This window comes from Sorex fumeus, unplaced genomic scaffold (genome assembly GCF_029834395.1).
Source record: "Sorex fumeus unplaced genomic scaffold, SorFum_2.1 ptg000006l, whole genome shotgun sequence".
Classification (NCBI taxonomy): domain Eukaryota; kingdom Metazoa; phylum Chordata; class Mammalia; order Eulipotyphla; family Soricidae; genus Sorex; species Sorex fumeus.
Genome location: NW_026606063.1, coordinates 68,761,693 through 68,833,781, shown reverse-complemented (window position 1 = coordinate 68,833,781; position 72,089 = coordinate 68,761,693). Strand labels below are relative to the sequence as shown.

The 72,089-nt window shown below is 44.6% G+C and overlaps 2 pseudogenes and 1 gene segment (V, D, J or C); all 3 read right to left on the bottom strand.

Moving 5' to 3' along the window:
• Positions 1–20,394: 20,394 nt before the first annotated feature.
• On the bottom strand, positions 20,395–20,904 carry LOC130037752 (immunoglobulin kappa variable 1-39-like; annotated as a pseudogene).
• A 7,310-nt stretch (positions 20,905–28,214) lies between these two features.
• On the bottom strand, positions 28,215–28,695 carry LOC130035658 (immunoglobulin kappa variable 1-39-like). The segment is given in 2 exon segments: positions 28,215–28,534; positions 28,647–28,695. Coding segments are annotated over 2 exon segments (369 nt in total).
• Positions 28,696–52,410: 23,715 nt separating this feature from the next.
• Positions 52,411–52,942, bottom strand: LOC130037743 (immunoglobulin kappa variable 1-12-like; annotated as a pseudogene).
• Positions 52,943–72,089: the final 19,147 nt, after the last annotated feature.

Sequence of the window (72,089 nt, the reverse complement as noted above, 5' to 3'; positions counted from 1 at the left end):
ATGAGGTCAAAACAGTTCTTAGTACAAAGGCATGACAGAACTTCTATTACGTATTATTTTCTATATTTGTTCGGTTATTTATTTTTATGGGATCACAGTGAGATACAAAGTTACAAAGTTGTTCATGATTGGGCTTCAGTCGTACAATGTTCCAACAGCCGTCCTTCAGCATACATTTTTCGCCATCAAAGACAAAAAAACTTCTATCCCCAGACCAGAAAACGTTGAAAATATCACTACAACTCAGACTTCTAGACACATCATACTTTCCTACCACACCACAGAGCCCCTGGCTCTGCTGACAACCGGCCTGTGACTCTCAGTATCTCTAAGATCCAGGGACTCTCTTGTCACTTATGGGGTCAGTCTTCCATCTAGTGGCCAATGTGTGATACAGAAACTCAATATGTTTCGGTGCTGGTGACCTTTGTAATCCTGGGGAACCCAGATTCTTTCTTAACATCTTTGGAACAAACTGTAAAACCCATCACCAAGCCAGAGTATAATGGAAATGGGCCTCGATTAAGCCAACTGGTTTGACACCTTCAACTTCCATTCATCAGGGGTCGGTCAGAGAGAACGAGACAAACAGACACACAATGAGACAAACAAACACACATACAAGGACTGTCCACACATTCAAGGACTGTCCAAGCTTTAGGGGGGTGGGGCAGGCCCAGTGAGATAACAGGAAGCCGTTTATTCAATGTGATGTCGCTCCATCCAAACTGGGTCCCAACCGGTGAGTCTGTGTTTAAGTTGGCAGAGACATTAAGGACAGTTGGTAAGCAGATCCACATTCAGTGGGTGTGTGAGAGCAGAGGCTGGGTTGTCTCACAGAAACAATCAGCAGGTACCCTAAAAAACAAAGTCTGGGCACTTTCTTGTTATTTTTGCCTGAGTTTTTCTCTCTACCCCTAAAAGAACCTTAACTGTTTTATTCTAGCCTTTTCTGAGTGCTGCCTTTGGGTGTAATTTTGTGTGATTGATTATACACTCTCAGACCTGACATGTTTTGCCCAGGAAACTATCCCGATCTTGAGATATGTGATAAAGGGACAATTTCACACAAGTGTCTGTGAAAAAACAAAGTGGTTCATACTGCTAATAAACTGTTAACTAGATGAGGAGAAACAGTATGTGACTAGGACTTTCTAAGAGATGTCAGTCAAAATGGGAAAGTACTAGGGACTCTGCTGCTATGACATGCCACAGGTGTTATTTTTGAAAAGGAAAGAGGGTCTCAGAAGTGAGGAGGATCCAGTAAGGATAGAGGTACACATGGAATGTGGGATTGCATAAAGCAGAGGACTCCTGGATCCTCTCTTGAGGATCCAGCCTCATTCTTGATCCAGCCTCATTTTTCCTTCCAGGATAACACAGACCTGCTCTGAGAATCACAGTGGCTGCATCACTGAGGAGGCCTCGGAGACATGAGTTCTAGAACAAGCCCTGTGAGGATTTTTCCATTGACTCCATGAGACACCTATAGGGATAAATCAACCAGTAATGATTCATAATGCATTCTTGATGTGTTAGGATTCAACCACACGTTCTCATACATGGTCTTCTACATCACTGGTCCTGAGTGATTTATTTATATATTTTTAATTCTTATTAGTGAAACACCATAAGGTACCGTTGTACACTTACAAATTTTTGTGCTTAGGTTTCAATAATCGAAAATCGACCCCTCCACCAGTGCCCATTCTCCACCACCAATGATCCCAGTATCCCTCCCACCCCATCCCCCTCATACCACCCTGCCTCTGTGACAGGGCATTCCCTTTTATTCTCTATCTCCTTTTGGGTGCTATGGTTTGCAAAAGAGGCGTTGAGTGGCAATCATGTTTGGTCTATAGTCTACTTTCAGCATGCTTCTCCCATCCTGGGAGGATCCTCCCAACGCCCTTTATTTTGCGCTTCCTTCTCTATCTCAGCTCCCTTTTCCCCTAGCATGTGTGACTGGCCTCCAAACCATGGAACAAAATTCGTGGTACTAATCTCAGCCATTTTTGGGTGTTAGTCTCCTATTTTGTTACTTTATGTTCCCCCAGATGAATGCAATATTTCCATTTCTGTCCCTCTCTTTCTGACTCATTTCACTTAGCATGATACTTTCCATGTAGTATCACTTGTATGTAATTTCATGACTTCATCTTTTCTAACAGCTGCATAGTACTCCATTGTGTAAATCTACCAAAGTTTCTTTAACCAGTCATCTGTTCTTGGGCACTCAGGTTTATTCCAAATTCTAGCTATTGTAAAGAGTGCTGCAATGAACAAACAAGTGCAGATGTCACTTCGACTATGTTTTTTTGCCTCTCTGGGATATATTCCCAAGAGTGGTATTGCTGGGTCAAATGGGAGCTCAATTTCTAATTTTTTGAGAATCATTCATACTGTTTGCCAAAAGGGTTAAACCAGTCGGCATTTCCACCAGCAGTGAAGGAGGGTCCCTTTCTCACCACATCCGCGTAAGCACCAGTTGCTTTTATTCATTTGGATGTGGGCCAGTCTCTTTGGTGTGAGATGATATCTCATTGTGGTTTTGATCTGCATCTCCCTGATGATTAATGATTTAGAGCATTTTGTCATGTGCCTTTTTGCCATTCGGATTTCTTCTTTGAGAAAATTTGTTCCTTTCGTTGCCCCATGTTTTGATGGGGTTGCAGGTTTTCTTCTTGTGGAGTTCAACCAGTACTTTGTATATCCTTGATATCAACCCCTTGTCAGATGTGTATTCAGCAAATATCCATTCCCATGCTGTAGAATGTCTTTGTATTTTGGTCAATGTTTCTTCTGAGGTGCAGAAAATTCTTAGTTAAGATAGTCCCATTTATCTATCTCTGTTTTCACTTGCTTTGCCAATGGTGTGACATCTTTGAAGATATCATTTGCCTCACTGTCATGGAGGGTTTTGCCAACTTTGTCTTCAATGAACCTTATGGACTCCGATCTGATGTTGAGGTCTTTAATCCATTTTGATCTTACTCTAGTACATGGTGCTAGGCAGAGATCTGAGCCCATTTTATTACATGTCGGCATCTAGTTTTGCCAGCAAAATTTGTTAAAGAGGCTTTCCTTTCCCTACTTCACGTTTCCTGCTCCCTTATCAAAAATTAGATGATCATATGTTTGGGGGGAGATGTCAGTATATTCAACCCTGTTCCATTTGTCTGCAGCTCTGCCTTTGTTCTAGTACCATGCTGTTTTATTACTGCTTTGTAGTAGAGTTTGAAGTTAGGGAGGTTGATTCCTCCCATTTTCTTTTTCCCATGAATTGCTTTAACTCTTCGTGGGAGCTTATTGTTCCATATGAATTTCAGGAGTGTTTGCTCCATTTCTTCGAAGAATGTCATGGGTATCGTTATAGGGGTCACATTGAATTTCTACAGTGCTTTGGGAAGTACTGCCATTTGGACAATGTTAATTCTCCGGATCCATGAGCAGGGGATATCTTTCTATTTCCTCGTGTCCTCTTTTATTTACTGAATTAGCGTTTTGTAGTTTTCTTTGTACAGGTCCTTTACTTCCTTAGTTAAGCTAATTCCTAGGTAGTTGATTTTCTGGGGTACAATTGTGAATGGGATTTTTTTTTCCATTTCACTTTCTTCTCTTTCACCATTTGTGTATAGGAAAACCATGGACTTTTGGGTATTGATTTTATAGCCTGCAACTTTACTGTAAAAGTCTATTGTTTCTAGGAGTTTCTCGGTAGAGGTTTTAGGGTTCTCTAAGTACACTATCATATCATCTGCGAATAGTGAGTGCTTGATTTTTCCCTTTCCTACCTGGATGCCCTTACTATCTTTTTCTTGCCTAATCGCTATGCAAGTACTTCCAGTACTATATTGAACAATAGTGGAGAGAGTGGGCATCCTTGTCTCATCCCTGATCTTAGGGAGAAGGCTCTCAGTTTTCCCCCATTGAGTATGATGCTTGTTGTAGGGATTTGGTAGATGGCTTTAACTATATTGAGGAAAGTCCCCTCTATACTCATTTTGACTAGGGTTTTCATCATAAATGGGTGCTGGATCTTGTCAAATGCTTTCTCTGCATTTATTGATATGATCATATGGTTTTTAATTTTTCTTTTATTGAAATGATGGATTATGTCGATTCATTTACAAATATTAAACCATCCTTGCATCTCCAGGATGAATCCCACGTGGTCATGATGTATGATCTTTTTGATGAGTTGTTGAATTCTATTTGCTAGTATTTTGTTGAGAATCTTTGTATCTGTGTTCATCAGGGATATGGGCCTGTTGTTTTGTTTTCTTGTGGTTTCTTTGTTTCCTTTTGATATTAGAGAGATATTTACTTTATAGAAACTCTTTGGGATAGTCTCTGTTTCTTCATTTTCCTAGAAAAGCTTGAGAAGAACTGGCACTAGGTCCTCTTCAAATGTTTGGAAAAATCTGGAACTGGGCTTCTGTTTTGGGAAAGACTTTTGATTATAGTTTCAATTTCCTTGATGTTAATAGGTCTATTCAGGTACTCTAGATATTCTTGATTCAGCCTTGGGAGATTATAGGAATCCAGGAATTTATTCATTTCTTCTAGGTTCTCTTGTTTCGCGGCATACAGACTTTCAAAGTAGCCTCTGATGATCTTTTGAATTTCTTTGGTTTCTGTTGTGATATCCCCCTTCTTATTTCAGATTCGTTTTATTAGGGTTCGCTCTCTCTCTTTCTTTGTGAGTGTTGTTAGTGGTTTATCTATCTTATTTATTTTCTTTAAGAACCAGCTCTTGTTTTCATTGATCTTTCAGATAATAGTTAGAATGATCAATGCCGCCGATAGAGACACAATACTGTACGTAGCAAGGTCAAAGAAGGAAATCACATACAACGGAGCACACCTTAGAATGCAAGCCAGAATGCAATGGTGGGATATAGTGAAAAAACTCACTGAAATGAGTACTTCACCAAGAATACTCTATCCGGCTAAACTCTCACTCAAACTCGAAGGAACGGTACACTTTTTTCTAGATAAATAGCAGCTCAGGAACTTCATAGACTCAAAACCAAACCTAAAAGAAGGGCTAAAGGGACTATTCTAAGACATGACACACACTACAATCATATCAGACACTTACTGTGGGAAGCTGGCCCTTTAACTGACCAAGGCCTAAGTGCCTGTGCTATGTATGGTCATCTTGACCTACGACTCCGAGGCAGGCACAGCCTGTGCTATGTATGGTCGTCTTGACCTACCTGACCCCGCAACAGGCAAAGCCAGTGCTATGTATGGTTATCTTGATGTATGGTTATCTTGAGAGAACATCTGTCATGACTGTCAGTAATAACAAGAAGTAACTATCTCGTGGCTGGCACGTGATGCATGTAAATTTTATAAATCATATGGACATGGGCCTTTGTGTAACTACCTCATGTCTGGTACAAGATACGCATAAACTTTATGTGTGATATGTGAAAACAAACCTTCCTAACCATATATGGGCACGACCTTTTGTGTAGCTGCCTCACTAATGGATATATACCCTGATTGCCCCCAATAAAGTCTGTCCCTTTTTCTCTCTGTTTCTAAACTGCACTCTTTCTCTTGTGTCTTGTGTTCATTCGGTTGGTCCTTCCCTGCACCTACGGATCCTAGAGCCACCTCCGCGGGCCGGAGAGTGGTCTGGCAGGGCCCCCCGCAACTTACAGAAAGATGAAACAATACCCCATATCAATAATCTCTCTCAATGTCAACGGTCTAAATTCACCAATTAAGAGACTCAGAGTGGCAAAATGGATTCAGAGACAGAACCCAACATTCTTCTGCCTACAAGAAACTCATCTCAAGTGTCAGTGCAAACACAGACTCAAAGTTAAAGGATGGAAAACAATGCTGCAAGCAAACAGCTCCCTCAAAAAAGCTGGGATGGCCATATTAGTATCCAACAACTTCAACTTCAGGTCGAAAAAGATTAGAAGGGATGGTGAAGGCTATTTTCTCTTCATCAATGGATACGTGCAACAGGAAGAAATCACACTCTTATATGTATATGCACCTAATGAGGGAACAGCTAAATATTTAAAACAACTGCTAACAGATTTTAAGGAGGACATTGGTAGCAACACAATAGTAGCTGGAGACTTCGACATTGCCTTATCACCTCTGGATAGATCAACAAGAGCAAAACTCAACAAGAAAACATTGACTTTGAAAGAAGTAATAGAAGAGAGAGGACTTACAGACCTATACAGGGCTTTACAACCCCAAAAGAAAGAATACACATTCTTCTCCAGTTCACACGGAACATTTTCCAAAATAGACCATGTGCTAGGCCACAAAACATACCTCAGAAGAATCAGGAGGACAGAAATAGTATCAACAATCTTTTCAGATCACGATGCACTGAGAATAGAAGTGATCACACACAGACACGGAAAACCAAATCAAACACCTGGAAATTAAACAACTCAATGTTGAACAACGAGTGGATCAGGAAGGAAGTCAGGGACGAAATCAAAAGATACCTGGAAGCAAATGAGAATGAAGACAAGAGCTACCAGAACCTATGGGATGCAGCGAAAGCCATGTTAAGGGGAAAATTTATAGCTCTGCAAGCGTTTCTCAGGAAAGAAGAAAGGGCCCACATAAACAACTTGACTTCACAGCTCAAGATCTTAGGAAAGGATCAACAAAAGGAGCCCAAAGTAGGCAGAAGGAAAGAGATCATAAAACTTAGAGCAGAAATAAACTACATGGAAACCAAAAAAAAAATCTGAAACATCAATGGTTTGTTAGTATTTTTCTTTGTTAGTTTTTTTATTTGTTAGTTTGAGGCCACAACAGGCAGTGCTCAAGACTTATTCCAGGCTTAGGAATCACACCTGGAAGGAAAAATATGGGGCACCAGGGCTGTAATTTTGTTGACCACATACAAGGCAAGAACCTTATCTGTTGTACTCTCTTTGACAGTTATGAAGACCTTTTTTTTTAAATAAAAATGTACATTTCACAGTAAATTCCATTATACCTTAAAATCCTGAAAAAGCTGTGTCAAAAATCTGATACTTAGGTAGTAATATATCCGATACGAGTGTGGACAAATCTGGGAGTGTGAAGTGGGTTTGCTCATCAGCAGTCAGTTCACGACAACTGGTCATTCAGAGCTCACAGCCCTCTGCATACCTGCTGCTCTACCAGGTCAGACCTGTGCCTCTGACCAGGCCCTAATGTGGACTGTCTGCAGTATACAGCAGGGGCTGTCAGGGTCCAGACCCACAGCTGCAGCCTCCTCACCTGAGACCACCAGTGCCTTCCTGCCCTTCTCTCAGAGACTCTGCTTCTGCTCACCAGCAAAGAACAAGTGGGGCCATCTGGGGCAGGCCAGGCAGGGAGGTTCATGTTCAGGGCTGTATCACTGTGCGAGGAAGCTTTGTACTTTTGTAGCAGTAGTAAACGCCAACATCCTCAGGCTCCACCCTGCTAATCTGAAGAGTGAATACGGTCCCCGACCCACTGGAACTGAACCTGTCTGGGACCCCAGGCTGTCGTTTAGAAACTAGATAGAACAGGAGCCTTGGAGGTTGTCCTGGCTTCTGATGGAACCAGTTCAGATAGGTGTTTCCATTACTATGCAGGAGGCTCTCACTAGACGTGCAGGAGATGGAGGTTGGTTCTCCCTTGATGATGGACAGGGAGAGTGGCCGCTGAGTCATCACAATATCACTTCTGAATCCTGAAAAATTGATTTTTAAAAGTGTAAGATTACATTCAAACATCAGATCAATTTGCTGCTTTATTCTGCAATTTATTTTAGGTAAAATATTGTTTTCTGAGAAAGTCATTACTTGAATGATTTATACTCATATACCAGAAGGATATCATCACAGTGAAGAGATCTTAGGGATGGGGAAACAGGCCTCTATACCTTCCCTGGGCCATCTCCACTTTCCTGATGCTTCTCTCACACAGTCTGACATGCAGACAGAACACACAAGGAGACCAGTGGGTCCCACAAACACGCCCTCCTGAACCCATTCTTTCTCTTCTCCCTGTTCCCCTTACCTGGGATGCACAACATCAGCAGACCCAGAAACTGAGCAGGGAACCTCATTTTGAGATTTGATCTGAGAAGAGCTGATAGCTGAAAGCAAGACAGAGCTGACTCTTATGTGAGACTGTCCAATATAGATCCTCCTCTGGGGACAGCATGCAAATAAAAGGATGGGTGCATCAGTGTAAAAAGACCTCGAGTCGCTTCTTTTGAGAAAAGTGACTCATGAGTCTTCTAGTCTATGAAAATTAGTGGAAATATTTAGTTAGCCTGCATAGTAGTGGTTATATGGTTTGTTTGCTTGCTCGGGAATCACACCCAGCAGTGCTCAGGGGTTACTCTTGGCTCCTCACTCAGGAACTCCTCCTAGAAGTACTTGGGGACCATATGAGATGCTGCATGCAAGGCAAGCACCTTAAACACAGCACTATGACTCTGGCCCCCTCACTGTGTCTCTCAACTTGTATATTTCTGATTTATCAGGGGCTCTAGTCATGTAAATATGTGTCTAGGTCAACCTCAGGCAAGCAATTGACAGAAAAATCTGTGTCCCATATAACTTCTTTTTTTATTTTATTTTATTGTTTTTGCTATTTTTGGGGTGTCACACCTGGTGATGCTCAGTGCTGACTCCTGTTTCTGCAAGCAGAACTCATTCCTGGTGGTCCTCAAAGGACCATATGGGATGCCAGGACTTGAACCCAGGTCGGGAATGTTCAAGGCAAATGTCTTATCCGCTGTCATATGGCTCTGACCCCTAGTCTCAACACTTAGCATGGACATGGGAGAATCAAATTTGTCTGTTTCTGTTGTAATCAGGTTAATTTTTTCACATTGTTATAATCAAGAATTTGGAATTGCGTTTCCCTGGGGCCTAATGAATTGAATTCATGGTGACACATATGTTCAAGGAATTTGACACAGAATAAAATAAATCCACTTCTTGCTGAAGTTGCAAACTCTATTCCAGAGTGTCAATTAAGGTCATTCAAGTTGAACTACATTTTACTATATTTAAAGAAAGAGAAGTATTATACATGCATCTATAAGGCTTAAATTCAGTTACAGCCATATATCACACTGGAGCAAATTGTCTCTCTAGAGGTCAGTGCAGGGGGTGCTTTTGCCATAGCAGACCCTGGGGTGTGAATCCCAGGATCTATTAGAGATTCTACCCAGAGTCTCTGAGGGGGTTCCACAACCAGCGCAGTTTATTGAACTTAAAATTTTAGGGTCTAAATCTTAAAAACTTCCAAACCATCCTTGTTTCAACAGTGTGTGGATGATGTTTTCTTTAATTATATAAGACGGTAGCAGACTATAACAAATCGCTTAATCAGTACATGAACACTTGTTCCAACAGGTGACTCCCCCTATTTTGTTAGGAAAACCCTCAAATTTCTGTGTCCTTCGCTTGTGCTTTTGCTTTTGCTTTTGTCTGTTAGGTTGTGAGGCTGGTTTGGGGAGGTGCCCTGCTAGGCTGCCTGGTGCCCTGCAGTCCTGCAGCCCTGACAGTCATTCCACAAATAGTGAAGAAAATTCAGCCCGACTTTCTTTCTTTCTTTCTTTCTTTCTTTCTTTCTTTCTTTCTTTCTTTCTTTCTTTCTTTCTTTCCTTCACTCTCTCTCTTCCTCCCTCCCTCCCTCCTTCCCTCCCTCCCTTTCCCCCTCCCTCGCCCCTCCCTGCTTTTTCCTCCCTCCTTCCCTCCCTCCCTCCCTCCCTCCCTCCCTCCCTCCCTCCCTCCCTTCCTCCCTCCCTCCCTCTCTCACTCCTTCTTCCCTCCCTCCCTGTCTCCCTCCCTCCATCCCCCTCTTTCTTTCTTTCTTTCTTTCTTTCTTTCTTTCTTTCTTTTCCTTTCTTTCTTTCTTTCTTTCTTTCTTTCTTTCTTTCTTTCCTCTGTTTTTGGTCAAAACCCCATATTCTCCCGGCTCTGTGTTCAGTGATTACTCCTGACAGAACAGGGTACTATAGAATCCAGCCACATGCCAGATACCTGCCTTACCCTCTGTAGGAGCTCTCTGAACCGTGCATTGCTAAATATTATAAAGACAAGGAAACTGGACTGCCCATATGGAAATTAGCTCACTCTGTCTGATGCATTTTCTAATCAGAGAAGCAAAAGCAAAACAGCCAATAGCTTCATCTCCAGGATTATACAGGACTTTTAGCCAATAAGCCAAGGAGGAATCTGAGGCTCTTTTCCTCAACATTCAGGACATCATGGGATGAGGATAAAGAGACTAGTGAGCCCTCCCACTCCCCTCTCCCCGAACCCTCACACACACTTCCACAAAGTCTCCCTTAGGCAGACCTTGCTCAGAGGATGCTGGTGTGAAAAGCCTCAGCTCAGACTCCAGCACAGGAACACACAGGCTGGGGGATCACACCCCACATACAGGATTCTCACACTCCGGGAGGTTGGAGAGTGAAGTTGGAGAGTTAATGTTCCTCAGGGTCACTTCCAGTGAGACCCTCCTCTGACAAAAGGAGTCCCTCTCTCTTCCTGTCCAGCAGGTCTCTTCTAGGTGGGTGTCTGATGGGACAGAGGGGGGTTCCCTAATGTCCCTATATTCCCATCTAATCCCCCCATGTGACCTCCCTCATTTTACCTTAAACGATTTGACAGATCTATCTCCAACTATGAATAGTAAATATGGGATCAAAACACTCCATAGCACAAAGGCATGGCAGGACTTCTCTAATGTATTATTTTGCATATATTTATCTATTAATTTTTATTGAATCACAGTGAGGTACGCAGTTACTAAGTTGTCCATTATACAATGGACATACAATGTCCATTGCTTCAGTCATACAATGTTCCAACAGTCGTCCTTTAGTGTACATTTTCCACCATCTAAGACAAAGGGACTTCTATCCCCACACCGGAAAAGGGTGAAAATCTCGCTCCAACTCAGACTCTAAAGGCTTCATACTTTCCCAGCACACCACAGAGCTCCTATCCCTGCTGGCAACAAATAGACCTGTGACTCAGTGTTTCGAAGATCCAGAGACTGTCTTGTCACTTGTGGGGTCAGTCTGCCATCTAGTGGCCAATGTGTGATACAGCAACTTAATAGGTTTCATGAGCTGGTGATCTCTGTCATTCTGGGGAAGCAGAGACTTTCTCCAAGTCTTTGGAACAGACTGTAAAGCCCATCACCAAGCCAGACTACATGGAAATGGGCCTCGCTGAAGCTAACTCGTTTGGCTCCTTCAACCTCCATTTTTCAGGGGTCGGTCACAGAGAATGAGATAAACAGACACACAATGAGACAAACAACACATATTCAAGGACTGTCTAAGCTTTAGCGTGTTGGGGCAGGCCCAGTGAGCTCACAGGAAGCCGCTTATTCAATATGATGTCGCTCCCTCCAAACTGGGTCCCAATAGGCGCAACAGTGTTTAAGTTGACAGAGACACTAAGGACAGTTGATGAGCTCATTATTCCTTCAAGGATAACCCAGACCTGCTCTGAGAACCACAATGGCTGCACCACTGAGGATGTCTGGAGCCATGATCTCTAGACCAAGCCCAGTGAGAAAGGTTCCTCTGATTCCATGAGACACCTGGGGGGCAAATCAATCAATAATGACACATAATGAATTCTTTGAGCGTTAAGATTCAACTCCAGGGTCTCATGCATGGTCTTCTACATCACTGGTCCTGAGTGATTTTGATCATGAGATTGTGGTCATGCTTTTCCGGTGTGTGACTGACTCTACAAATGATTATAGCGGAGAGACTTAAAATGCAGCTAGTGCATCTCAGTAGTTTTACATTTGAGTTTAGTATATTTTAAGGCTATGGAGCCATGTCTTAACTGCAGCAATTTCTAATGCTATACACTATATATACTGCGTTGTTGGATAGCACAGCAGGTAAGGCTTTTGCCTTGCATGTGGCCGACCCGGGTTCGATTCCTCCATCCATCTCAGATAGCCAGGCAAGCTACCAAGAGTATCTTGCCCTCCCCCACCACCACGTATTCGATATGCCAAAACCAGTAACAAGTCTCACAATAGAAATGTTACTGTTTGCCCCTGGAGCAAATCGATGAACAATAAAAGGACAGTGCTACAGTGCTACAATACACTATACAAACCTGTTGTGGACTATTTCCCAGATAACCATGTGTTTTTATGAAGCAATAAACAACACCAGGACAACCAGACTACCAACTGTTAAGCACAGGATCTGTCCCATGCTCATGTCACCCATCTGGTGCATGGAGGCATTCTTCCTCAGCCTTTATTTAAACACTGTCTTTCCTAATAAGTTTTGTCATATGACTTAGAGTCTACTTCCATGTGGGTGGCTCTGTCTTGGCCATGTTGCATGTGTGAGTCTTTGTGCAACCACTGCCCTAGAGCATGATCATCACCTCATTCCTGAGGTCCCTGTAGTTAAAGATAACTACAAGAGAACAAATGGAACAATCACAAGGTGGGAGTTGTAAACTGCACTGAAAAATGTTTCTTCTAGTACATTGACAAAGTCCCTCTATCTGGAAGGCAGAAAAAGAATCCTTAGGCTTTCTTGGATTCTGCAATGTTTTCACTGCATTACAGAAATGAAGGAAAAACACAATGAAGCAAAAGTAAACACTGTCCCATGCTCTAGTCCTTGCAGTAAGATTGCTGCCTATGCCAACAGGGCCAGGAGATTTGCCTTTACTATTGGGGATGAATGACTTTGTTCCTGGCCATTTACTGAATATTAATTGGATGTTTCTCTGGAAGTAAAAGGGGATTAGGCTGTTGATTTCTATATAACTAGATATGAAAACAATAGTTCTTATAATGTGTGTGTTTATATTTTACACATTTGTGTGAATGTGATAAATCACCGTGTTCCCATCCCTCTGACCCATTAGCATCATGAAGGGCAGGTCCCCACACAGGGGCATCTGTGAATCAGTGGGAAGCCGGACAGCTCTAGGCTCAGGGTGACATGAGGGTTCTGGAACCCTGGAACTCAGTAGGTATTGGGCAGAATCTAGAGAACATGGGTCCCTCTAGAGCAGAGTTTGGGGACAGTGTCCACCAGGTGAATTTTCAGGAGCATCACAGGAGGCTCAAGGTCAATCTGGGGACAAAACCACCCTCAATCCATTGCCAGCTACCCATGGGATACCAGTGAGGAAGGTTACCTGCCTGCCCCAAAGTCTTTCCTGTGAAAAGTATAAGACTTTGGAGGACTGTGTCTGCCCCAGTGAGCAAAAGTTAGAGAAACTCCTACTCTACATTCTGCTTCCCATGACTCCACTCACCAAGAGGGTTTTGCACAGGAATCCAAGGAAATGAGCGAGAACTAGGGGTGAACATGGCCAAGACTGAGAAAAACTGGTGTTCAGCTCTGAAGGCAGCAGGGTCCATGTGTGCAGCAGAATAAACTGGACCCTGTGAGGTCAGGACAGGGAGTCGTGTTGGGATCGGGAGTTCCCTAGCCCTGGGAGGCGCGGAGAGACCAGATAGACACAATTCCTGCAGGAGTAACAACGGGGTTTATTTAGACCAGCATGCTGGGGCTCCGCAGCATACCCCAAAAATGGGCAGTGGCTGAGAGCCCCGAACTTCTTCAAAGGGGATCTTATATAGGCCTTCACTGGCCGTTACAGCAAAGCCCGCGCATTTCATAGCCAATAGATTTGTAACAACATATACTTTCTTAACCAATCCATTTAAAAGTACCTCACTCCTTAGCCTATAGATTCAAAGATCAGCATTTACGTACATCGATTGTCAGCACAAGCAAGGTTATAGCTGGAATCATTAAGCCTTAGGTAATCTCCCTTGACCATCCTCTTTTGTGTTACCCAAGTCTGCAGGGTGCTTTAGTGAGACAATACATTCCAGGAAAGGGCAATTTCCCCCAACCACCCTCATCCTGAGTTATCCTTTACCCAAATCTGCAGGGTGCTTTACTGAGACAATACATTTCAGGGACAGTAAATACACCTGAATCTTGTAGAAAGAAGTTATGCCCTGTTCACTTTCCAAGTCCCCTCTCCCCCAGGTGCAAAGCAGCCAAGCAGTTTTACAGAAAGCAATGTTGCAAGTTAGCTAAAGTACACAAAAATTTGATGCCCTAATATGGATTCTTTCATCGGAGCTGACACACTGGAGACTCCATGAGGGACGCAGAGAAGAAGCCCTGGGGGTGCAGGTGAAGGAGGTGAGAGGGTCTGGGAAGGGCAGCCTGGGATGGGGGAGAAGTGAAGGTATGTTTTACGGTTCTTTAGTATGTTTGTTTGTTAGTTTTTTCATTTGTTAGTTTGAGGGCACAACTCACAGTGCTCAGGACTTATTCCAGATTTAGGGATCACTCCTGGAAGGAAAAATATGGGGTTCCAGGGATGTAACTGTGTTGATCACATAAAAACACCTCACTTGCTGTACTCTCTTTGACCCATATGAAGCCCTTTTCTATAAAAATGTACACTTCACAGTAAATTCCATTATGCCTTAAAATCTTGAAAAAGTTGTATCGATATCTGATAGTTCTCTTGATATATCCCTTACAAATGTGGGCAAAACGGGGAGAGTGAAGTGGGGTTACTCATCAGCTGTGAGTTCATTGCAACTGGTCATTCACAGCTCACAGGCCCCTGCACACCTGCCGCTCTGCCAGACCAGACCTTTGCCTCTGACCAGGCCCTAATGTGGGATGTCTGCAGTACAGCAGGGGCTCTAAGGGTTCAGACCCACAGCTGCAGCCTCCTCCCCTGAGACCCACCCCCCAATGCCTTCCTCTAAGTGGGTCAGAGACTCTGCTGTTTGCTCACCTGCAGAGAACACTTGTGGCCATCTGGGGCAAGACAGGCAGGGAGCTTTGTGTTCAGGGCTCTATCACTGTGCAAAGAGTCTTTGTACCTTGGAAGCAGTAGTAAACGCCAACATCCTCAGGCTGCACGTTGCTAATCTGAAGAGTGAATTCTGTCCCTGACTCACTGCTACTGAATCTGTCTGGGACCCCAGGCTGTCGTTTAGAAACTTGATAGAACAGGTGACTTAGAGATTGGCCTGCTATTGATGGTATCAGCTCAGATAGGTGTTTCCAATACTATGTAGGAGGCTCTCATTAGACGTGCAGGAGATGGAATTTGGCTCTCCCTTACGATGAACAAGGAGAGTGGACGCTGAGTCATCACAATATCACTTCTGGATCCTGGAAATTTGATTTTTAAAAGTCTCAGGTTACATTCAAACATCACAGGTCAATTTTATTGCTCCCATTCTGTCATTTATTTTAGGTAATATATTGTTTTCTGGGCTGGAGCGACAGCACAATGGTAGCTCATTTGCCTTGCACACAACCAGCCCACCCGAGCCTGGTTCAATTCCTCCGACCCTCTCAGAGATCCCGGCAAGTTACTGAGAGTATCTTGCCCACAGGGCAAAGCCTGGCAAGCTACATGTGACATATTCAGTATGCCAAACACAGTAACAACAAGTCTCAAAATGGAGTTATTACTGGGCCCGCTCGAGCAAATTGATAAAGAACGAGAGGACAGAGAACAGTGACATTGTTTTCTGAGAAAGTCATTACTTGAGTGATTTATACCCCTACACCAGAAGGATGTCATCACAGTTAAGAGACCTTAGGGTTGGGGAAACAGGTCTCTACACCTTTCCTGGGCCATCTCCACTTTCCCGATGTTTCTTTCTCACGCAATCTGACACACAGACAGAACACACAAGGAGACGAGTGGGTCCCCCAAACACTCCCTCCTGCACCCATTCTTTCTCTTCTCTCTGCTTCCCTTACTTGGGACGCACAACATCAGCAGACCCAGAAACTGAGCAGGGAACCTCATTTTGAGCATTCATCTGAGGAGATCTGATAGCTGAAAGCAAGATAGAGCTGACTCTTATGCGAGACTCTCTGATATAGATCCTCCCCCGGGGACAGCATGCAAATACACGGGTGGGTTCACTGGTGCGAAAAGACCTCCAGGAAGGAGTCACTTCTCTTGAGCAAAGTGGGAAATGTGTCTCCTAGTTCATGAAAAATAGTGAAAACATAAACTTAGCCTGGATTATAGTGGTTAAGATGGACATTTCTTAGTCTAACTGTCTGTGGCACAGATGTGTGTCAATGCTTCTTTTGTTCTGTTTTATGGTTTGTTTGCTTGTTTGGGGACCACATCCAGCAGTGCTCAGTGTTACTCTTGGCTCTTCACTCAGGAACTACTCCTAGTAGTACTTGGGGGACCCTATGGGATGTTGCATGCAAGGCAATCACCTTAAACACTGCACTATCACTGTGGGCCCCTCACTGTGTCTCTCACAATTAGTATATTTCTGATTTATCAGGTGCTCTAGCCATGTAAATAGGTGTGTCTAGGTCAACCTCAGTCAAGCAATTGAGAGAAAAATCTGTGTTCCATATCTCCCATGTGATAAGCACCTGATTCTGATGTGCAGTCTCAACTTCTCTTTCTCTCTCTCTTTTCTTTTCTTTTTGCTTTTGTTTTGGTCACAGCTGGCGATGCTCAGGGCTGACTCCTGGCTCTGCATTCAGTGATCACTCCTGGTGGTGCTCACAGGACCATATGGGATGCCAGGACTTGAACCCAGATCGGTTATCTGTAAGGCAAATGTCCTACTCGCTGTGATATGGATCTAGCCCCAAGTCTCAACATTTAGAATGAGTGCAGTTCATGCCCAAATCAATCAGCTAATCGATGGCTGAATAAATAGCAGTACTCCTACATTAAAAAATATTTAGAATGATCATGGGAGAGTCAAATTTCACTGTTTCTATTGCTATCTTGCTAACAGTTTCACATTGTAATAATCAAGAATTTGGAATTATTTTCCCCTGGGGCCTAATGAATTGAATTCATGGTCACACATATGCTCAAGTGTGTAAACACAAAATGAGAGCAGAGGTCTAACTCTCCTGCCTCCCGCTTTCGGTAGTCTCAGGCTGTTTCCCCCACTCCAGGGAGGTCGATGGCGAGGGCCAGGCTGGTTGGTCTTAGTTGCAGTTTATTCCAATCCTCTCTCCATTCACTCCTGTCTCTCCTCTGCCTCTCCCAGCCCATTATTATATTCTCATTATATCCCATAAAAGAAATTTATGTCATGGAGGGCCCAGGTTCTCTCAGACATATCACCCCCAGATTCTCTCAAGTCTGTGTTCCCGGAAGAGAGCCCCGAAATCTCCTTTTATTGATCATGGTACCTCTCTGGGCTGGAGCAATAGCACAGCAGTAGGGCTTTGCCTTGCGCACAGCCAGCCTGGCTGAGCTGGGTTCTATTCCTAGACCCCTCTTGGAGAGCCTGGCAAACTACCGAGAGTATTGTTGGCATGGCAAAGCCTGGCAAGCTCCCAGTGACCTATTTGATATGCCAAACACAGTAACAAGAAGTCTCAAAATGGAGATGTTACTGGGTCCCCTTGAGCAAAATTGAAAAACAATGGGAGGACAATGACAGTGGTACCTCTAAAGGGCGCAATGCAGTGATGTCATCAAAAGGAGTTACAAAAAGAACATTGAGGCAGCAAAACATACATTGTTTCTTTGCATTTGCAGGCCAGTAATTTTGGCCTCTGGAAAGAAGATACAAAACCAAGACTGAAACCATTCTTAGGCTACTAGCACTTGGATTTGCACCCCAAAAGACTAGCCTGCTGGAGCTTGGAATCTACATCCCAAAGACAAGTATCTGAGCTTTGCATCCCAAAGACTAGTCTGGCTAGAGCCTGGAATCTACATCCCAAAGATCAGTCCTGGATAGCACCAGAGATCTGCATGTCTAAGACCAGCCAGCTTTCTGTGAGAAAAGGAAAACTGCCCATTACAATATACTGGAATTATTTACTGAAGGCAGTTTGAAGGGGAAAGATGTTCAGCCTCTACCAAACTAGTCAGGACACAAGAGAAATCTCTCCCATTTTCATGGGTTCTTGTGTTTCTGCCCGTTGTGCGGTGCAGTCTACATGGGCTGACCCTGACAGCTTAGTCCAGCCCCAACAGGTTGGGGTAACAATTACACATAGATGTGATCACAATTAATAGGGGTAGAGTTCTTTCTCTCCTGGGAAGTTGCTTCTAGTCTAGGACAGATTCTCATTTAGCAGATCGACCCATCCTAGAACGGAATCCCCTGGGTGTGTTTCTCCTCTCCTTGTCCAACAAACATATAAGCATATATAATATATATCATTTTGTATAGACACAGTAAGAAATACTTTAAGTTTATAGAGTTGCTCTCCTAGGGCCGTCTCGATCTCAGACTACAGTGCTCAGGCCAAATAGTCTTTCCTATTCTTAGCAGGGTCCTAATCTCGTCATTACTTTTGGATCATGGCAACATTTGTCTATGACCAAACTCTTAACTTATAGTTAAGAATCATGGCACTTTGGCCTGGTGCATCTTGATGCCGGGGTAGCACATAGCTTGCCCGCTTGCCCTGGTTCCATCCAGTCCCTCGTTGGAACCCTGCCTTTGGGGGCACTAGGAAGTGAGGGCAACTGAGACTTAAGTTGAGAAAGCAGATGCCTGGGAGTGAGTTACATTCAAAGCCAATTAAATCCTAATTTATGTTAGGGCGCGGATCAAAATATCCCTCTAAGGACAAAGAGAATCCAGAGATTGCAAACAGCAAGCAGGGTTTATTGTAAGACTGACTAGTCAGGGTCCAACCGCCTACACAGACATGCAGGTCTGGCAGGTTGGGTAAAGACCCCGAGCTTCTTCAAAGGAGATCTAATATAGGCCCTCCTTGACCGTTACAGCAGATCCCGCACATTTCATAGCCAATAGATTTGTAATAACCCATACTTTCCTGACCAATACATTTTAAAGTACATCACTCTTTAGCCTATAGTTTAAAGATCAGCATTTGCGTCAATGCTTAGGAACGTCTTGGTTTTTAGGGCAGTCCTGGGTCTTCTGACATAGGTCTTCTGAGAGACATCTGGTTATCTGGTCTGACCCCCACCCTTCTCCTGACCTGCAGTTCAGGGCACCTGTATCTTTGCTCAGGGGCAGAAAAACAAGTTATTTTTTTCTGTGGGTTCCTGTTAAGCTAAGCTAAATTAATTCTGGTGGTTCATTTTGGGCCTGTCCCTCACAATGTGCTGCTTGCGCCCACGTGGCCGAGCTCATGTGGTGCCTGAGCACATGTGACTCCTCCATCTACCCTTTGGAGATTTGTACTTTCATGCTTTCATGTCAAATGCTTGGATGTGTGTAGGGTTCTCTCTGCCCTTAGTGAAGCCCAGGTTCTCTCTTGAGCACAATATTCTCAACTCTCTCTCTCACTTTCTCTTCCTCCTTCACTTCAAAACCTCCAAAGAAAATCTGTTTTACTTCACTGCTTGCCTACTCCTGAAATTCTTTTCTGTGAGGCAAGACCAGAACCCAGTAACCCTGGGTTCCGGGTAGCAGAGGTAGATTGAGAGAAAGTGAACATCATTCTCCTCCACATTTCACATGAGTTACCGTGGGTCCCACCAGCATCACTAGGGATTTAATCCAAGGAAAATCGGTATTGTTAGATAAATGGTGGACTTTTGAGCTATAAGAGTGGGAAAATATCATCAATAAGGTGGAGTATCCTAAGGCAACAATGATTTTCTTAGATTTACATTCCCTCTGAGAGTGTCAAGGCCTGGTCATGTAGGGAAGGTCTGGCACTGTGATCCAGAGAATCTCCCACAGGCCTCAGTATAAGCCTTTGGGCTAAGTACAGGGTGTTGATATTTTCCTTTTCTATATTTCCACTTACTTGCCTGAATTCTCTCTACCCTCCCCCACCTTCACATAAGGTTTATACCCCTTTACAACTTCAAGGGTATCTAGGATAGTATAACACAGTTCCTGTGACTGAAATTGTTTTATTTCCCATTCAGATTTCAGGATCAAAATCCCCAAGGGAGTAGATATCATCCCTCCACAGCCCCCGACTCAACACAAACCACAGGATTGTGAGGGTTTGTTCCCTGGTGAGACTCAGTCTCTTTCTCTGGCCCACATCAAACAGGGCATGCTAGCATGGGAGGATGCACCGTGTGAGACGGCCTCAGTATGAGGCTATGGTGTGCTCATGTGTCCTCAAAACTGGGGTAGAAATATATGTGATTATTAAAAAATGTCTTTCAAAACATGGTATCTAGGCCTCCTAGATGACCAGGGCAGTACATAGGAACTCTGAATGACACTGTCACCTACTTACTTCAGGAAAATAATCTCTATAAATTCAATCAGCAGGTCTGTTGTCATGTCTGAGCTGCTGGAATGACAAGGAGAGCACGGAGCCTAAGATGTTCCTTCAATATGTACCAGAACTGCCCATCATTGCGAAGCCTGGCTGCATCTGACACACCCTCAGCAGTGGCAGCACCAAAAGTGGCAGCTGGATCACCCAGTCTCACACAACTGATCTTTGGGGGTTTATGTTCTGGCCTGTATCACTGTGGGAGGTTTACTACTACCCTGTTGACAGTAATAAGTGGCAAGATCATCCAGCTCCAGGCTGCTGATAGTGAGAGTGAAATCTGTCCCATATCCACTGCCACTGAACCGGGAAGGGACGCCTTGTTGTAAACTGGTTGCACCATATATCAGGAGCCTGGGAGCTTTCCCTGGTTTCTGCTGATACCAGTTTAGCCAATTGTTAACACTCTGACTGGCCTTGCAGGTGATGGTGACTTTCTTTCCCAGAGATGCAGGCATGGATGAAGGCTGGCTCATTTGGATATCACACATGATGCCTAAGATAAAAATATAAGTGCACATTATTGTCATTACCCACAAGTTAGGTAATTTCCCTGAAGAGACAGGCAGTCCAAATTCATGAAAACCCACATTTCCCTCCTTACCTGGGAGCCAGAGCAGCAGGAAGCTGAGGAGCTGCACAGGGGCCCTCATGTCCACTCTGGGTGTGACAGACACTGACCCTGCAGGGTGACACAGACTATTATTGACTGTCCAGCCTTGAGCTCTGAGGACTTGCAAATGAGAGGGGGCTGGGCAGGCTGGGTAGGCAGAGGGGGAAGGGTGCGTGTGGGGACCAGCCCAGCTGCTGGAAAGTCAGGGGTGCAGGTCCCTGTGGGGAAGCAGAATTTTGCCCACAGAGAACATGCTCCTGCCCAGGCCTCAGGAGAGCCCGAGTATGAGCACAGAAGGGCGGACCCTGGTGTCCTGAGAGTTAGGACAGGGTTTCTTGCTCTCTCTTACTCAGAGACTGGCTCTGTCAGACCACACACTGTCAGACACTGACCCTCTCAAAGAATTGTACAGACTCCTTTATTTCATAGCTGTGGATATACTTAAGACAAAGAGATTTTCTTTTTTATCTGGAATACATACATATATATACATATATATAAGTATACACACACATATATATCAGTGCTTTGGAAGGACTTAAAATTTTATGCTTTTAATTTTATTTTTCTGGGTGGTGAGGACTCTCTTTTTGTGCTCAGAGAACCTGACAGTCACTCTGAACATAACTCAGTCAACCGGGATGACCATTTCAATCTGGGGCCCATGGATGCAAAGGTTTTTTAGTGCTGCAGTGTGAGGAACTGTCAGGCCTTTCTCTGCAGGTTCTCTGGGACATGTGGGCCCTGGGCTCACATATGGACCCCAGCTCATGCCCACTGAAGTGTCAGTCTCCTTCACCAATTGCTGGTATTATTTTGTGTGAGAAATTGTTATTATTAGCAGACAGAAATGCAATGAGAGAAAAAAATTATACAAATTTGTGGGATTTTGATTCATAAATTTTTGCTAAGATAGAAAATATCAGATAGGCCAAACCATTCTCCTGCTCATCCCTCCAAACATTTTCAGCTTAGATAGTATCCCATTACTTCCACCTCAGCCTAAGTGTGGGATTTTCCCTTGTCTTCTTTACGACTTGTTCCTTTCTAATCCATGACACAGACCTGAAAATTCCTTGACCTCCTTGAACTCTCTTCCTATCTTTCATTCTCTTCCCCTGAGCATGTGTCCAAATGTGGTGGCTGAGACAGTCCAACTTGACTGAGTTCTCATTCAATTTCCTCTGTCCCATCACAGGTAAGTCCCTTACTTGAAACTCGTGTTGCTCCAGAGATACAGAGGCTCTCAGATTCCAGATATAAAATCCAATGTCTTAAGAAGATAGAGGTGAAGACACTACAGGGAGCGAATGAGAACATCCTCATAGTTTAAGGGATTCACAGACAGTAGACAAACACCTTTGTGGGGTGCAAGGTGCCACAAGGGGTGGGAAGTCAGTATGGAGTGAAGAGAGAACAACACAAGGAGAACTATCACTCTGGCCTGGGGCAGAGAGTTGTGCTGCTTGAGTCAGCATCCAGGGTCCAAATTGTGCCAACCGACCCTACCATCAAACTCACTGTTCTTTCATTCGGGAAGTTGTATCTGGAACTGCAAACCTAGATCTCCCTACACAGTTCTATGGTTTCCCCACTACTGAATTCAGCACCTGACAAACCAATCCAGACCCTCATGAAACACCAGCCCAGTAGGACATATTCCTGCTGAAGTACTGAGTATCCTGGGAGTGTCTGGAATGTTTGCCAGGGGAGGCCTGCAGTGATCATGGAGTCTAGAGGAGACGGTTTTCTCTCCAGTCATCAGCCTGTGACTGGGAGGCCCCCAAATTCTTTTTTCAGCCAGGAGCAGCTCCCAGGGCTCTCCTTCTACAGGGCACAGGAAAAGATCCTCCAGGCCATTTGCTGCTTCACACTTGACTTGAGAAGGAGAGATCTCCCCACCCTGCCACCATGGCTCTTCTTGTAGCAGGATCTTGTTCCAAATGGATCTTGTTGCCCCTCTGAGGGAGTTTGTAACCAATCCCTATATTTTTAATTGCTCCCTTCACCACACTTACCAACAAAAACCCTGTCAGGTATTCATGGAAACGAGTCAGTACTTGGGGTCATCAATGGGCGGCATGTAAAAGAAATCTGGACTTGAACTCTGAAGCCACCACAACCTGTATTATGCAGGATGATCTGGGATAAGTGAGTCAAAGCAGAATTTCTAAAAACCCACATATTCAGGCTCCATCAGGGGTCAGAGGAGATAGGATGGTGCTGTGTGTGGGAGGGGGTGGGAGAAGAGATAGTGAGATTTCAGAGCAATCAACCTGTCATGTTTCTCTCAGGCAAACCAAGTCCACATATGTTTCAAAACAGGTTCTGAGGGTGGAGAGTGAGTGTCCCTCGGGGGGCGGGGGTCTGTGACCCAGTAGCACTTTCCTTGTGATGATGAGAGAGCCATGTGTCTGCACTCATTATCCCAATCCTGACAGAGAAGCAGGGTAGAATGTAATGAAAAGTAACCTAGGAACAATCACTTATTTTGTCTATGTGTCTGGGATTGTGCAGAACCTCCTGACCAGTGCTGGGGTGGGTGTTGACCACTCTAGGTAATTCTTGGCCAATTGAACCAAACAGTTCAGTGCTAAGAGTTGAGCTCCTGGAGGTGTTTGTGGCTAATTACGCCAATGACATCCAGGCAACCCCCTGTGCCTGTCTACAAGGTCAGTCAGGTAGTTCTAGAGACCTCCAGGAATGCCCCCCATTGATACCAAGGGAAATTGAGCTTCCAGGGATCTTCTGGATGGATTAAAGGCATAACCCTCAACCCATGAACTTTCTCTGCAGCTCTGGCTAGGCTGATCTCCAGATGAGATTATCCTCACACTGTTTGGCCCTGAAGTGACAGGGACTTTCTCCTTGAAACAGACAGGGAGGCTGGAGAAGGGCACATAGTGTCCTCACTGGCATCTTAGTGGACTAGAAAACAGGACAACCCATACATTAACACCTGGATGTAAATTCATTCATTCTGTGGCATTTTCTGATCAGAAAACAGAAGAGCCAACAACTTCATCTCCAAGTCAATGTTGGACATTTAGTCTTTAGATCCCAATTGAATCTTGAGGCCTTTTCCCTCAGAAATTAGAGCATCAAAGGGGTGAAGACAAAGAGAATGGCAAAGTCCTCCACCACTTCCATGAAGTCCTCAAGAGGCTGACCCGGCTCAGAGGGTGCCTGGTTATAAAGCATCAGCTCAGGCTCCCTCCCAGGAACCCAAGGCTGGGACCTCACACCACACACCCGGGATTCTCACACTCTTGGTGGCTGGAGCTGAAGGTCAAGGTCCCTCAGGGTCACTCCCTTGAGACCCTCCTCCTGCCAGCATGAGCCCCTCCCTCCCCTTTTCCCCACAGGCCTCTCCTGTGTGTGTGGACACAGAGTGGGATCCCTGGTGTGTCTATACTCCCACCTGTGCCCTCCTGTGACCTCATTGTGCCTGAAGTGACTCTACAGCTCTATCTCCCATTTTGAAACTGTTTGGGGTATTAAAGCAGTTCATTGAAGACAGGCAGGACAGGACTTCTATCTCCAAAACAGAAAACGGTGAAAATCTTGCTCCAACTCAGACTCAAAAGGTTTCATACTTTCCCAGTATGCAACAGAGCCCCTTTCCTTGCTTACCACAGGCCTGTGACTCTCAGAATTTCTCAGATCCAGGGACTCTTTTGTCACTTCTGGGGACATTCTGCCATCTGGTGGCCACTGTGTAATACAGCAACTTAATAGGCTTCAGGTGCTGGTGACCCCTGTGCTGTTAGAAGATTCAGCCAGACTTTCTTTAAGTCTTTGGAACAGAGACTATAAAGTCAGAACCCAAGTCAGACTACCTGAAAATGTACCTCTTAAATCCAATCGAGTTGTCAGCTTCAAACTCTGTGCATTGGAGTCAGTCACAGAGAATGAGACAGACACACAATGAGACCAACAAACGCACATAGAAAGACTCTCCAAGATTTAGGGCGGCCTGAGCAGCAACATTGAGATCTCAGGAAGCCGTTTATTCAATGTAATGTCACTCCCTCCAAACTGGGTCCAAACAGGTGAGTCAGTGTTTAAGTTGGCAGGGACATTAGGACAGGTAGTGAGCACATCCACTTTCAGATGGGTGCATGAGGAGGAGAGGCTGGGGTGTCTCAGAGACAATCAGGAGGCACCCTAAAGTACACAGTCTGGGCACTTTCTGATTATATTCTTGCTTCCGATGCCCTCTATATCTATAAGACCAAAGTTTTTATTTTAGCTTTGTATCTGTGTATTTATGTTTCTTTTGTCTACAGTTTTGCGTGCCTGATTATGCACTCTCAGTCCCAAATGGTTTTTTCCAGGGACTATCAGGAACTTGATGTTTGTGACAAGGGGAAAATTACCAGCAAGACCATGTAGGAACAAAGTGGTTCATATTCCTAACAAATATAAGAGAAGGGGATATATAAGAGAGTTTATTGAAGAGAAAGCAGTCTGTGTCTATCTGTGTCATCTCTCCATTCTTGTCGCATTTCTCCAGAGCACAGGCCGTTGTTCCTTCCAGAATGTGTCTCACTCTCTCAGCTTCTCAGCTCTAACCATCACTTTCCCCTTTGGTAAGATATGTGTCATCCAACACCCAGACAGATACACAAGGATCCCCCACACTCCCCTCCTGAACTGTTTCCATTTTTTATTCGGTTTATAATTTAGTCAATTCTGTTTTTTTTATTAGTGAAACACCATGAGGTACAGTTATAGACTTACAAATTTTTGTGCTTGGGTTTCAGTTATACAATGATCAAGTACCCAGCCGTCCACCAGCGCCCATCCTCCACCACCACGGGTTCCAGCATCCCTACCACCCCCCATTTTCCCTATCCCCCACTGCCTCTGTGGCATGGCATTCCCTTTTTTCTCCCTCTCTCCTTTTGGGTCCTGTGGTTTGCAAGAGAGGTATTGAGTGGCAATCATGTTTGGTCTATAGACTACTTTCAGCATGCTTCTCCCACCCTGGGAGGATCCTCCCAACACCCTTTATTTGGTGTTCCCTTCTCTATCTGAGCTTCTTTTTTCCCTAGCACATGTGGCTGGCCTCCAAGTCATTAGTACCAAGTTCCTGGTACTAATCTCGGCCACTCCTGGGTGTTAGTCTCCCAATTTGTTGCTTTATGTTTCCCACATGAATGTAGTCTTTCTGTGTCTATCCCACTCTTTCTGACTCATTTTGCTTATGATGATACTTTCCATGTAGTACCACTTGTGTGTGAATTTCATGACTTCATCTTTTCTAACCACTACATAGTACTCCATTGTGTAAATGTACCAAAGTTTCTTTAACCAGTCATCTGTTCTCGGGCACTCAGGGTTTTTCCAGATTCTGGCTATTGTAAAGAGTGCTGCAATGAAAAAACAAGTGCAGATGCCACTTCGACAATACTTTTTTGCCTCTCTGGGATATATTCCCAGGATTGGTATTACTGGGTCAAATGGGAGATCAAATTCTAATTTTTCATGTCCTCTGTGTCCTAACCCCGGGATCCAGAGGATCAACAGCCACAGGACCTGAGCAGGGAACCTCATTTCGAAAAGTTGAACTGAGGAGTCCTGGTGAGTGAAAGCAAGAGCAGAGTTGACCCTTATGTCAGACTCAAACATAGATCCTCCCCTGGGACAACATGCAAATACATGCAGCACTGAATCAGTTCAAAAACATGCTAGGGGAGGGCCCCTCAATATGAGTAAAGAGACTGTGTTTTCTGTTTCCTATATATAAAACAACCAAAATCCTTGGGGATCGCTCAAAAGGTAGAGGCTTGAATGGAAACTTTTATTCAGTCTTCATGTGGAATAACTGGGCTTTTATTCATTTATCTTTTACAAACAATAGATTTCTGGTACATCAGATATTTTACTCCCGTGAAAATGTGTCCACATCATCCTTAGGAAACTCTGACTGTGTTGTATTTCCATCTCCCATATCTCTAGTAAAAGAGAATTTCTTGCACATATATCCCTGCTAAGACTGAACTCCAGGGAGTCCCGTTGTTGACTGTGTCCCCAAGGTCTTGCTAGTACCATTGATGTGCTAGAGCAGGCAGGGCTGTGACACTGTACAAGCTGAGCCAAGGTTTCATCTCAGTGCCCAGGTCACAGGTACCTGCCCCTGAGCCCCACATCCCCTTTCTCAGCTGGAGCCAGAGTCCAGGGTCTGGGGGACTCAGAGCCCATGTTCAGGGAACAGAAACTCCATGGCCCAGGGTTTTCCTGGCCACAGGCCAGGAGCAGTTTGGTAAAGGCTCTGAGTGTTTGGTCTGTGCTAAGGGAAAGTGGAAAACAAAACGTGGAATGCAGATCTGGGCATCTGTCTTAGAAAAGAGAGGTCAACATTGTCTCCACCAATGTCACCCAATATTTTATGTTCTCGTTGTAGGGATTCAAATTCAAGGAAAATCAGTATTGCTAGATAAATTGTGGGCTTTTGGCCAGCAGACTGGGAAAATAGCATCAATAATGTAAAGTTTCATAAGGTAACAATGATTTCTGTAAATTTACATTCCCTCTGAGAGTGTCAAGGCCAGGCCATGCAGGAGAGCACGGGCACTATGATCTACGGTATCTCCCACGAGGCCTTGGTATAAGACTTTGGGCTAAGTACAGGGTGTTGATATTTTCCTTTTCTAGATGATCTCTTACTTGCCAGAATTGCACCCCCTTACCTTGAAATAAAGGTTATATCCCTTTATACATTCAAGGGTATCCAGGATAGTATACCACAGTTTCTATCATTAAATTTTTTTCATTAACAATTAAGATCTTAGGAACAAAATCCCTCAATCAAGGGAGTAGATTTCAGTCTTCCCGCATCTTCCCCCACACCCCCCGCACACCCACCACAGGGTTATCAGGGTTTTTCTCCTGGTAAGACGCAGTTTCTCCCTCTGGCCCACATCAGACAGGACATCATGGCAGGGGAGGATGCGCCCTGTGAGAAGCCCTCAGTGTGAGGTAATAAAGATCCTCACGTGTCCTCACAACTGGCATGGCAATATGTGTGATTATTAAAAAATATCTTTTAAAACATGGTTTCTAGACCTTCAAGAGTGACCAGGCCAGCACATATGAACCCTAAATGACACAGTCACCTACTTATTTCAAAATTAAAATCTCTATTAAATCAATCAACAGATCCATTGTCATGTCTGTGTTGCTGGGATAAAAAGGAGAATAATGGAGCCTAAAACTATTCCTTAGAAATTTGCCAGAACTGTCCATCAATGCACAACCTGGCTGCATCTGATATACCCTAAGCAGAAGAGGCTCTGGGAGGAGCGACTGGGGCAGCTGAGCCTCACACAGCTCATCTCTGGGGGTTTATGTTCTGGCGTGTATCACTGTGGGAGGGTTAGTCCAAGTTTCGTGACAGTAATAAGTGGCAGCATCCTCAGGCTTGAGGTTGCTGATGGTGAGAGTGAAATCTGTCCCAGATCCACTGCCACTGAACCGGGAAGGGACATCTGTTCCTAAACTGGTTGCAGCATAGATCAGGAGCCTGGGAACTTTCCCTGGTTTCTGCTGATACCAGGAAAAAGAATTGCCAACGCTCTGACTGGCCTTGCAGGTGATGGTGACTTTCTCTCCCAGAGATGCAGACATGGATGGAGTCTGGGTCATCTGGATATCACACCAGGAACCTGGGGTTGAAAATATAAACAAACATCATTACCAGCATTCACCTTACTTTAAATTATTTTCCCTGAAGCATGGGTAGCACTAGATCCGGTAAACCCTCATTTCTCTCCTTACCTGGGAGCCAGAGCAGCAGGAAGCTGAGGAGCTGCACAGGGGCCCTCATGTCCACTCTGGTATGACAGAGACTGACCCCTGCAGGGTGACTCAGACTATTATTGAGTGTCCAGGCATGAGCTCTGAGAACTTGCAAATGAGAAGGAGCTAAGCAGGCTGGGCAGGAAGAGGGGGAGGGTGTGTGTTTGTGGGGACCAGCCCAGCTGCAGGGAAGTCGGGGGTGTGGGTCCCTGTGGGGAAGCAGAACTTTGCCTTCAGAGAATATGCTCCTCCCCAGGCCCCAGGAGGGCCCCAGTGTGAGCACAGTAGGGCGGGTCCTAGGTCTCCTGAGAGTCAGAACATGACTTCTTGCTCTCTCTGCCCAGAGACTGACTCTGTCAGACCACAGTAACACAGACACTCTCAGGAATTGTAGCCTCCTTTAATTTCACATATCTGTATCAAATTGATTGCATCGAATCTTCTGTTTAGCATTGACATCCTGGATTATTGGTTTTAGAGATGTAATCACTACCAACTGGAAACTGGAAACATTGCATGTTAATAGCAGAAAACCTGTGGGGCTGAGGTTAACTTGCCTCTACTGAAATGCATTCCTGAGAGACATATTCACCACTTCCACCTCAGCCTGAGATTGTGGGTTTTTTTCTTCACGTTTAGAAAAGCTCTGTACCAATAGCACAGTCGGTAGGGCATTTGCCTTGCATGCAGATGACCTGGGTTTGATTCCTCCGTCCCTCTCGGACAGCCCAGCAAGCTACCAAGAGTATCACGCACGCACGGCAAACTTTGGCAAGCTACCCGTGACATATTTGAAATGCCAAAATCATTAACAATACCAATAACAAAACAATAACAATAACAATAACAAAAAGTCTCACAATGGAGACATTACTGGTGCACGCTCAATCAAATCGATGAACAACGGGAGGGTAATGCTACAGTGCTTTACCTTCCCAGAACCACCGACATGCACTCTTTTTCCTAAGGGGCATTTTTCCATGTTTTTCAGTCCCTCTTTCTCTCAAAGATTCCCTTCTGAGCTGACCAGATGGAAATGAGTCCAGAAGGGATAGAGGAGATGAGTCTCCTCCACCGAATTCCCCTTGAATGCACTGTGCTCCTTCAGCTCACATCCTACATCACACATCTCTTTTTCTCCTTCTTCTTTTTTTTTGTTTTGTTTTGTTTTGGTTTGCTTTTGGACGACACATAGCAGTTCCCTGGGCTAATTCCTGGTACTGTACTCTGGAATAACTCTTGACAAGGTTCGGTGGTGGAGGTGGAGGGTACGCGATGGGATGCTAAGGATAGAAACTGGGTAGGCCACGTGCAAGGCAAACACCCTACCCACTGTACTATCTTTCCAGATATCTCTTCTAATTTTGGGCAGCTCTCAGCAAACCCAGGTGCAGGGCAATGAGATTCAAGTAGAGATAGGGTATAATCCACAGAGAAATGACTCGCAGTTCTTAAAGAAGGGCATCAAAGTGGGCACGAGGCAGTGCCCAACCTGGAATCTAGACCCTAAGACTGTGCATTCCACCACAGGAGCAGCAGATGGGGGTTAGCACACAGAGGTTGTTTGAGCTCCTGTGGCAGCTTCCTCTGACGGTGAGGAGGGGACAGAGCAGCTGTCACCATCCTCTAGAGCTTCGAGGGGGGATGGTTGAGCAGAAGCTTCAGAACTAGATTCAGTCTCTGATGCTCTGAACACTCATATTGGACCTGCAGGGACACTGACCTTCTCCTGGAACAGCCAGGGGGAATGGTGGTGGGTCCCATTGTGTTCCCCATGGCATCTGAGTGGAGCAGCATAAGGAAACCCAAAACATTACTATCAAGGTGATAGTTCCTTCAGTTTGATGGATATCTGGTCGAAATTAAACAGCCAGCAGTTTCATCAACAAGGTGTTGCCTGAGAAGGTGAAAATGGTTTCTGAGTTCTCCTCACTTAAAAGAGGGAAAGAAAGGAGAAAATTTCATCGGGTCACCTTCACCAGGTATCCCTGAGGCCGACCCTGCTCAGAGTGAAGCATCTGCCTGGTGTGAAGCATCTGCTCAGGCTCCCTCACAGGAACACACAGAATGGGGCTCACAACACACACACGCACGCACGCACACACACACACACACACACACACACACACACACACACACACACGGAATTCTCACTTTGGGAGGCAGGAGAGTAAGGTCAAGGTCCCTCAGGGTCACTTCCTGCAAAAAACTCCTGCCAGCAGGAGTCCCTCTCTCCCCTTGTCTTCACAAGCCTCTCTTGGAATTTGTGCCTGTGGGGACTGCAATGGGGTGGGGTGGGGTGCTGACTGTGTTCCCTGGTATCCCTAAACTCCCACCTAATCCCCCTCCTGTGGTTTCGTTTTACCTTAAGTGACACTACCGCCTTATCGCCTTATCTGAAACATCACAGAAGAACTTAAGTCAAATTATGAGCACTGGATGGGGGATCAAAAGTCCACAGCAGAGAGGCAGGACAGGACTTCTATCCCCACAGCAGGAAAGGACCTGTTACTCTCTCAGGGTTTCTAGGATTCAGGGTCTCTCTTGTCACGTATGGGGTTTGTCTGCCATCTTGTGGCCCTTGTTTCATACAGCAACTGATAGGTTTCAGCTGTTGATGATCTCTGTGCTGCTGATATTTAGAGAGACTTTCCCCAAGTCTTTGGAACAGATACTGTAAAGTCTGTCAGCAAGCCAGAGTATACAAAAATGTACTTTGCTAAAACCAATAAAATTGTCACCCTCAGCCTTAGTCCATTGGTGTCAGTTGCTGAGGATGAAACCAACAGACACACAAGCGATAAACACCTCTAAGGACCGTTCAAGATTTGGTGTGGCCTGGGCACTCCCAGGGAGCTCACAGGAAGCCACGTATTCAATGCGATATCATTGCAACCTGGGCCCCAACATGTGAGCCATTGTTTGGCAGGGACATTAAGGACAGTGAGTGGGTACATCCACATTCAATGAAGAACAGAGGCTGGACTGTCTTAGAGCCAACCAACAGGAACCTTCAAGCCTACAGTCTGGACACACTCTCTCTCTCTCTCTCTCTCTCCCTTTAGTGCCCTCTACAACTCAATTGATCACTTGACATCCCGTTACTTATTGATTCGTTCGAGCGGGCGCCAGCAATGTCTCCATTCATCCTTGTCGCGTGCTAGTGTAGCCCAATGGTGTCTGCTCGTTCTAGGAGTATGAAGAGCCTCAAACCAATCATTGCGGGTCTTGACAAAGAAGTCTGACCATCTGGTAGGTGGGCAGCCACACGATCTTTTGACGTCCTGTCGAATTCTACTGGTAAAGGCTCTATAATAGCGGTCATCTCCAAGTCTCATTACGCGTCCAGCCCATCTGATTTTCAACGCCTTAGCAAACAAGACAGCGTCCCTGACTCTTGATCGTCAATGGAGGTCAGAACTCCGGATTCTTTCTTTCATTTGAGTGAAGTGTGATACTCCAAACATAGCTCTTTCAATTCCTCTTTGGCAGACCCGAATAGGGTTCTCATCCTGTTTTCGTAGGGCCCAGGTCTCTGAGGCGTATGTTAATGTGGGAAGAACAGTGGAATCGAAGAGATGTACCTGGAGTTGGAAGTTCTTTGTCCTCTTAGCTATTTCTTCGATGCTCTTGAAGGTGTTCCAAGACACTCTCTTCCTCCTGCGCAACTCAGTTGCCAGGTCATTCATCATGTTGACTTCTCGACCTAGGTACACATCACTGTTGCATTCGAAGATGTTTTTTCCGTTGAGAGTGAATGGAATGTCAGGAACGAGACCATTTCTCATAAGCATTGTCTTTGTGAGATTCAGCTGTAGTCCAACCTTTCCATACTCGTGGTCGAAGTTGGCCAGCATTTGTGCTGCTTGGCTAATGTTAGATATTATTAGAACAATGTCATCAGTGAAGCGGAGGTGATGTAGTTGCTGACCATCTATCTTCACTCCCAATCCTTCCCATTCCAGTCGTTGCATGATGTTCTCGAGGGTGGCACTGAAGAGTTTCAGTGAAATGCTATGACCCTGCCAAACCCCTCTCTTGACATGATGATCACTTCCTTGTCGAATTGTGAGATCCTGGTAGTGAATTCATAATACAGCTCATGAAGGATCCTGATGTATTGAGTTTGAACGCCCTGTTTGGCTAGGGCTTTGATGACTGCTTCAGTCTCAACAGAATCAAAGGCCTTCTTTAAATCAATGAACATTATACAGAGCGGCATTTTGAACTCCCAAGAAACCTCAAAGAGCTTGGTTATTGTGTGGATATGGTCAATCATTCTGAATTTTCTTCGGAACCCGGCTTGCTTGCATGGTTGTCCTTCGTCTACTGTCTGCCAATCCTATTCAGGATGAACAGCTTGTAGATGACAGACAAAAGACGATCGGGCAATAGTTGCCAATGTCGTGGATTTCTTGTACTGTAGTACAGTCCTGCTGTTTTTCCACTTGGATGGTTTTCCAATTGGATACTCGGGCCCTCTACAACTCAAAGATACTAAATGGTTTAATCTATCATTTTTCAGGTACACTTATGCTGTTTGGATACATTTTTTTTTGCGTGCCTGGTTATGTACTCTCAGATCTAAACTGTTTTTCCTAGGGGGTTATCCAGACCTTGGGCTTTTCCTAAAGGGGAAGTTTCATACAACAACGTGAAAAAACAAAATGTTCATATTCCTAATAGAAAGGTAAGCTAGTTGAGGATAAATGACTAACAGGTGATCTGAGGTTTCTTCCCCCCCCCTTTTTATTTTTCCCTCCTGACGCCCCACCCCACCCTACTTATATGCCAGTCACTTTTTTCTTTCTTTTCCTGTCCTCTCTGTCTTTCCTTTTGAGCATTATAGTTTTCAACACTGACACTGAAAAATTATCATGTATATCCCTTTACCTGCTTTTAGTACTCAGTTCTTATCCGGAGTGAACATTTCCAGTTCTTACCGTCATATTGGAGGTGGCTGGAGTTTAGAGGAGAAGCCAGGCACAAAGAAGCAAGTAATAGGGACTGTGATACCAGAATGTCATAGATGTTATTTTTGAATAGGCAGGAGGGTCCCAGAGACGAGGAGGAACTTGTAAGGATAATGGCACATGTGTGGGTGGGATGGCAGAAAGCAGAGGGCTCCTGGCTCCTCTCTAGAGTGGCTAATGCAGTCTCATTCCCCATTCCAGGATAACCCCGACCTGCTCTGAGAACCACAGTGGATGCAACATTGAGGATCCCTCAGGATATTAGCTCTGGACCGACTCATAAGGATTGTTTCTATGGCTGCATGAGGAGCCAAATGTAAAACTTCAACCATTGCTCTTCTAGAATGCTTTCCTGGTGTATTAGTATTCAAAGCCAGCGTCTCAAACATGGGAAACATATTTTCTAGGTAAGTTACATGCCTGGTCCTAGAATGATTTTGGTCTGAGATGATGATGTGTATGACTGTCTCTACAAATGATAGTGGAGAGATTAGAGACACAACTAGTGCAACCCAGTTTACATTTGAGTTTAGTATAATTTGAAACTATGCAGCCATGTCTTTAATGCATCCCTGTCCTGTCCTATACAGTATTCAACACTGGAGTAGACAATTCACCAGCTAACAATGTGTTTTTAGGAAACAGTAAGGAACATCAGGGAAAACAGGCAGCCAATCATTAATCACATATTGCCCATGCTCATGTCATCAATCTGGGTGTCAGAGACCCATGTGGATAAATCACATGCTGGGTAATTGTAAGATGCACTGATATGAGATTTTAGCATTTCTGCGATGGATACCCTCTCTCATGGGGACACTGGAAAAGAAGCTGTAGACTTCCTCGGGGCCTGCATGTTGTACTGCATTACAGAGATGGAGAACAACACGATGAAAGAAATGCAAACTTTGCCCCACCATTAAATATCTGCAATAAATTTTGATGCTGTTCTGACAGGGCTTTGCTACTGATGATGAATGATTTTTGTGCTTGACAATTACTGAGAATTCAGTGGAAGTTTCTTTGGGAGTAAGACAGAGGGCGGTGTGCGTTTATTTCTATTTGACTAGATGTGAAATTGATAGTTGTTGTGATCTATGGTTTTGTCTTTTAAAAAAATTTCACAATGCTATAAAACAAACAATGTGCCCAGCCCTCTGGCCCAGTTGCCACCAGGTCCAGAAGAAGGGCAGATCCCCACACAGGGACCTCGATCAGCCAGCGGGAGCTGCACAAAACTCTGTTCTCAGAGTAATATAGGGGTTCTGGAACCCTGGAACTCAACAGGTTTTGTGTTGGATCTAGAAGATAGGGTCCTCTCTTGTGCCGAACTCAGGGACAGTGTCCTCCAGGTAACTTTTCTGAAAAGAGCAGCATGGAGGCTAAGGGTCAGCCTGTACCCAAGGCAAAGCCACCCTCAGTTCATCACCAGCTTCCCAAGGTATCCGAGTGAGGAAGGTTCCCTACATGCCCCATTGTCCTTCCTGCTACAAGGGTTCAGCTCCCAGAGGACTGTGTCTGCCCCAGTGAGCAAGTGTCAGAAACTCCTACTCTACACTCTGCTTCCCAGGACTACACTCACCACGAGGGTCCTGCACAGCAATCCACGGAAAAGTATCATAAGTATGGGTGTCTGTGGCCGGAATGAGGAGAAAGAAGGCCAAACTCTGAAGGCACGAGGACCCCTGTATGAGCAAGATGAGCTGGGGCCTGTGAGTTCAGGACCAGGAGTCGGAACTGACACAATGGAGTTTCCATCAGGGACGCAGAGTAGAAGCCTTGGAGGTGCAAGTGGAGGAGGTGAAAGGGTTTGGGAAGGGCAGCCTGGGATGGGGGTGATGTGAGCCTCGTGCTTGGGTCATGAGAGGGTCCAAGAGATCACAGCAGCCTTGGAAAGAGCATCAGGACAGGGAGTCTGTGTCTCCAGGCTCACAGGAGGTTACTGTCCTCTGTCATCCCAGGGCTACTGGTGCTGAGATATCCTTGGCTAGTCCCACCGCTCGACCCTAGATGAAAGAGCTGTAAAGCACTTTTACTTTCTTTGTTTCTGTGTTTAATTCTTTGGGATTCACACCTGGAAATACTCAGGGCTCATTCCTGGCTTAGGAAAACTCCCCAGGGAATAATATGAGTCCTCTGGATCCAACTGGAGTTGGCCACATGCTAGGTCAGGGGATTATCCACTGTAATATCTCTTCCTCGTTTTATGATGCACTTTTCTATAAACGTGTGTGTACATCACAAGCAAATTCCGTTATGCTGTAAGAGCCTTGAAAAGATTTGTGTCAGTCATCTGGTACTTTGGTAGTAACATTTCTCATACTAAAGCGGGCAAGGCATGGAGGATGAGATTAGGCTTCCCATCAGCTGCCAGTTCACTAAAATTGGTCATTCACAGCAGGTCACCCTTTATATCTTGTTATGACATGGCTGGCCAGTCCTGTGCCTCTGACCCCGCCCTAATGTGGGGTGTCTGCAGTACAGCCAGGACTCTGTCATGATCCAGACACAGAGCAGTACCCCTGAGATCTCCAATGCTTTCCTCTCATTCAGACTCAGACTCTGCTGTCTGCTCACCAGTAAAGAACACATGCAGGCATCTGACCCTAGGAATGCAGGGAAGTTTGTGTTCTGGGCTGTGTCACTGTGCAAGGAAACTGTGCTGCTTGCATGCAGTAATAAACACCAACATCCTCAGGCTCCACCTTGCTTATTTGAAGAGTGAATTCTGTCCATGCCTCACTGCCACTGAACCTGTCTGGGACCCCATGTTCTCGATTCAAACCATTGAGGATTGCCCTGGCTTCTGATGGGACCAGCTCAGAAAGGTGTTTCCATCACTATGTAGAATACTCTCACTAGACTTGAAGGAGATGGAGATCGATTCCCCGGGGAAGATGGGCAGAGTCATGAGAGGCTGAGTCAGCACAAGATCACCTCTAGATGTTGAAAAATATTGATGGAAAGAAGTACAAGATTCTACTGCAATAGGATCAACACCAATGTTTTCATTCTTTAATAATATTAGTCAAAATACTCCTTCCCTTCCTGTCATTGCTTTAATGGTTTATATTGACATAACAAAACTTTGCCATGGGAATGAATAAGTGGTTTTAGTGACACTATATTCTTCTATCCAAAGCAGAGACCCTTGTTTCATCCAGAATGGGTCTCACTCTCTCAGCTCTGTCACTTGTCCCATCGGATCATAAACGTGTCGTCCAATACACAGATAGACCCACAAGGATCCCCCACACTCCCCTCCTGAACATTTCTCATGTTCTCTGTGTCCTTACCCAGGATCTAGAGTATCAGCACCAGCCCCAGGACCTGAACAGAGAACCTCATTTTGAGAAGTTAACCTGAGGAGTCCTGGTGAGTGAAAGCAAGAGCAGAGCTGATCTTTATGTCATACTCAAACATAGATCCTCCCCCGGGAAAACATGCAAATACATGGGTGGTGCATGGTTGTGAAAATATGCAAATACATGGGTGGTGCATGGTTGTGAAAACATGCTAAGGGAGCAGCACTTGTCATTTGAGCAAAGTGACTTTGTTTTTCGTTCTATCAAAAAAAGAGAAACTTGGGGGTCTTGAAAGGTAGAGTGGCATGCACAGCTAACTCCATCTCCTAGAAAGCCGGTTTTCTCCCCTGGTCAGCGCGGGATGGGCACGGAGGCTCAGCTCTGGGCAACCAAGCTGAACGGCTCCTCATTCCAACCGTAGACGTTCCCAACTTCTCGCTCAGTGCCAGGGACTCTTTCCGGACACGCGGCCGCTAACGAGGCCGCAAAGTATTTTCCCACTACATATGCCATAGGAACCATAAGCTACCTTCTTAGATGGAAACTTCTCTAGTTTAGCTCAGTCACCAGAAACACAGTAGCCAATAACTCATAAGCCTATCTTAATTCACACTGCATATCAACCAGAATAGTAACAGTGAACGTGAAGGACGAAACCACACTTCTCACAATGGTAAAGCAACGCAAAAGCCCACCAAACTTTCTTATTGAAGAGTCTACCCCTGATGACACCAACAGTACTGTAGTGTTAGACAACCTCTCTGACAAGGAATTTAGAAGGGAGCTACTTAGGATGCTTAGGGCACTAAAAGAAACAATGGAAAGCAATGCCAATAGAAGACAAGAGGATTTGAAGGCAGAAATGAGGAAAATGCAATCGGAATTGTCAGACCTGAAAATCTCGTAGGCGAATTGAAAAACTCAGTGGAAGGCCTCAGCAGCAGAGTAAGAGCTGCTGAGAACAGAATCAGTGAGCTCAAAGATGAAGTTCAGAGACTCTCCAGAAAAGAGCAGAAAATGGAAAAGAGACTCACAATTCGGGAACAGATGGCAAGAGAAGATCGTGATGAAGCCAAGAGGGGTAACATAAGAATTGTTGGAGTCCCAGAGGTACAGGAAGAAAACCTTGATGAAGAAGAAACTGTCAAAGACATCATTGTTACAACGTTTCCAGAGCTGAAGAAAACTTGTGACCACATTCAGGAGGCCCGAAGGGTGCCAGCTAGAAGAAATCCGAATAAAAATACCCCAAGACACATTCTGATCAAAATGACCAAAACCTTAGAGAGAGACAAAATTCTGAAAGCAGCAAGATCGAAGTAAGAAATCTTTTACAAAGGAGCATCCTTAAAATTCATAGCTGATTTTTCTGATGAAACCCTAATGGCCCGAAAACAGTGGTGGGACATAGTGAAAAAACTCAATGAAATAAATGCCTCCCCAAAAATACTTTACCCAGCGAGACTCTCATTCATAATAGATGGAACAACACACAGTTTCACAGACAAGCAACACTTTAGGAACTTCATAGACTAAAAACCGTGGTTACAAGAACAACTAAATAGGCTACTTTAAGGCAAGAAAGGCCCCTCAAGGGCGACTAAAACCTCATGGGAAGGGGGGCATTTCGGTCCGCCCTTCATGCCCTACCGAGGCCACCAGTTGCCCCCACGAGCGGCTCTCCAGCACGGCCACAGCCCCAGAAGCACAATGACCTAATGCAGAACCCAGCAGCTTGGAGCAGAAAAGTGAAAGGACTATGCGTTAATCCAGGCAATCATTTCTGCCCAGAGGGGAAAGGGTGTTGCTCCTTTCCGCCCTCCTCCCTCTGGAAAGAAAGATGGCGGCCACATGGGAGCCTTGTGGACAGCAGGTATGAGCCGGGGGTGTGGGGGCGACTAAAACCTCATGGGAAGGGGGGCGTTCTGGTCCGTCCTTCACGCCCTACCGAGGTCACCAGTTGCCCCCCGCGAGCGGCTCTCCAGCACGGCCACGGCCCCAGAAGCACAAGGACTTAATGCAGAACCCAGCAGCTTGGAGCAGAAAAGTGAACGGACTATGGATTGATCCAGGCCATCAAGTCTGCCGGAGGGGAAAGGGTGTTGCCCCATTCGCCCTCTCCTCTCTGGAAAGAAAGATGGCGGCCACATGGGAGCCTTGTGGACAGCAGGTATGAGCCGGGAGTGTGGGGGCGACTAAAACCTCATGGGAAGGGGGGCGTTTCGGTCCGCCCTTCACGCCCTACCGAGGCCACCGGTTGCCCCCCGCGAGCGGCTCTCCAGCACGGCCAGGACTCCAGAACACAGAAACCAATTTCTTAACTATCTGACTTTCAGTAGAAATACTTCCAGGGTCAATAGGTAAAAGAGCAGAAATCCAAAACCAACATTTAATTCTTGAACCCAGCCGTAGAAAGCAAATCACTTCACAATGCTTTTTCAGCATGTCTGATTTGGGGGGGGGGTAAACTCTAAATAATAGTGGTGAATCTTTTATTGAAACAATGAATCTAATCAAAGCAGATAGAGTGTTAACTAGAATTCATCTGCCTCACAGGGACGGAGAGGGGTGGGGGGTGGGGTTTTATTGGGGTTCTTCATGGTAAAAAATAAGTATTGGTAAAGGGAATGTGTTTGATATTTACATGACTGAGACATAAACCTGAAAGCTTTGTAACCTTTCCCACAGTGATTCAATAAATAAATAAAAAAAAAATTAAAAAAAAAAAGAAAGGCCCCTCAAATATACCAAATTTCAACAGAACAATGGGACAAAATCCCATAACAATAATCTCTCTCAATGTCAATGGGCTAAACGCACCAATTAAAAGACATAGATTGGCAGGATGGATTAGAAAATTAAACCCAACATTCTGCTGCCTGGAAGAAACACATCTCAATAGTCAAAGCAAACACAGTCTCAGAGTCAAAGGCTGGAAAACAATCCTACAGGCAAACAGCTCCCATAAAAAAGCTGGGGTAGCCATCCTAATATCAGACCACATCGATTTCAGAGTGAGGAAGCTCATAAGAGACAGTGAAGGCCATTTCTTAGTGATCAAAGGATCTGTACAATAGGAAGAACTTACAATAATAAATGTATATGCACCTAATGAGAGACCAGCAAAGTACTTAAAACAACTACTCATAGATTTGGAAAAAGACATCAATAGCAACACAATACTAGTGGGAGACTTCAACACCGCTTTGTCACCTCTGGATAGATCAACCAGACACAAGCTTAGCAAGGACATACTTCATCTGAGGGAAACAATGGAAGAAAGGGACTTAGTAGATATATACAGGACACTTCATCCACAAAAAGCTGAATACACAATCTTCTCAAGCGTACATGGAACATTCTCCAAGATAGACCACATGGTGAGCCACAAAACATGCCTCCATAAAATTAAGAAGATAGAGATTGTATCAACAATCTTCTCAGACCATAATGCGCTGAAATTAGAAGTAAATCACACACAAAAACAGAAAACTAAATCAAACACCTGGAACTTAAACAGTGCTCTATTGAACAACGAGTGGCTTAGACAGGAAATCAAAGAGGATATAAAAACATTCCTAGAAACGAATAAAAATGAGAACACGAGTTACCAAAACTTATGGGACATAGCAAAGGCTGTGTTAAGAGGAAAGTTTATAGCTCTACAAGCATTCCTCAGGAAGGAGGAGCGAGCACACATAAGTAACCTAACCTCACAGCTTAAGAGCTTGGAGAAGGACTAAAAAAAAGGAGCACAACCCAAACAGGAGAAAGGAAATAATAAAACTCAGAGCAGAGATTAACGAGATGGAAATCCAAAAAAAACAATCCGAAAGATCAATGAAACCAAGAGCTGGTTCTTGGAGAAAATTAACAAGATTGATAAGCCTCTAGCAAAACTAACAAAGAAAGGGAGAGCGAAAACCCTAATAAACCGAATCAGAAATGAAAAGGGGGTCATTACAACAGAAACTACAGAAATTCAAAGGATCCTCAGGGAGTACTTTGAGAAACTTTATGCCACGGAACATCAAAACCTCGAGGAAATGGATAAATTCCTAGACTCCTACAGACTCCCAAGGCTGAACCAAGAAGACCTGGAATACCTGAACAGACCTATCACCATTAAGGAAATTGAAATGGTAATAAAAATCTCCCCAAGCACAAAAGTCCTGATCCGGATGGATTCACTAGTGAATTCTTCCAAATCTTTAAAGAGGACATACTCCCAATCCTCTTTAAGCTTTTCCATGAAATTGAAATATCAAAAACACTTCCGAACAGTTTCTACGAAGCAAATATCACACTGATACCAAAGGCAGACAGAGATACCACGAAGAAAGAGAATTACAGACCGATATCCCTGATGAACACAGATACAAAGATCCTCAACAAACTACTAGCAAATAGAATCCAACTACTCATCAAAAAGATCATACACCATGACCAAGTAGAATTCATCCCAGGGATGCAAGAATGGTTCAACATTCGGAAATCAATCAACATAATCCATCATATCAACAAAAGAAAAGATAAAAAGCATATGATTATATCAGTAGATGCAGAGAAAGCATTTGACAAGATCCAGCGCCCCTTTATAATGAAAACCCTAGCCAAAATGGTTATAGAGGGGACTTTCCTCAACAAAATTAAAGCCACAAGCCTACAGAAAGCATCATCCTCAATGGGGAAAAACTGAGAGCCTTCCCTCTAAGATCAGGGTCGAGACAAGGATGCCCACTCTCTCCACTGCTGTTCAATATAGTAGTGGAAGTACTTGCAATAGCGATTAGGAAAAAAAAGATATTAAGGGCATTCAGGTAGGAAAGGAAGAAATCAAGCTCTCACTATTCGCAGATGATATGATACTATACTTAGAGAACCCAATAACCTCCACCAAAAAACTCCTAGAAAGAATAGACTCGTATAGTAAAGTTGCAGGCTATAAAATCAATACCCAAAAGTCCATGGCTTTCCTATATGCAAACAGTGAGAGAGAAGAACGTAACATGAAAAAAACAATCCCGTTCACAATTGTGCCCCAGAAAATCAAGTACTTAGGAGTCAGCTTAACTAAGGAAGTAAAGGACCTGTACAAAGAAAACTACAAAACGGTACTTCAGGAAATAAAAGAGGACATGAGGAAATGGAAAGATATCCCCTGCTCATGGGTCGGGAGACTTAACATTGTCAAAATGGCAATACTACCGAAAGCATTGTATAAATTCAATGCAATCCCTATAAGTATACCCATGACATTCTTCAAAGACATGGAGCAAACACTCGTGAAATTTATATGGAACAATAAGCCCCCACGAATAGCTAAAGCAATTCTTGGGAAAAAGAAAATGGGAGGAATCAACCTCCCGAACTTCAAACTGTACTACAAAGCAGTAATAATTAAAACAGCATGGTACTGGAACAAAGGCAGAACTGCAGACCAATGGAACAGGGTTGAATACACTGACATCTCCCCTCAATCATATGATCATCTAATCTTTGATAAAGGTGCAAGTAATGTGAAGTGGAGTAAGGAAAGCCTCTTTAACAAATTGTGCTGGCATCACTGGACGGCTACATGCAAAAAAGTTGGCTCAGAACTCTGCCTAACACCGTGTACAAAAGTAAGATCAAAATTGTTTAAAGACCTCAACATCATACCAGAAACCTTAAGGTACATTGAAGACAAAGTTGGCAAAACCCTCCATGACATTGAAGCTAATGGTATCTTCAAAGATGCCACGCCACTGGCCGAGCAAGTGAAAACAGAGATAGATAAATGGGACTATCTTAAACTAAGAAGCTTCTGCACCTCCAAAGAAACAGTGACCAAAATACAAAGACAGTCTACAGAATGGGAAAGGATATTCGCCGAATACACATCTGACAAGGGGTTGATATCCAGGATATACAAAATACTGGTTAAACTCCACAAGAAGAAAACATCCAACCCCATCCAAAAATGGGGCAATGAAATGAACAGAAAATTTCTCAAAGAAGAAATCAGAATGGCAAAAAAGCACATGAGAAAATGCACTACATCATTAATCGTCAGGGAGATGCAGATCAAAACCACAATGAGATACCATCTCACACCTCAGAGACTGACCCACATTCAAAAGAACAAAAGCAACCGATGCTGGCTTGGAGGTGGCGAGAAAGGGATACTCCTTCACTGTTGGTGGGAATGTCGACTGGTTCAGCCCTTCTGGAAAACAGTATGAACGATTCTCAAAAAATTAGAAATTGAGCTCCCATTTGACCCAGCAATACCACTCCTGGGAATATATCCCAGAGAGGCAAAAATGTATAGTCGAAGTGACATCTGCACTTGTTTGTTCATTGCAGCACTCTTTACAATAGCCAGAAACTGGAAGAAACCTGAGTGCCCAAGAACAGATGACTGGTTAAAAAAACTTTGGTACATCTACACAATGGAGTACTATGTAGCTGTTAGAAAAGATGAAGTCATGAAATTTACATACAAGTGTTACAACATGCAAAGTGTCATGCTAAGCGAAATGAGTCAGAAAGAGAGGGATAGACATAGAAAGATTACATTCATCTTGGGGATATAAAGTAACAAAATATGAGATAAATACCCAAGAATAGCTGAGATCAGCAGCAGGAGGATTACTCCATAGCTTAGTGACCAGTTGAGCATTCTAGAGGAAAGGGCAGCTCAGATAGAGAAGAGAACACCAAATAAAGGGTGTTTGGGGGATCTTCCCAGGAGAGGAGATGCATGTCGAAAGTGGACAATGGACTGAACATGTTTGCCACTCAATGCCTCTTTTGCAGACCACAACACCCAAAAGGAGAGAGAGAACACAGGGGATTTCCCTGCCACAGAGGCGGGGGGCATGGGGGGATGGGGGTGGGGGGGGATATTATCCATGGTGGTGGAAAATGGGCACTGGTGGAGGGATGGATATCTGATCATTGTATAATCAAACCCAAGCACAAAATATTGTAAATCTACAACTGTACCTCATGGTGTTTCACTAATTAAAAAAAACATGAAAAAAAAGAAAGGTAGAGTGTAGAATTGAACTTATTTTGAAGTCTTATTGTGGAATGATAGAGTTTTGTTGCTTATCTCTTCTGAATAATCGATATTTGAATCAGAAGACTTTTTATCTATGTAAAAATGTGTTCAGGACACTCAGAAAGCCTCTGACCACTGTGCATCTCTATCTCCAACATGTCCAGTGTGAGATAGTTCCGGATCATGTGTTCAGAGCTTCCTATTTATGACAGTTCTGGGAGTCACCAACTCTCTCCTATCTGTTTGTATCAAGTAAAGTTAATTTTCATATTGTTAGAACCAAGTATTAGAAACTGCCTTATCTTGGTCCTAGTGAATTGAATTCATAATGGTTAGGTGCAAAGAGCTTGACACAGAAAATATCATCCGCCTCTTAGTGACAGGGGCTTGCTAACCTTGTGAAGATAAAGCTAAAAAAAATGTTTGCCTGCCTTTTCCCCTCGTAATTCAGCAACTGGAGTCCTGCTCCTTCCAGTCACACCTTCCCTGAGTGGCTGTGTCACTGGACTGTGAGTGACCCTGGTGTCTCTGGACTCAGTGTCTGCCTGCAGGATAATCACCTCCGAGGCAATGTCAGACGCTCAGCCAGTGGGCTGAGATTGAATCCTGAGTCCTTCCTCTGCAGTCAGAGGAGGGAGGGCTGAGGGTGAGAACAGTGAAGCCCACATGCCCCGAGGTACTTGTGAGTTATATTCTGCTACAAAGTGCTTCCAAGGGTGTGAAGCCTCACCTCAGGCTTCCTCACAGGAACTCACAGGTTCCTGTTCCACACACATGGGATTCTCACACTCTAGGAGGCAGAGAGGAAGGTCAAGGTCCCACAAGGTCCCTTCCCCTGAGACCGTTCTCCTGTCAGAAGGAGGCCCTCCCTCCCCTTGTCCTCACAGGCCTCTGCTGGTGGGTGCCTGAGAGGACAAAGGGGGTTCCCTGGTGTCTCTATAAGCCCATCTAATCACCCTTCCTGTGTCCTCATTTCACATTAATGGTGGTCTTTCATTCATGTCTATAATCTCAGTGTAGCATTGCAGCAATGTCCTCGCATTGTTCATCGATTTGCTGGAGTGGGACTAGTAATGTCTCCATTGTGAGACTTGTTGTTACTGTGTTTGGCATATCGAATACGTCATGGGTACCTTGCCAGGCTTTGCTGTGCGGGCAGCATACTCTCAGTAGCTTGCCGGGCTCTCCGAGAGGGGCAGAGAAATCAAAACCCGGTCATCAGAGCTAGTCGCGTGCAAGGCAAATGCCCTACAGCTGTCCTATCGCTCCAGCCCAATCTCAGTGTAATTATTCCATATCTGCATTGATGGGGCAGAGTTGGCCATAACCCCAATATTTCCATATGTCAACACTAATATTGTCTGTAGAAGACAGATTGTACTCACTTTCAACTCATATAGCAGAAATCAGATAATATTTTATCTAAAACTCAGCCACTGACAGTCATTTCAATACTTTTCCCATCACACCCACGGTACTCCTGTCCCCATGAACAGAGAGAGTAACTCTGTTCCTGACCCAGCACTTCCATGATCCAGGCTCTTGCTCTAGTCAGTAACGGATCTGTCTGCCATCTAGTGGCTGTTTTGTGAAAGGGCAACTTCAAAAGTCAGATGCTGGTCCCAGGGATCCTGAGAGGACTTTAGTTGTCTTTGCAACATTGTACACCATCTGTCATGAGACCAGACTCTAATGTAAAGAATATAAATAAAAGATTCCCTCTTTAATAAATTGATCAACTGCTTTAGAAGAAACTACTCACAGGGAGCCAGGAATTCAGAAGAGATATGTGTCCCCAGGAGCTAAGGCCCAGGTACCAGGAACCTCATGAGACACCATGGATGTGATTTCAGAAGCAATTTCAAGAGAATCAGGAAGCTTCAGGTGAAATGACAGGTGAGAAGTGGGGGAAGTCGGGAAGCAGAGGGCTCCTGACTCCTGGGGTAGACTTGTCAACCCATCTCCATGCTTCCTTCCAGAACCCTCCAGACCAGCTTATAGTCCTACTGCACCAGGTAGGAGGTTCTGGGACCATCAGCCTATGGTCAACGACTGGTGATGTCTGTACTCATCACTAGGAGTGAACCACTGTGATGTAGTGACCATTAATGCTTTTTGTTATCATTGGTCATGATGCTAGGTCTCAAGTTCTGGGCCTAAGATATTAATTTTACTTTAATCTGAATCAGCTCATTTTGTTATGTTTGACCAAATTACTATCATGTTTTACACAGTAGATTTCACCAACATAACCATAACAGAAGATCACAATATTATTCACATTCAGTATCACAAACAACTTTGATACATACATCAATGTGGATGATCTATGAGGCTGATTGTGGAAATTCCCCAGGTTTTTGCTGCTTTTAGACATTTATGGAGACTCTCTGCATCACAGGCACGTTCACATGAACCACTCATGTTCCCTTTCTGAAAGGAACACAGAGCTCAGGGCTCTGAGAAATCAGAGACCAGTTGCCAGGAAGTAACAAGTACCTAGCTGAGGTGCATCTGAAGAGGGGCTGGTGCCAGATTTTCCAAGGCTCTGAGCAGTGGATGTGGACAAAGAGAGAGGACAAAAAATAGAAAGTAGATCAGGAATTCTTTCTATTGACAAGTGGTCAAAATTTCATTTATAGATGTCAAAACACACTAAATGTTCGCATGTCAGAAATAAATCCTAAAAAGATTCAGTATTTTTGTAAAATGGTTTATATTGACCTACTACTATGTAAAATATAAAACTAACAAGGAATTCTGAATAATGTCTTTAAGATACATATTATTACTCTGAGTGTTTCAAGAGTCTTAGAAGCAGGAAGCACAGTCACTTTGATTAATTGTATAATCCCTGTGAGGGACTGACAATAAGATGCTGGGCTAATCTGGGGAGATGAAATTTTTCTCTTTCCCATGATTTCTAATTCGCCTTCATTTTCTCTACAACTTTCATTATCAGACTTGAATCTAAACTTCCCTGCACATTCAAATGGTGATGAATAGAAAATACCAAGTTCCTGTCAATCTAATGGTTTTTATTTATTTATTTATTTATTTATTTATTTCAGCGGCAGATATGGCCCAGATCTTGCAGACGCGGGAGCAGATCTAAGCAGCTGCGCAAGTCTACAGTTGCTGAGCCCTGGCAATATGCAGTTTCTCCCTTTGGCTCATAGGAGAAGGTTCCTAGGCAGGGAGAGCAGGCACCCTGTGGGATGCACTCGGTGTGAAGCTGTAGGTTTGCACCTATCACAAGATTTTGGGGTGACAATATGAGTATTTATTATATTAAAAAACTATTGAAACAATAGCTGATGGACTTTCTTGGGTTTTATTCCCCTCACATAGGATCTCTGACTGACACTGCATTCAAGTTCCTTTGGAAAAATTATCTTTCAAAAAAAATCAGACCCCATACTGAGCTGATATCACTGGGAGGTCCCAGATGGGGTAGGCGCTCTCCCCCCACTTTCTCCTGTTGGAATCCCGGTGACCATGAGCTTCTACAAGCACGGTTCTGGTATGCGGGCACCAAGAATATTTTCCAAACTGCGTGAAGACCGCGCTGGTTCCCAGGCAACCTCTGATTCCAGAAGCCATGCCCACAACCCGCCCCCAGGGCCATCTTACAGCACACATCAGCGAAGAAAACCGGCTGGTGGGCTCCAAAACTCCCGGAAATCTCTGGGCCCCATACTGAGCCGATATCAATGGGAGGTCCCAGATGGGGTAGGTGCTGTCTCCCTGCCTTCTCCCAATGGAATCTCAGTGACCATGAACTTCTACAAGCATGGCTCTGGTATGTGGGCACCAGGAGTATTTTCTGAACATTTCCTGATAGGCAAAGTGATCAATGGAAAGTAAATGATTAGGCATTTGTCCCTGAAAAAACAAGCTTGAATGGTGGTGGGAAAATCTGAGCAAAATATAATGCCCAACCAAAATGCATCTGGACTGTGCATTTAACTATGGTCCTATGCTGCCCTGGGAGGGGAAGGGTGTCTGTCCCTTCGCCTGTCCCCCCTTGCAGTGGTGGCGGCATGGTGGCCTGCATCTTTTAGAACAGCCAGGTATGAGACTGCATTGATGAGACACATGGGGCCTGGTGGGATGGGGTTGAAATTGGCCCTGTTCCCCGTCATAACAGTGCTCCGGGTTGCCACCCTTAAATGCCTCCTCTGGCTTCTGACCAACCATGATCCCAGAGGCACACAAACCTGGAACACAGGGGCTTCTGGCAGTAATCTCTCTAGGTTTCTTACTAAAATATCAGAAATCCAAATTCGTGTGGCTGCTATTGTGGTCACACGACATCATATGCTCTTCATAATCGGCAATAGAAAACAAATTATCTAATGATGTCTTTCTGGCAGGTCTGAATGTTGGGGAAAATTCCAAATAATGATGTTGGGTCTTTTGTCGTAATACTGAATGTGATCATCAGAGAGAGAGAGAGAGAGAGTAAGAGAGAGAGAGAGTAAAGTGGAAATCTGCCACACAGGCGGGGGGAGGGAGGGAGGTATATTGAGGTTCTTGGTGGTGGAAAACGTGCACTGTTGAAGGGACAGGTGTTTGATCATTGTACGACCGACCGAGACTTGAACTTAATGGCTTTGTGACTGTTCTCATAGTGATTCAATTTAAAAAACAAACAAACAAACAAAAAAACCCCACAGTGGTTGCTGGACAATCTAAAGGGATTGGACCTGCATGAACTCTTGATGTCACTGTCATCAACTGTCTTGAGGAAAATAATTTCAATAAACAAAATCAGCAGATCTATTGTCATGCCAGTGCTGCTGGGATAAGAGAGGGAAAATAATGGAGACAAAAATAACCCTTCTTAGCACCAAATAAAGGGTGTTGGGAGGATCCTCCCAGGATGGGTGAAGCATGCTGAACATAGACTATAGACCAAACATGACTACCACTCAATGCCTCTTTTGCAAATCACAACACCCAAAAGGAGAGAGAGAACAAAAGGGAATGCCCAGACACAGAGGCAGGGTGAGGTTTGGGGAATTGGGGGTGGGAGGAATACTGGGACACATGGTAGTGGAAAATGGGCACTAGTGGAGGGATGGGTATTTGATCATTGTATAATTGAAACACAAGCAGAAAAATTTGTAAGTCTACAAATGTACCTCATGGTGTTTCACTAATAAAAATTAAAAAATAATAATAAAGTTTGATGCCACATACTCAAAAAAAGAGAAATCTTTGTCAAAAGCTTTCTCCACTGAATTATCTTTGAATTTATATTGAAAAATCACCTATTCAAACACATATAGACCGCTTTCTGAACGCTGTATTTTCCCTTATTAATCAAGATTTATGTCAATATTACACTGTCTTAGTTATTATTTCTTTATAAGTCTTAAATTAGGGTGTTTTAAGGAATGCAACATTTCCCCAAAAGTTTCTTTATCTATTCTAGGTTATTTGCATTGCACATGATTTTAGAATTAGATTGTACCTGTCTATTGTTATTTTAATGATGATTACATTGACTCTAATGATAGATTGTGGTAGTATCGTTATTTTAACAATGTTTGGTCTTCTCACCCATGAATAAAGTGCTATTTCTTTAGATCTTTTATTACACTTTGAAATGCTTTTTAGTTTTCATTGTATCCTTTTCAGATTTATTCGTAAGAATTTTATATCATCATGCTATCTAAATGGCACTTACCATTTGAATTTCCATATTCCATTGCTGGTATAAAATATAATTTCTTTTTGTATATTTTTTAATGTTATCACGATCACGATCATCCTGTTGTTTGTCATGTGCGTGAGCAGGCATCAGTAATGTCTCCTTCGTCCTAGCCTTGAGATTCTAAAAAGTGCCACATTCAAGGCTCTTTCAGGGTCAGGAGAATGAGACCCATCATTGTTTCTGGTATTTGACATATTAGGTACTCCACGGGGAGTTTGCCAGTACTCTGCCATGTGGGCAGGTTACATTCGTTAACCTTATTGGCAGGCTACCAAATTAATGTCATATCCCACGATATTGTTAAAATTGTGTACAAACTTGCAGTTTTTAGTCAACATTTTTGATATTTAATCCAGAAGTTCATTTTGACTGAAAATAAAAGTGTATTTTATCCCACCTCCCCCCCCCCCCCCCAAAAATAATCCTTCCGGGGGTATGATGCCGCCAGCAGGTCTATTTGTACCTGTGAGGTGAGTGTATCAGCAGCCTGATGGCACTGTCAGGCTTTCAGATACCCCAAAATTGCTGCTGTGCCTTTGGCCAGACCCCAAATCTTGGCACAAAGTTTACCAAGAAAGTAAATGGCTAAAAGTTAGGTATGTGGGAGACATACCCACAAACCACCTCTGGCTCAGCTATATAATTGGAGGCATGGCCTCTCTGGTTCCTGATCGAACTGCTTAACAGCCATGATCCCAGAGACTCAGAAACGAATCTCAGAACCCAAAAGCTTTTGCGAGAAATGTATCCTGTTCCTGCAGTAGGTTACTCGCTCTGGGCCACTCCAGGTGGGAATAGGTTTCATGCTGTGGCCTGTTCCTCTTGACGGCCCAGTGACCACCATCCTCCAGAGACTGCTGGACAGTCAGGTTTGTGCTTGCAGTGACAAGACATGCGGGGTCTCACCAGATGGGGGTGGAACCAGGCCTTTCCTCCCCATCCCAGCGAGACCCTGAGTCGCCCCCTACAAACGGCCTCTCTGGCTCCTGATCAAGCTAATTAATGGCCATGATCTCAGAGACTCAGAAACAAATCTTGAAACCTAGCGGCTTTTGTCAGAAATGCATCTGGACTGCATACAAGGTGGCCGCTGCCTCTGAGTTTATTGGAAAGCCAGGTATGAGCTCGCAGTGACAGGGCAACTGCAGTCTCCTGGAAGGGGGGGTGGTACCAGCTCATCCTTCTCACCCCATCAAGGTCACGAGTTGCCCTCCACGAGTGTCTCTCTGGCACAGCCATGGCTCCAGAGGCAAAATGAATTAATCCAGAGCCCGGGCAGCTTGCGGCAGAAAAGTGAATGGATCATGCATTAAACTATGGCTCCATGCCTCCCTGGGAGGGAAAGGGTGTTGCTCCCTTCTGCCTTTTTCCCGCCTGGCAGCAAGGTGGCTGCTGCCTCAGATCTTACTGAAAAGCCAGCTATGAGCCAGCGGTGATGGGGCAACTACAGTCTCATGGGAAGGGAGGTGTTTCCGGCTCTTCCTTCATGCCCTACTGAGGTCATGAGTTGCCCCCCACAAGCAGCTCTCCGGCACAGCCATAACACCAGATGCACAGAACCCCATCTCGTAATTATCTGGTTCTCTGCAGAAATCCAAAATCGCAAGGCTGCTATTGCGGCCATGCAAGATTATATGATTCTCATAACCAGCTATAGAAAACAAAGTATTTCACAATGCTTTTCCAGCAATTCTGATTGTTGGAGGGGGGAGAATTCTAATGGTGCATTTTTTTGTCAAAATAATGAATGTAATCAATGTAGAGAAGAGTTAAGTGGAAATTATCTGCCTCACAGGCATTGGGAGGGTTGGGAGGGGGGTATATTGGAGTTCTTGGTGTTGAAAAATGAGTACTGGGTGAAGGGAGAGGTGTGTGATCATTGTTTGACCGAGACTTAAACCTGAAAGCATAGTAACTTTTCCCACAGTGATTCAATAAATAAATATAAGAAGAAAAATAAATAAAGTAATAAAATTATGAAAAAAGTAAGGTGGAGTTCATGCCCAATTCAATCAGCTAATCAGTGGCTGAATGCAGGGGGCCCTGCCAGATCATTCTCCAGCCCACGGAGGTGGCCCTAGCATCCGTAGGTGCAAGGAGGGACCAACTGAATGAAGACACAAGACACAAGAGAGAGAGTGCAGTTTAGAAACAGAGAGATAAAGGGACATGGCAGGACAGGACTTCATTCAGGGAGGCAGGGGTATTATATACTTTTTGACGTAGGAAACTATGCTTACATCACAGAAGGCAATTACATCACTAGGTCATATATATGGTTAGGAGAGTTACAAAAACTACATGTTTCACATGCTTGATTAGTCAGTGTCAGTTACTTCTTATTCTTGGGTTAGCTGTGACAAATGTTTTCTTTTAGATAACCATACATAGCTCAGGCTGCTGTCAGAGCAGACACAGTACCAGATTTGCGCTAGTCAGGACCTGCTTGTTCAGGGTCACATAGGCCAAGATAAACATACATAGCACAGGCACGTAGACCCTTCGTCAGTTAAAGGGCCAGCTTCCCACAGCTGAATAAATAGCAGTACTCCTACATAAAAAAAATAACCCTTCTACTTTTACCCGAACTTTCCCTCATGGTTTAGCCTGACTGCAACTGATATACCCTCAGTAGTGGATACACGAGGAGGAACAGCTGGGGAAGCCCAGCCTCACAGAGCTGATCTCTGGGGGTTTATGTTCTGGCCTGTATCACTGTGGGAGGGATATTATTATGCTGTTGACAGTAATAAGTGGCAGATCCTCAGGCTTAAGGTTGCTGATGGTGAGAGTGAAATCTATACCAGATCTACTTCCACTGAACCAGGAAGGGACATCTGGTTCTAAATTGGTTGCTGCATAGATCAGGAGCCTGGGAGCTTCCCCTGGTTTCTGCTGATACCAGGCTAACCATTTTCTAATGCTCTGACTGGCCTTGCAGGTGATGGTGACTTTCACTTCCAGAGATGCAGACATGGATGAAGGCTGGGTCATCTGGATATCACACTGGGAACCTGGGGTTGAAAATATAAACACACATTGTAATCATTCATCTTACTCTATATTATTCAGGGAAGAGAATATAAGAAGCTGTGTCCTAACACAGGGGGCCAGGAAACCGCCCGTCCCTGAAGCCTGGGTAGCAGTAGATGCAGTAAACCCTCGTTTCCCTCCTTACCCGGGAGCCAGAGCAGCAGGAAGATGAGGAGCTGCACAGGGGCCCTCATGTCCACTCTGGGTGTGACAGACACTGACCCTGCATGGTGACACAGACTATTATTGACTGTCCAGCCTTGAGCTCTGAGGATTTGCAAATGAGAGGGGGCTGGACAGGCTGGGCAGGCAGAGGTGGGGAGGGTGTGTGTGGGAACCAGCCCAGCTGCAGGGAGGTCAGGAGTGCAGGTCCCTGTGGGGAAGCAGAACTTTGCTCACAGAGAACATGCTCCTCCCCAGACCCCAGGGGGACCTCATTGTGAACACAGAAGGGCGGTTTCCTGGCCCCCTGTGTTAGGACACAGCTTCTTATATTCTCTTCCCCAGAAACAAGTTTTGTCAGAACACACCATTCTAGGCTTCCTCAGGAATTGTCCAAATTCCTTTGATTTCTCATCTGTGTATAAAATAGAGTCAAGGGAAATCTTCTTTTTGAAATTTCATTATATTTTACTGCCCTTTGTCACTGTCACTGTCCTCCTGTTGTTCATCGATTTGCTCGAGTGGGTCCAGTAACATCTCATTGTGAGACTTATTGTTACTGTGTTTGGCATATCTAATACTTCACGGGTACCTTGCCAGGCTTTGCCGTGTGGGCGAGATATGTTGGTAGTTTGCCGGGCTCTCTGAGAAGGGCTGAAGAATCGAACTCCGGCCGCGTGCAAGGCAAAAGCCCTACAACGGTGCTATCACTCCAGCCCCCTGCCCTTTGTAAAGAATTAAAATTTTATGTTTTTCTATTTGATAGTGTGAGGGCTCTTTGTCAGTCAGTGCTCAGAACCCTGATGGTCACTCTGAACATCACGTAGCCATCGGGATGAGCAGTTCAATGTCAGGGACCAAGGACACAAGGCTATTGTGGTGCTGCAGTGCTGGAACTGTCAGGCCTTTATCTACAGGTGCTCTGGGATATGCGGGTCCTGTGCTCACATGTGGACCACAGCTCATGCCTCCTGATGGGTCAGTTTCCCCCACCAATCACTGTATTATTTTGTGTGAGAAATTGCTAATATTAGCAGACACAAATTCAATGAGTGATAAAGATTGTACAAACATTTGGGGTCTTGATTCATAAATGAGTGTTAAGATAGAGAATATCCAACATCCCAACCCATTCTTCTCCTCATCTCTCCAACCCGCACCTGAGAAACTATTCCATTACTTCCAAGTCAACATAATAGCAAAAACTTTTCTTCCTCATCTTGAAACACTTGTTTCTTTTCCAGCTCTAATACATGATACAGATCTGAATATTCCTAGACATGCTTGGACTCTCTTCCTATATTTCATCCTCTTCCCCTGAGCTGGTCAGTTGAAAATGTGTTCAGATGTGGTGGCTAAGAAAGCACAACTTGACCGAATCCTCAATGAATATCTCTGTCTCATCACTGGTGCATCCCTTGCTCACAAACCTTGAGTTACTCCAAAGATACAGCAGCTCTCAGACACCAGATGAAAGACTCAGTGTCTTGAGAAGATTGAGGTGATAACACTGTAGAACAGCCAATGGCTCTCCCCTCACAGCAGATTACGTTCACAGACACTAAACAAACACGTTTATGGGACGCAGGGTGCCACCTGGTATGAGGTATTTAGTGTGGGGTAAAGATAGTACTCACACAAGGAGAACTGTCACTCTGTGCTGGGGCAGAGATCCATCCTGGGGGAGCCAGCATCCGGATTCCTAAAAGTGCCGTCCCACCACCTCATCAACATCACTGTTCTTTCATTCTGGAGGCTGTCCCTGGAACTGCAAACCATATTCCCTAGCACTATCCTAGAGTCCCTACCACTGAGTTCAGCACCCAAAGACCAAACTAGACTTCCATGAACCATTTCCCCAAGCTGGGCAGGAGGGAATGATAACTGAAGGAAAAACATCACAGTAAATCCTGTGCACTACTAGGTGTGACTCCAAAGCAAACAAAATATTATTTAAAATATTTATTTATTTTGGGGCCCCTCATATCCTGTTTATAGGACCCTATGGTCACTGTGAACAATACTCAGCCATCTGGCTGGGAAATGCAGTTCTAGGACCATTTGACTTGAGGTATTTCTGATCAGAATAAAAGTAACAACAACTTCATCCTAAAGGCAAGGTCAGGCTCAACAAACAAGATGAGCATGAATCCTGAGTAGTAAGGGTGCAGGGTAGGATAGGAATGGGCACTGCATTATCTGAGGTGCCCCTGAGTCAGCCCTGATCTGAGGGTCCAGGAGTGTGAAGCTTCAGCTCTGGATCCCTCAGAGAAACACAGAGGCTGGGGTCGACACTACACACATGGGATTCTCCCACTCCAGGCTGTTGGAGAGTGAAGTTGGAGAGTCAAAGTTGCTCAGGGTTACTTCCATTGAGACCCTCCTCCTGTCAACAGGAATCCCTCTCTCCTCGTGTCCAGGAGGTCTCTTCTTGGTGGGTGTCTATTGGATAGAGGGACGTTCCCTGATGTCCTATATCCCCATCTAATCCCCCCACCTGGTGACCTCCCTCATTTTACCTTAAGTGATTTGATAGATAAGTACCAGGAGGTTCACTCCATGACTTGGAAGACAGCTGCACAGGCTAGGGGAAAAGGCAGCTCAGATAGAGAAAGGAGCACCAAGAAAAGCTTGTTGGAGGATCCTCTCAAGATGCGAGATGCATTCTGAAAGTAGACTATAGACCGAACTTGATTGCCACTCAATGCATCTTTCACAAACCACAGCACCCAAAAGGAGAGAGAGAACAAAAGGGAATGCCATGCCACAGAGGTGGGGTGGGATGGTAGGGATGGAGAGTGGGAGGGATACTGGTATCATTGGTGGTGGAGAATGGGCACTGGTGGAGGGATGGGTACTGGATTATTGTATAGCTAAAACCCAAGCACAAAAATTTGTAAGTCTACAACTGTACCTCATGGTGTTCCACTAATAAAAATAAACAAACAAACAAACAAACAAACAAAAAACAGATTTCTGCCTATGCCAACAGGGCCGGGAGAGTTGCCTTTGCTGTTGGGACATTTACCGAACATTAATTGGATTTCTTTCTGGAAGTTAGAAGGGGGTTGATTGCTATATAACTAGATATGAAAATAATAGTTTTTATAATGGGTTGGAGCAATAGCACAACATAAGGAATTTGCCTTGCATGTAGCCGACCCAGGTTTAATTCATTCATCCCTCTCGGAGAGCCTGGAAAGCTACTGACAGTATTCTGTACACACGGCAAAGCCTGGCAAGCTCCACGTGTCGTATTCAATATGCCAAACACAGTAACAAATCTCACAATGGAGATGTTACTGGTGCCCACTTGAACAAATAAAGGAACAATGGGAGGACAGTGCTACCATGCTACAGTTCTTATAATGTGTGGGTTTATATTTTACACGTTTGTGTGAATGTGATAGATCAGTGTGTTCCTATTTCCTGACACATCAGCGTGATGAAGGACAGGAACCCACACAGGGGCCACTGTGAGCCAGTGAGGAGCTAGACATCTCTAGGCTCTGAGTGACATGGGGGTTCTGGAACCCTGGAACTCAGCAGGTATTGGGCAGGATCTAGAGGACATGGGAATCTCTAGTGTTGAACTTGGGGACAGGGTCCACCAGGTGAATTTTCAGGAGCAGCACAGGGGGCTCAGGGTCAGCCTGGGGACAAAACCCCCCCTCAGTCCATTGTCAGCTTCCCATGGGACACCAGTGAGGAAGGGTCACGGCCTGCCCCATTGTCCCTCCTGCTACAAGGATTTGACTCTGGAGGACTGTGTCTGCTCAGTGAGGAAGTGTCAGAGAAACTCCTACTCTACATTCTGCTTCCCATGATTCTACTCACCAAGAGGGTTTTGCAAAGGAATGCAAGGAAATGAGTGAGAACTAGGGAGACCATGGGCAGGAATGAGAAAAAGTAGGGCCCAGCTCTAAAGGCACCAGGACCCATGTGTGAGCAAGATGACTGGGGCCTGTGAAGTCAGGACAGGGAGTCGGAGCTGACACTTTGGAGTCTCCATTAGGGACACAGAGGGGAAGCCCTGGAGGTGCAGGTGGAGGAGGTAAGAGGGACTGGAAAGGGCAGCCTAGGATGGGGGAGAAGTGAAGCTACAGTTTTTAGTTTGTTAGTATTTTTGTTTGTTAGTTTTTTCATTTGTTAGTTTGAGGCCACACCTGGCAGTGCTCAGGACTTATTCCAGGTTTAGGGATCACTCCTGCAAGGAAAAATATAGGGTACCAGGGCTGTAATTTGGTTGACCACATACAAGGCAAGCACCTAACCTATTGTACTCCCTTTGACAATTATGGTGCCCTTTTTTTTATAAAAATGTACATTTCACAGTAAATTTTATTATGCCTTTAAATCCTGAAAAAGTTGTGTCAATAATCTGACACTTAGGTAGTAATATATCCCTTACCAATGTGGGCAAACCTGGGAGGATGAAGTGGAGTTACTCATCTGTTGTCAGTTCACTACAACTGGTCGTTCACAGCACACAGACCCCTGTATACCTGCTGCTCTGCGAGGACAGGCCTGTGCCTCTGACCAGGCCCTAATGTGGGGTGTCTGCAGTACAGCAGGGGCTGTCGGGGTCCAAATCTACAGCTGCAACCTCTTCCCCTGAGACCCCAGTGCCTTCTCTCACTGTCTCAGAGAGTCTGCTGTCTGCTCAGCAGCAAAGAACAAGTGTGGCCATCTGGGGCAGGCCAGGCAGGGAGGTTTATGTTCAGGGCTGTATCACTGTGCGAGGAAACTTTGTAACTTGCATGCAGTAGTAAACACCAACATCCTCAAGCTCCACCCTGCTAATCTGAAGAGTGAATTCTTTCCCTGACCCACTGGCACTGAACCTCTCTGGGACCCCAGGCTGTCGTTTAGAAACTAGATAGAACAGGAGCCTTGGAGGTTGGCCTGGCTTCTGATGGAACCAGTTCAGATAGGTTTTTCCATTACTATGCAGGAGGCTCTCACTAGACTTGCAGGAGATGGAGGTTGGTTCTCCCTTGATGGTGGACAGGGAGAGTGGACTCTGAGTCATCACAATATCACTTCTGAATCCTGGAAAATTGATTTTTAAAAGTGTAAGATTACATACAAACATAAGGTCAATCTTCTATTATGCCATTTATTTTAGGTAAAATATTGCTTTCTGAGAAAGAAACTTGAATGATTTATTTGGATATCATCTCAGTGAAGAGATCTTAGGGATGGGGAAACAGCCTCTACACTTTCCCTAGGCCATCTCAACTTCCCTGATGCTTCTCTCCCACAGTCTGACATGCAGAGACCAGAGGGTCCCCCAAACACCCCCTCCTGAAGCCATTCTTTCTCTTCTCCCTGCTCCCCTTACCTGGGATGCACAACATCAGCAGACCCAGCAACTGGGTAGGGAACCTCATTTTGAGAGTTGATCTGAGAAGACCTGATAGCTGAAATCAAGATAGAGCTGACTCTTATGTGAGACTGTCCAATATAGATCCTCCCCTGGGGACAGCATGCAAATACAAGGATGGGTGCATCCGTGTGAAAAGACCTCAAGAGTCGCTTCTCTTGAAAAAAGTGACTCCTGTTTCATCTGGTCTTCTAGTCTATGAAAATTAGTGCAAATATTAAGTTAACCTGGATAGTAGTGGTTATATGTTTTTTTTTGCTTGCTTGGGGACCAAACCCAGCAGTGCTCATGGGTTACTCTTGTCTCTTCACTCAGGAACTCCTCCTAGCAGTACTTGGGAACCATATGGGATGCAGCATGCAAGGCAATCACCTTAACCACTGCGCTATTATTCTGGTCCTCTCAATGTGTCTCTCAATTTGTATATGATTGATTTATCAGGGGCTCTAGTCATGTAAATATGTTTCTAGGTCAAACTCATGTAAGCAATTGACAGAAAAATCTGTGTTCCATATAGCTTCTTTTTCTTCTTTTTTTTTTTTTTGGTGTTACACCTGGTGATGCTCAGGACTGATTCCTGTTTCTGCATTCAGGACTCACTCCTAGTGGTTTTAGGAGGACCATATGAGATGTCAGGACTTGAACCCAGGTCGGCTATGTTCAAGGCAAATGTCCTTCCCACTGTGATATGACCCTGGCCTCAAGTCTCAACACTTAGCATGGACATGGGAGAGTCAAATTTCTCTGTTTCTGTTGTAATCAGGTTAATAGTTTCACATTGTAATAATCAAGAATTTGGTATTGCCTTTCCTTGGGGCCTAATGAATTGAATTCATGGTGACACATATGTTCAAGGAGTTTGACACAGAATAAAATAAATCCAATTTTTACTGAGGTTGCAATTATAACCTCAAACTATATCCCAAAGTGTCAATTAAGACCATTCAAGTAGAACTATATTTTACTATATTTAAAGAAAGAGAAGAATAATACATGCATCAATAAGGCTTAAATTCAGTTACAGCCATATATCACACTGGAGCACATTGTCTCTCTAGAGGTCAGTACAGGGGGTGCTTTTGCCATAGGAGACCCTGGGGTGTGAATCCCAGAATCTGTTAGGGATTCAACCCAGAGTCTCTTAGGGGGTTCTATAACCAGCACAGTTTATTGAACTTATAATTTTAGGGTCTAAATCTTACAAACTTTCAACCCATCCTTGGCTCAACAGTGTGCGATGATGGTTTCTTTAACTATATAAGATGGTGTCAGACTATAAGGAACAACTTAATCAGTACATGAACACTCTTGTCCTAACAGGTGACTTCCCCTATTTTGTTAGGAAAACCCCCAAATTTCATTTCTGTGTCCTTGGCTTGGGCCTTTGCTTAAGCCTGTTAGCTTGTGGGACTGGTTTTGGGAGGGGTCCTGCTAGGTTGGCTGGTGCCCTGCAGTCCTGCAGCCCCACAGTCATTCCACACATCCAAATAGTGTAGAAAATCCAGCCCCTCTTTCTTTCTTTCTTTCTTTCTTTCTTTCTTTCTTTCTTCCTTCCTTCCTTCCTTCCTTCCTTCCTTCCCTCCCTCCCTCCCTCCCTCCCTCCCTCCCTCTCTCTCTCTTTCTTTCTTTCTTTCTTCTCTTTTTGGTACAAATCTCATATTCTCCTGGCTCAGTGCTCAGTGATTACTCCTGACAGACCAGGTTACTATAGAACTGAGCCACATTCAAGACACCTGCCTTATCCTCTGTAGGACCTCTCTGAACCGTGCATTGCTAAATATTATAGAGAACTAATTTTACACATAAATAAATTCTAATACTAAACCTTGTTTGAAATTTCTCTGGAGACCTTTTCTCCTTAGCATAAACCCTAACTGATATAAGAACCCAGGTTCCTCATCTTTCATAAACTCTATTGTTTACGAAGAATTACATCAGCAGAATGAACATATCTTTGTTCCTGGAATGAGGATGAAGGGAGAGAATTGGGGTGTCAGGGGTTTTCTTGTGACATCTCTCACAACCTTCCTCTGGAATCACAGTGTTTGGAATCACATCTGACACTCAAAGGGCAGGCAACAGGAGGAGCAGGTGGTCCAGCCAGGCCTCACGCAGCTGATCTCTGGGGGTTTATGTTCTGGTGTGTATCACTCTGGGAGGGTAAATATCATGCTATTGACAGTAATGAGTGGCAACATTCTCAGGTTTCAATCTGCTGATGGTGAGAGTGAAATGCCACTGAACCAGGGAGGGACGTCTGATCCTATATTGGTAGCCAAACAGATCAGGAGTCTAAAAGCTTTCCCTGGTTTCTGCTGATACCAGGCTAACACATTGCTAATGCTCTGACAGACCTTGCAGGTGATGGTGACTTTCTCTCCCAGAGATGCAGACACAGATGGAGGTTGGCTCATGTGGATATCACACCTGGAGCCTTAGATTGAAAATATAAGCACACATTGTTGCCATTCATCTTACTTTAAGTCATTCTTTTGTAGCAATAGGTAACACTAGGTGCAGTACACCCTAATTTCCCTCCTTACCCGGGAGCCAGAGCAGCAGGAAGCTGAGGAGCTGCATTGGGGCACTCATGTCCACTCTGGGTGTAACAGAGACTGACCCTGCAGGGTGACACAGACTGTTATTGATTGTTCAGGCATGAGCTCTGAGGACTTGCAAATGAGAGGAGGCTGGGCAGGCTGGGCAGGCAGAGGGGTGGGACCAGCCCAGGTGCTAGGAAGTTAGAGGGGATGCAGGTCCCTGTGAGGAAGCAGAACTTTGCCCACAGAGAACATGCTCCTCCAGGCCTCAGGAGGGCCTCAGTGTTAGCACAGAAGGGCGGTTCCTTGGTTCCCTGCTTCTCTGCGCCGGAGACACAGTTTGTCATAGCACAGCACTATAGACTTCTTCAGGAATTGTACACATTCCTTTCATTTTTCAAGTGTGTATATGATTGAGGCAAGGGAGATTTTCTCTTTGCTTTGGAATTGCATTATATTTTACTAAACTTTGTAAAGAATTACAATTTTATGTTTTTCTATTTGATGGGGTCGGAACTATATGTCAGTGCTCAGAGAACATGGTAGTCACTGAATATCTCGTAGCCATCGGGATGAGCAATTCAATGCCGAGGACCAAGGATGCAAGGCTATTGAGATGCTGCAGTGTTGGAACTGTCAAGCATTTATCAGCAGGTGCTCTGGGCCATGTGAGTCCTGTGTTCACACATGGAACCCAGCTCATGCGTCCTGATGGGTCAGTGTCCCCAACTATCGCTCTACTATTTTGTGTGAGAAATTGTTATTATTAGCACACAGGAATGCAATGAGTGAAAAGAACAATGTGTTCAGAAGAAGTGGCTAAGACAGTCCAATCTGACCGACTCATCATTGAATATCCTGTCTCATCACTGGTGCGTCCCTTGCTTGTAAACCTCCTGAAGACATAGCAGCTCTCAGAAACCAGACGCCCAGACGCTAGACTTCGTGTTTTGAAACGATTGAGGTGATACCACTACAGAACAGTCAATGACAGCCCACTCACAGCATACGCGATTCACAGACAATCAGTGTCTAGTGAAGATAGAACCACACAAGCCGAAGTATCACTTAGGGCTGCAGAGAGTTGTGCTTCATGAGTTAGCATCCAGATTCCTAAGGAAGCCATCCCACCACCCTTTTAACATCACTGTTCTTTCATTCTGGAGGCTGTCCCTGGAACTGCATACCCAGATCCCCATGCAGAGTCCTATGGTCCCCCCACCACTGAATTCAGCACCCGATAGACCAAACCAGACCCCCACAAACCACTAGCCCAGCAGGACATCCACATGACTAAGTACTGAGTATCCTGAGGAGGAACTGGAATATTTCCCAGGAAGCGGAAGATCCCAGGGGTGCCCAGCAGTGATCATGGAGTCTAGAGGAGACGGTTTCCTCTTCAGTGATCAGCCTGTGACTGGGGTCTCCCCGAGTTTTTCCTGTCAGACAGGAGCAGCTCCCAGGGCTCCCTTCTGCAGGGCCCAGGACAGGACCCTCCAGGGCCATTTGCTGCCTCAAACCTGACTTGAGCAGGAGAGATCTCCCCTACCTTGCCTCCATTGCTCTTCATGCAGCAGTATCCTGCTCCCAGACAGCCTCATCTGCCTTCCTGAGGGAGCTTCAAACCAATCCATACTTACTGCTCCCTGCACCACATTTACTGAAAACTTGGGTGAGAAATGGACTGGATGTAAGAGAAACCTGGGCCCCAACTCTGCAGCCAGCACTCCAGACTGAATGAACTAATTTCCAGATATTAATGTAGGGGGTAAAGGCCCTCCCATTGTTCATCAATTTGCTCGAGCGGGCCCAGTAACGTCTCCAATGGAGATTTTGTTGTTACTGTATTTGGCATATTGAATACATCACGGGTGGCTTGCCAAGCTCTGCCGTGCGGGCGAGATACCCTCGGCAGCTTGCCAGGCTCTCCGAGAGGGGCGGAGGAATCGAACTCGGGTCAGCCATGTTGGCTGCATGCAAGGCAAACGCCCTGCATGCAAGGCAAACCCTCCAGCGATAGCACAGCAGTACGGCATTTGCCTTGCACGCAGCCAACATGGCCGACCCGAGTTCGATTCCTCCGCCCCTCTCGGAGAGCCTGGCAAGCTACCGAGAGTATTTCACCCACATGGCAGAGCCTGGCAAGCTCCCCGTGGTGTATTTGATATGCCAAACACAGTAACAAAAAAGTCTCCAATGGAGACGTTACTGGGCCCGCTCGAGCAAATCGATGATCAACGGGAGGGCCTTTACCTTTTACCTTTTAATAAAGGGGGTGTCCTGTTTGCATGTACACTAAGATATCAGTGAAGATGCTCTGTGGCCCTTTGCAGCCTCCCTAACTGTTTTTAATCCCAGCATAGCGTGACGCAGGATAAAATCAGGTTGTAGTTAAGAACAGAAATTCAGAGAATTCACACACACTTCAGGCTCCATCAGGGAGGGGAGAAGTGCGGTGGAGATGTGGAGGAGAGGAGAAGGGAATGGTAGGAGAAGAAATAGAGACATTTCAGAGCTGTTCTTCTGATATGTTGCTATCCGAGACTCTAAGACCACAGAAGCCCCAAAATAGGAGCATCTGGGAGAGGGTATTGCCCAAAAGGATTTCTCTCACCACGAGCACTATCCTGGTGATGGTGAGAGAGTCTTGTGTCTGTACTCACTGTCCCTTTCCTGGCAGAACACCAGGACAGGTTATAAGCAAACTACAGCCAGGAAAATTATTATCTTTCTATGATTATTTGATTTCCGGCACTCCGCGCCAGGCTGTTTTCACTCGGGGCTCCCCAGAGCGGGTGTGTGAGAGCCCTCCCCGCCCCAAGAGACCTAGCTCCAACAGCCGACCTCCACTACCCAACTGCACCATGCTCCAGGCCGCTTTCCACACACTCGGGCCTAGTCTCACACATGAGTTAACGTATTCCTGGTCCCCAAGGCTCTGTCACATCATAAGACCCATAGAGGGAAATATATATATATACATGGCCGACCCGAGTTCGATTCCTCCGCCCCTCTCGGAGAGCCCGGCAAGCTACCGAGAGTATTCGATATGCCAGACACAGTAACAACAAAGTCTCCAATGGAGACGTTACTGGACCCGCTCGAGCAAATATATATTATATATGCACATATATATGTACATATATGTTTATATGTACATGGGCTGGAGCGATAGCACAGCAGTAGGGCATTTGCCTTGCGCGCAGCCAGCCCAGCAGAGCCAGGTTCGATTCTTCCTCCCCTCTCGGAGAGCCCGGCAAGCTATCGAGAGTATCTTGCCCGCATGGCAAAGCCTGGCAAGCTACCTGTGATGTATTCAATATGCCAAACACAGTAACAACAAATCTCATAATGGAGACGTTACTGGTGCCTGCTTGAGCAAATCAATGAACAAAGGGAGGACAGTGATAGTGACAGTGATAGTGATATATATGTATACTGCACGGCAGAGTCTGGCAAGCTCCCTGTGGTATATATAATCTGCCAAACACAGTAACAATAACAGGTCTCATTCCCCTGACCCTGAAAGAGCCTCCAATCTTTAGGAAAAAGAGCCTCCAATCTTTAGGAGTAAGGCAAGGCTGCTAAATTCTCAGGACTGGGACGAATGGAGACCTTACTGACTCCTGCTTGAGTAAATTGATGAACAAGGGCATGACAGTGACACAGTGATTTGATTTCTGTATCTGGGTGTGGTACAGTAGCAACTTACCAATACTGCTAGTGTATTTTGTCCCTCTAGGCAATCCTTGGATGGCTGAGCCAACCAGTTCAGTGTAAGAGTTGGTGATTTGCAGTTTTTTGGGCTTTTATGCTTGAGAACACCAGGGCACACCCCCATGCTTGTGCCTACCAAGGTCAGCCACGTGGTACTCAGAGATTTCCAGGAATGCCCCATAGACACTCAGGGAAACTGTGGTGCCAGGAATCACCTGGGTGGATTGAGACATAAACTGAAAGCCCTGTACTTTCTCTCCACAGTGGCTTTTTGGGCTTGTCTCAGGATGAGATGGTCCTCACACTTCGTGTAGCCCTGAAGGTGACAGGGACCCTCTCCTGGATGTACTGAGGGAGGCTAAAGGGGTCCATCTTACTGTACAAGCAAACAGGATCATCCCTACATTAATACTTAGAAATTATTAGAATAAACATCTATCTGATGTTCAATTTCTTTGGATGTGCTTTCCTTATACTTTATATAAAAGCTGTGGTTTGCAAAGTTGTTTATGATGATTTCTTACATACATTCTCTATACCAACACCATTCCCACTACCATTGCACCATACCCCCACCATCCTCTTATTCATCGATTGCCTCGAGCAGGCCCCAGTAAGGTCTCCTTCGTCCTAGCCCTGAGATTTTTTTTTTTAAAGTGCCATATTCAAGGCTCTTTCAGAGTTAGGAGAATGAGACCCTTCATTGTTACTAGTATTTGGCATATTAGGTACGCCACAGGAAGTTTGCCAGACTCTGCCGTGTGGGCAACTTACATTCGGTAGCCTGCCAGTTTGTCCAAAGTAGGAATGAGATGATAAGATGTCGCGCGGCCGCGAATCTTCATGTGTGCGGTACCTTCATGTGTGCGGAGAGTGGTCTCAGCATGGTGGTGGCTGGTTCTGGAGGTCTTCGGCTTCCGGATCCCTGGTCGGGTCTGGGAGGAAATCTCAACCAGCTCCCCTCCAAGAGCCCTGGTGAGGACAGCCAGGCGCGAGGGCAGGAGACTCTGCGCTGTTCTCTTCCGGGAGCTGGGTTTTATACTCTGAGTCTTGGCCGTTGATGGGCCAGTTGGTGGATGTGACCCCTGCCTACTGGAATTTGGAGGATCTGGGTGGAGGATGCTCAGCCCCGATCCAAGTTGGCTTGGAGATCTCAACCCCGGTAGCCCCCCATCATTATTTTCAATTTTCCCAAGCACCCCTTCATCCGGACCCCACAGAATTTCTTCAGTAATTCATTTTATACAGCTTGTTTTTAAATAATTTGCTAAAATAAGATCAAATACCTCTTCTCAGGTGAAAGTTAGTGAAGAGTTTTGTATCTCACCATGCAGCCGTTAAGTCCTTGTTTAAGAGATAACTATGAAGTTGTTACAGGTTAGCCTTCTGTCTTTACATTTTGTTAATTGAGATTGGCTGTCTTCTGTATTACCTCACAGCCAATCTGGTGTGCTACTCCTGGTTTATCAGTGTTGTGGAGTTGAGAAGTGGCTCCAGGAAGTCAAAAATTTATAATGGGATGATATAGTTGTAGTTAAATATTTAACTGGGTATTTAACTGGGTGGCAGATTTGGGTCGTGTGAGTGACTACTGGGGCCTCCAGAAATACAGGGAGATTGGGGGAGGTAGCCCATTCCAACTTTGTGAATGCCGAGAGTTCAGTCTCAAAACACACATATATGCCCCTGATGACTCAGCTTTACATTGGATCCAGAAGAATCTCTGAAACTTGTTGATCTCTTTCAAGATTTATTCACGAATCTCTGGATCATGGCCAGTGAATCCTGATGGACTTTCTGTACAACAAACAAAATATTCAACAGTTTTATGTCAAAGGCCATGTTGGTCTTCTAGTCAATAAGCCAAGGTTGAATACTGAGGTTCTTTTTCTCAGCAAGCAGAAAAGCAAGTGGTGAAGATGAAGAAAATAGCAAAGTTCCTTCCCCTACTTTCCCCTTTCTCCTCACTACCACAATGTGCCCTTGAGGCAGACCCTGCTCACAGGGTGCCAGGCGTGAAACATCAGCTCAGGCTCCCTCACTGGAACACACAGGCTGGTCGCTCACACCACACATAGGAGATTCACTCACTCTAGGAGTCGGGAAAGGGAAGATTAAGGTCCCAAAAGTCCACTTTCTGTGAGACCCTCCTGTCAAAAGGAGCCCGTCTCTCCTCTTATCCATCAGGTTATTCCTGAGTGGATGCTGCGGGGACAGAGGGGGCTCCCTGGTGTCTCTATACTTTCACCTAATTTCCCATGTGACCTCATTTTACTGTGAGTGACTCTAATGTTATATCTCCAATAACAAGCAATAAAAATGAAATCAGAACAGTCCATAGCAGACAGGCAGGACAGAACTTCTGTGTAGCACTGTCCTCCCGTTTGTTCATCGATTTGCTTGACCGAGCCCAGTAACGTCTCCATCTTGAGACCTGTTACTGTGTTTTGGCACCTAGAATATGTCACGGGGAGCTTGTCAGGCTTTGCCGTGAGGGCGAGATACTCTTGGTAGCTTGCCGGGCTCTGCGAGGGGGGCGGAGGAGTAATCTAACCTGGGTCGGCTGGGCTGGCTGCATGCAAAGCAAATCTCCTACTGCTGTGCTATTTATTTATTTACTGAATCACCGTGAAATGCACAATTACAAAATCATTTGTTCATGATCATGTTTCAATCTTTCCAGCACTAATGGAAAGACTGATTGATTGATTGATTGATCACTAAATACCCATCTTCCAGAATTGCCGTACCATATTTGATAGGGTTCAAATATGGTAACACCTACAAGGGCGATTAGAGGTTGCCCCAAAAGCCTCTATACCTCTCAGAAAGCCTGGCAAGCTACTGAGAGTATTCCGCCCCCACGGCGGAGCCTCACAAGCTATCCGTTGTGTATTTGATATGCCAAAACCAGTAATTACAATGGGTCTCATTCCCCTGACCCTGAAGGCGTCACCAATATGGCAGCATTGAGAAGGATGAGAAAGGAGAGGCCAATTAAATCTCAAGGCCGAACTAGGCTGCCACGATGAAGGAAGACAAAAATGATCGGCTGTACTTTCTTTTATTCGATATGCCAGACACAGTAACAACAAAGTCTCCAATGGAGACGTTACTGGGCCCGCTCGAGCAAATCGACGATCAACGGGAGGGCCTTTATTTTTTAAATTTTTTTTTATATTTACAATTTTTTGTGTTTGGGTTTAGATTATACAATGATCAAATACCCATCCCTCCACCAGTGTCCATTTTCCACCACCATGGATAATATTCCTCCCACCCCCAACCCTCCCATCCCACCCTGCCTCTGTGGCAGGGTGATCCCTTGTGTTCTCTCTCTCCTTTGGCTGTTGTGGTCTGAAAAAGAGGCTTTTAGTGGCAAACATGTTCAGTCCATAGTCTACTTTCAACATGCATCTCCCCTCCTGGGAAGATCCTCCAAACATCCTTTATTTGGTGTTCCCTACTCTATCTGAGCTGCACTTTCCCCTAGAATGACTGGCTGGCCTCTAAGCTATGGAGTAATCCTCCTGGTGCTGATCTCAGCTATTCTTGGGTATTAATATCATATTTTGTTACTTTATATCCCCCAGACGAATGCAATCTTTCTATGTCTATCCCTCTCTTTCTGATTCATTTCGCTTAGCATGATACTTTCCATGTTGTACCACTTGTATATAAATTTCATGATTTCATCTTTTCTAACAGCTACATAGTACTCCATTGTTTAGATGTACCAAAGTTTCTTTAACCAGTCATCTGTTCTTGGGCATTCAGGTTTCTTCCAGTTTCTGGCCATTGTAAAGAGTGCTGCAATGAACAAACAAGTGCAGATGTCACTTTGAGTATACATTTTTGCCTCTTTGGAATATATTCCCAGGAGTGGTATTGCTGGGTCACATGGGAGCTCTATTTCTAATTTTTTGAGCATCATCCATACTGTTTTCCAGAAGGGCTGAACCAGTCGACATTCCAACCAATAGTGAAGGAGTGTCCCTTTCTCGTCACATCTGCGCCAGCTTCTGTTGCTTTTGTTCTTTTGGACGTGGGCCAGTCTCTGAGGTGTGAGATGGTATCTCATTGTGGTTTTGATCTGCATCTCCCTGATGATTAGTGATGTAGAGCATTTTCTCATGTGCTTTTTTGCCATTTGTATTTCTTCTTTGAGAAAGTTTCTGTTCATTTCATTGTCCCATTTTTTGATGGGGTTGGATGTTTTCTTCTTGTGGAGTTCAACCAGTATTTTGTATATCCTGGATATCAACCCCTTGTCAGATGTGTATTCGGAGAATATCCTTTCCCATTCTGTAGATTGTCTTTGTATTTTGGTCACTGTTTCTTTTGAGGTGCAGAAACTTCTCAGTTTAAGATAATCCCATTTATCTATCTCTGTTTTCACTTGCTCAGCCAGTGGCTTGGCATCTTTGAAGATACCTTTAGCTTCAATGTCATGGAGGATTTTGCCAAAGTTGTCTTCAATATACCTTATGGTTTCTGGTCTGATGTTGAGGTCTTTAATCCATTTTGATCTTCCTTTTGTACATGGTGTTAGGCAGAGTTCTGAGCCCACTTTTTTGCATGTAGCCATCCAGTTCTGTCAGCACACTTTGCTAAAGAGGTTTTACTTACTCTACTTCACATTACTTGCACCTTTATCAAAGATTAGATGAGCATATGATTGAGGGGAGATGTCAGTGTATTCAACCCTATTCCACTGGTCTGCAGTTCTAACTTTGTTCCAGTACTATGCTGTTTTAATTATTACTGCTTTGTAGTACAGTTTGAAGTTCGGGAGGTTGATTCCTCCCATTTTCTTTTTCCCAAGAATTGCTTTAGCTATTCGTGGGGGCTTATTGTTCCATATAAATTTCACGAGTGTTTGCTCCATGTCTTTGAAGAATGTCATGGGTATCCTTATAGGGATTGCATTGAATTTATACAATGCTTTCGGTAGTGTTGCCATTTTGACAATGTTAAGTCTCCCGACCCATGAGCAGGGGATATCTTTCCATTTCCTCATGTCCTCTTTTATTTCCTGAAGTAGCGTTTTGTAGGTTTCTTTGTACAGGTCCTTTACTTCCTTAGTTAAGCTGATTCCTATGTACTTGATTTTCTGGGGCACATTTGTGAACGGGATTGTTTTTTTCATGTTGCGTTCTTCTCTCTCACTGTTTGCATATAGGAAAGCCATGGACTTTTGGGTATTGATTTTATAGCCTGCAACTTTACTATACGAGTGTATTGTTTCTAGGAGTTTTTTGGTGGAGGTTATTGGGTTCTCTAAGTATAGTATCATATCATCTGCGAATAGTGAGAGCTTGATTTCTTCCTTTCCTACCTGAATGCCCTTAATATCTTTTTTTCCTAATCGCTATTGCAAGTACTTCCAGTACTATATTGAACAGCAGTGGAGAGAGTGGGCATCCTTGTCTCAACCCTGATCTTAGACGGAAGGCTCTCAGTTTTTCCCCATTGAGGATGATGCTTTCTGTAGGCTTGTGGTAGATGGCTTTAATTTTGTTGAGGAAAGTCCCCTCTATACCCATTTTGGCTAGGGTTTTCATCATAAAGGGGTGCTGGATCTTGTCAAATGCTTCCTCTACATCTATTGATATAATCATATGCTTTTTATCTTTTCTTTTGTTGATATGATGGATTATGTTGATTGATTTCCTAATGTTAAACCATTCTTGCATCCCTGGGATGAATCCTACTTGGTCATGGTGTATGATCTTTTTGATGAGTAGTTGGATTCTATTTGCTAGTAGTTTGTTGAGGATCTTTGCATCTGTGCTCATCAGGGATATCGGTCTCTAATTCTCTTTCTTTGTGGCATCTCTGTCTGCTTTTGGTATCAGTGTGATATTTGCTTCGTAGAAACTGTTCGGAAGTGTATTTGATATTTCAATTTCGTGGAAAAGCTTAAAGAGGATTGGGAGTAAGTCTTCTTTAAAGATTTGGAGGAACTCAATGGTGAATCGATCCGGGCCAGGACTTTTGTGCTTGGGGAAACTTTTTATTACCGCTTCAATTTCCTTGATGGTGATAGGTCTGTTCAGGTATTCCAGGTCTTCTTGGTTCAGCCTTGGCAGTCTGTAGGAGTCTAGGAATTTCCTCGATTTTTGATGTTCCGTGGCATAAAGCTTCTCAAAGTACTCCCTGAGGATCCTTTGAATTTCTGTAGTTTCTGTTGTAATGACCGCCTTTTCATTTTTGATTCGGTTTATTAGGGTTTTCTCTCTCCCTTTCTTTGTTAGTTTTGCTAGCGGCTTATCGATCTTGTTAATTTTCTCGAACAACCAGCTCTTGGTTTCATTGATCTTTCGGAATTGTTTTTTGGGTTTCCATCTCGTTAATCTCTGCTCTGAGTTTTACTATTTCCTTTCTCCTGTTGGGGTTGTGCCCCTTTTTTTGGTCCTTCTCCAAGCTCTTAAGCTGTGAGGTTAGATTACTTATGTGTGCTCGCTCCTCCTTCCTGAGGAATGCTTGTAGAGCTATAAACTTTCCTCTTAACACAGCTTTTGCTGTGTCCCATAAGTTTTGGTAACTCGTGTTCTCATTTTCATTCGTTTCTAGGAATCTTTCGATTTCCTCTTTGGTTTCCTGTCTAAGCCACTTGTTGTTTAATAGCGCACTGTTTAATTTCCAGGTGTTTGATATAGTTTTCGGTTTTTGTGTGTGATTTACTTCTAATTTCAGCGCATTATAGTCTGAGAAGATTGTTGATACAATGTCTGTCTTCTTAATTTTATGGAGGCATGTTTTGTGGCTCATCAAGTGGTCTATCTTGGAGAATGTTCCATGTACGCTTGAGAAGAATGTGTATTCAGCTTTTTGTGGATGAAGTGTCCTGTATATATCTACTAAGTCCCTTTCTTCCATTGTTTCCCTCAGATGAAGTATGTCCTTGCTAAGCTTGAGTCTGGTTGATCTATCAAGAGGTGACAAAGCGGCATTGAAGTCTCCCACTAGTATTGTGTTGCTATTGATGTCTTTTTCCAAATCTATGAGTAGTTGTTTTAAGTACTTTGCTGGTCTCTCATTAGGCGCATATACATTTATTATTGTAAGTTCTTCCTATTGTACAGATCCTTTGATCAATAAAAAATGGCCTTCACTGTCTCTTATGACCTTCTTCACTCTGAAATCGACGTGGACTGATATTAGGAAGGCTACCCCAGCTTTCTTATGGGAGCTTTTTGACTGTAGGATTTTTTTCCAGCCTTTGACTCTGAGTCTGTGTTTGCTTTGACTATTGCGATGTGTTTCTTGCAGGCAGCAGAATGTTGGGTTCAATTTTCTAATCCATCCTGCCACTCTATGTCTTTTAATTGGTGCGTTTAGCCCATTGACATTGAGAGAGATTATTGTTATGGGATTTTGTCCCATTGTTTTGTTGAAATTTTTTGTATTTGAGGGGCCTTTATTGCCTTAAAGTAGCCCATTTAATTGTTCTTGTAACGATGGTTTTGTGTCTATGAAGTTCCTGAGCTGTTGTTTGTCTGTGAAACTGTGTGTTTTTCCTTCTATTATGAA